At 39.1% G+C, this 71,555-nt stretch overlaps 5 protein-coding genes across 5 annotated transcripts; all 5 read left to right on the top strand.

The window, feature by feature from the left end:
• Positions 1-1,888: 1,888 nt before the first annotated feature.
• Positions 1,889-5,800, top strand: LOC137096610 (vitelline membrane outer layer protein 1-like). Its single transcript, XM_067466299.1, has 3 exons — positions 1,889-2,077; positions 3,784-3,881; positions 5,487-5,800. Exons 1-3 carry the CDS (start codon positions 1,889-1,891, stop codon positions 5,779-5,781), a joined length of 582 nt encoding a protein of 193 aa, XP_067322400.1. The 3' UTR covers positions 5,782-5,800.
• Positions 5,801-13,953: 8,153 nt separating this feature from the next.
• LOC132772184 (vitelline membrane outer layer protein 1-like) lies at positions 13,954-22,520 on the top strand. Its single transcript, XM_060771012.2, has 4 exons — positions 13,954-14,026; positions 16,396-16,578; positions 18,392-18,495; positions 22,167-22,520. The coding sequence occupies exons 2-4, from the start codon at positions 16,411-16,413 to the stop codon at positions 22,462-22,464; spliced, it is 570 nt and encodes a 189-aa protein (XP_060626995.2). The 5' UTR covers positions 13,954-14,026; positions 16,396-16,410; the 3' UTR covers positions 22,465-22,520.
• Positions 22,521-34,161: 11,641 nt separating this feature from the next.
• LOC137096702 (vitelline membrane outer layer protein 1-like) lies at positions 34,162-44,431 on the top strand. The gene is made up of 4 exons (XM_067466545.1): positions 34,162-34,230; positions 39,502-39,684; positions 41,514-41,617; positions 44,127-44,431. The coding sequence occupies exons 2-4, from the start codon at positions 39,517-39,519 to the stop codon at positions 44,422-44,424; spliced, it is 570 nt and encodes a 189-aa protein (XP_067322646.1). The 5' UTR covers positions 34,162-34,230; positions 39,502-39,516; the 3' UTR covers positions 44,425-44,431.
• A 7,578-nt stretch (positions 44,432-52,009) lies between these two features.
• On the top strand, positions 52,010-57,065 carry LOC132770075 (vitelline membrane outer layer protein 1-like). The gene is made up of 4 exons (XM_060766961.2): positions 52,010-52,078; positions 52,863-53,045; positions 55,214-55,317; positions 56,733-57,065. Exons 2-4 carry the CDS (start codon positions 52,878-52,880, stop codon positions 57,028-57,030), a joined length of 570 nt encoding a protein of 189 aa, XP_060622944.1. The 5' UTR covers positions 52,010-52,078; positions 52,863-52,877; the 3' UTR covers positions 57,031-57,065.
• A 2,256-nt stretch (positions 57,066-59,321) lies between these two features.
• Positions 59,322-66,922, top strand: LOC137096703 (vitelline membrane outer layer protein 1-like). Its single transcript, XM_067466547.1, has 4 exons — positions 59,322-59,341; positions 61,462-61,651; positions 65,845-65,948; positions 66,619-66,922. The coding sequence occupies exons 1-4, from the start codon at positions 59,322-59,324 to the stop codon at positions 66,920-66,922; spliced, it is 618 nt and encodes a 205-aa protein (XP_067322648.1).
• Positions 66,923-71,555: the final 4,633 nt, after the last annotated feature.

The raw sequence follows: 71,555 nt of genomic DNA, 5'->3' as shown, positions 1-71,555 counted from the left end.
TGCCTATACCTTTTTTGTCTCTTGTGTACTATATTATACCTTTTGCAAAATAACAACAACAATAACAACAACACTTTATTTCTAGACCACCCTCTCTTCCTGAAGGGACTCAGGGCAGTTTACAAACATAAAAAAAAACTTCCCACCTGTAACTTACCACTTCTATACTGCCACATAAAATCCAGATGATTTGCTTTGAACTGAATCCATGGCAGTATAGAGTCACATAATCCAGTTGAGAGCAGATAAGTCTGGATTTTATATGGCAGTGTAATTGGAACCTTAGAAAATGCAGGCACCCAGCACCTTTCCATGTCTGGTGAAGAGAAGAGAGTGTTTTGAAAATGTCTGACTCAATTTATTTATTTATTTATTTATCTATTTATTTACAGCTTTTATATTCCGCCCTTCTTACCCCGCAGGGGACTCAGGGCGGATTACAGTGTACACATATATGGCAAACATTCAATGCCAGTTTTTGACATACAAACATATACAGACATACACAGAGGCTATTTAACTTTTTCTGGCCGCCAGGAGAGCTGTCGCTTTCATCATCCATCTGCGACGCTGATGAATCACTTCCGCATTCCCACATGCTTCCCCTCTGGAATGCTTTGCTGGAGTCTTCTTTATGGCCTCATAAATCAGTTAATTTAGCCTCCCCACACTTTAAGGTGGTACCTTATTTTCCTACTTGACAGATGTAACTGTCTTTCGGGTTGCAAAGGTCAACAACAGGCTACACACAATTGGTTGGAAACCCACTCCAACCCGGGCTGGCTTCGAATTCATGACCTTTTGGTCAGAGTGATCTTAACGCAACTGACACTCAGCCAGCTGCGCCACAATCCCAGAACAAATTTCTGTAGCTAGATTCAAACTGAATAATAGGCATGATTAGGTTCAGTTGGAATCTTCATAATTTGGAATAAATTTGAAAAGATTTGCTTTTTGCAGTGATTTCAAAGTTTTTAAGGCAACTGGAGGTCACTTTGTCCTTCTGAAGCTTTTTCCGCCATTTCTGTTACAAAGCAGTAAGTGAGTCGGAAATGATTCAGCGTTTCCCCGCTTCTCTTCCCTGGCCTCTGCTCAAGTCTGGGAAGTCATGTTAAAGCAGATTGGATGAATTCCCCCCCCCCCCTTTTCCCCTCTCATTCTGCCTGGATCCTGGGAAGCCGTGTTAAAGCAGCCTGGATGAATTCCCCCCGCTCCTCCTTTCCCAGCACATTCTGCCTGGATCCTGGGAAACCATTATTCGGAATTCAGAAGTCTTGGAAGTTTCAAAAAGTTTTGAACATTTTTTTCTATGAAAATTGGAACTGATTTCTGAATCGAACCACCAGTGCCCCCTACATCTGAAACAAGTTTTGAACCATTTTTTAAAATCAAACAAGCCTACTGAATACTACTGAGCCTTCTGGAGGATAGCTCACAATCTTCCTTCATGATCCCTCTGCTTTCCACTAGCCATGGAAGAGCCAAGGGTTAATTGTTTCAGCCTAATGGTGAGCCTTGATGGGTTAAGATGGAGCATAGTTCTGCCAGTTAAGCTTTTATGTTACAGTGTTCCACACAGAATATCAGCCACGAAATCTCATTGGATTTATATCAATGTCTGTAATAATTTTCCATATCTCCAGCAATTTCTCAATTTGCTGGTTAATTCATTATTGGTTCCTATAATTAAGGGAAAAGGGATTATTTCCACCATTATTGCTTATCCTGTATATAGGCCCCTGAAGTACCTTTTTTTGTGGCTAGATGTGTTTGATTTTAGATTTTGGAAATGATCCAGGTGGGATTTCCAGTAAACATGTCTAATAATCTCAAGACATTTGTTTTCCGGAAAATTTTTGCAGGAGGATCTGAAATAGATTGCATTCCAATGGACCTCTTCATGGACATTGTCATCTACTTGGTCTTCTGCTGCGTCTGGAAAGTCGCTGCGTCTGCTGCGTCTGCGGAAAGTCGGAAGTCAAGTTCAATCCTAGCAGTGCCAAATGGAGCAAAGTGGGGCAAATGGACCAGTCCAAAATTCTGTACTTCAGGATATGTAAATGGATTTGCAATTAGGGTAAATGTCTTCTTGTAGTATCCTCTTTTTCAAACACCTTGAAAATTAAGAATATTTCAGAATCAACATTCCTTCCTTCATTATGATTCCCCTTTCCTAAAATCACAGAACCCCAAAAGTGAACACTGAGGAAATTCTTGTTGCTTATTTATGTATTTATTTATCTCACATGCATAAATTAGTATAAAACTGATACAAATAGAAGGAGAACAAGCAGCTAAATATCTTTTGACCAAAAACGGGCATCAGCAACCACATTGTCTGTAGCCTCCAACAAATTTTCTTCTGAACATGAGGTAGGGCATAGTGGACAAGCATACAGATGCAGAGTTGTTTGTTCTGCTCCAAAGTCATACAAGGTGGAGGATTCGTTTAGGTAGTGCCATTTTGCCAGGTTGTCTTTTGATCTGCCCACTCCACTTCTGTCCAGGGACTTCCAAGTTGCCTGTTCTTGGTTTGCCCCTGGAGGAAGACCCTCAAGGTGTGTGTGTGTGGGGGGGGGGGGGTGGGGGGTGGGGGACGACGACATCCAAATGGGATTTATAGCTGAAAGATCAATGGCATGAAAGGATAGATTTTGAAACCCTAATGTGTGTCAGCAAAAGAAATTAGTCTAAATCTAGAATTATAAATCAAAACTTTTGATTTAATGAATCCTCTTTAGTTGGGACTATTGTAGTAACTAGATTTATGACTTGTTATTTTAAAAATAAAAATACAAAATTTAGCCCAAAGAACAACTGCAGAACAAAATGCAAGATTACTTAAAAACTTAGCTTTTTCGTCAGGTCTTTGATAACGTTTAGATAGCAGCTAGACTGATTCCTTATTACTCTAGTATTTTATACCCACATTTTGACGGGTACACAGCTGGGTTGCTAAACTGATTATATGGACTTTTAATCAATGGTTACAGCCATATTTTGCTGATATTATTTGCTTGTGTTAATTGCACATGCCTGGTTTTATGTAATTATGTTATTGATTTTAAAGTTGATGTATTCACATTTTACATGTTGTATGGCACGAGCGTGTGCTATTTTGTAGGCCGCCCTGAGTCCCTGTGGGAGACGGTAGTGGGGTATAAATAAAGATTATGATGATGATGATGATTAGTTTAATATCAGCGAGTATTATGAAAAGTGATTTTTTTTAACAACAACAACAAAAGGTATGTAATCAGGGATGGTACAGAATATATTATAAGTCGTTTAAAAAGTGCATCTTTTGAAAAATGAAAACCCCAGATTTAGTCTAAATTATTCTTTACTAACAATTGCTTTATTCGTATGGTCTGCTTTCTATTGGGTGTACTAGATTTGCCATTTTGGAAAGTGTCAAGAATCAGAGTGAACTTCTCTTCCTAGGGGTAGATTTTTCTCACTTCCTCTTGTCTCACCCCTGCTCTTAATTATGAGTTGTTAGTAAGTCAGATGGTTGTAATTTGGGGGCTGCCTGTGCTAGATTTACCATTTTGGAAAACACCAGGAAGCACAAAAAGTACAAAGCCTAATACATCATCCACTCTGGCTATAGGAACTTCACATAGGTATCTAGGCCATGTTTGCAGCAAACTAGTGCTTGATTAGGGGTACAAGACAGTGCACATCAAAAATTCTAACAGAAAACATACAAAAAGGCCAGTTACGTAGTGCCCTGAGAGAGAGAGCAAGAATTTCAATGGTCTCTTTTTTCACTTTTATTAGGTACAAGAACCAGCTGGCATTACAGAAGATGATACATCTCTGAATGACATCCGTCTTTATTGTACATCTGGAGAAACAATTACTTTTGGAATTGCAGGGTGAGCATCTTTCTTTTCTTATTTTTCCTCTTTGGATTTATTTCTTAGAATAACAAAAAGTGGCTTTGCTTAAATTCTCTAGATCAGTATTTTAAATAGACTTCTAATTGTTCAAGCTCTTTATTTTTAACTAGCATTGGGTGAAATTTTATTGTGTTTATAGTCATAGAATCATAGAATCAAAGAGTTGGAAGAGACCTCATGGGCCATCCAGTCCAACCCCCTGCCAAGAAGCAGGAATATTGCATTCAAATCACCCCTGACAGATCGCCATCCAGCCTCTGTTTAAAAGCTTCCAAAGAAGGAGCCTCCACCACACTCCGGGGCAGAGAGTTCCACTGCTGAATGGCTCTCACAGTCAGGAAGTTCTTCCTCATGTTCAGGTGGAATCTCCTTTCTTGTAGTTTGAAGCCATTGTTTCGCATCCTAGTCTCCAGGGAAGCAGAAAACAAGCTTGTTCCCTCTTCCTTTTAGACCTTAATATTTTATTATATTGATTTTAACATTAGTTGGTGCTTTGAATCTTTGTTAGAATAATAAACTGCACACTAATCATCATCATCATCTGTCATCACCACCACCAAGAAAGGCAATGTTAGAGGGTGCGTTTACACAGTAGAATTAATGCAGTTTGACACCTCTTAAAGTGACACTGTCTAGTGCTATGGAATCTTGGGAGTCTGCAGGGAAGGAGGTTGGATTGGATAGCCCCTGTGGTCTTCTCTATGATTCTATTATTCTTTTCAGACAGTGAAAGGTTCTGGCCCAATTTACCTGTCTGAATGCACCTTCCCTTATGAGCCATCTAGGACCTTAAGATCATCTGGGGAGGTCCTGCTCTTGATCCCGCCTTCATCACAAATACAGTTGATGGGGACGAGGGACAGGGCCTTCTCAGTTGTGGCCCCTCGGCTATGGAATCTGATATCTCCCTAGAGATATCAGATTGGCTTCCTCCAACATTTTGGAGGAAAGTTAAGACATGGTTGTTTGAGCAAGCGTTTACAAATGCAGTGTAACTGACATAGGAAATGGACTGATTAGAAGATGGACTTCGACAGTGTTTTAACAAGGAGATGCTAATGATGTTGGTTTTTAATTGTTTCTGTTGTGGTTTTATATTGCATTTTGATATTATGTGCATTGACTTGCTGCCTGTAAACTGCTTTGAAAGGCTGAGAAAGGCATTATACAAATACAGTAAATAAATAATACTGTAGATATTTCCAAGTGTACCGCTAGTTTGGGAATGAATTCTAAATCCTATGGTTAATTACAACTAGAGTAGAGCCATTGAATCAATTGGATATTTTATGTGTTGTCTACTGATTCATTGGTTGATTGAATGGTAATGCCCATAACATGATTCCAACCATGCAGATATACCCTCTAGAATGGTTCCTTTCTATTACTATTAATTGGTATATATAATATTCATATCAAGTTAGAAGCAAGTCAGTAATGTTTATAAAAATGATGAGTAATCTTTCACCTGACAAATATTTTGGGTTTCATCGCTCCAAAACTCTAGTCAGTATCTAGGTCAGTATCTAGTTTTTCTGGAATCCATCTAAATGTATTTCTCTATTCATTGTGATCTGACAGGTTCGGACAGTGGTCAGAGAAAATAAGTTGTTCCAAAGGCTACCTGAACTCCTTTTCTCTAAATGTGGAGAAATCACAGGGTATTTTGGATGATACTGGGGCCAACAACATTCAGTTCAAATGTCAAAACGGGGACCTGCTGAAGCTCTCTTCATATGAGTGGGGTACATTTGGACCTTGGAGCAAGTCTTGCGATCCTGGTGCAATATGTGGGTCCCAAGCAAAAGTGGAGGAGCCATTACCAATTGGTGATAACACCGGACTTAATGATATTATATTTTACTGCTGTGATTAAAGTTAAGTGTTTTAGCCTACTGGTAACAGTGTGAGGAACTGTCTATGTTTTTAGTTGTTTGGTGATATGAATCTCACCACCATTAAATCTTAAACAATGAGAAGTGTGCATGCTTTATTTTTCTCCATTCGTTTCCTTGAATCTACAAGTGTTGTTGATGGCTAGAAGGCCAACGGAAGGATGAAAGGAAGATCAGTAGAACACACAGGCACAGGAAGGTAAAGGAGTGGACCTCTTAAATTACTGTCACTCCCACAAGTCACTTCTGAAATCTGATAAAGCCATACTGCTGACATTTTCTCTTTCTCGCCTCCAAAACAATTAGAACACATTTTTCAGAAATTTCAAAGCAATTCTCAAAGCAGTGGTTTTGTATTGGATGGTGCAATGCTTCTGGAACACACACTGCTCACAGTGGCCTAAGCAGAAAGTGGAAAAAGTGACTTCCCTGCAAATTTCCCTTGGTAGATCATTCTTCTTAAAATTCCCAAGGAGAAATTTCCCCTTGTCAATTCAGGAGAAACAATTCCTGGTTTTCTTTGAAATATTACTAATATAAGTATACATTTTAATATCCTAAAACATTATGATTGGGACATGTATCGGTTAGGAAATCTGCCATCTAACCTAGTGAGACTACCTTGCAAAATTAATAGACAAAATAAATTTCTGGAACTTATTCTTGAACATAAGTGGTGCGTCTAGTTCTTATGCCTATCTACTCAAACTGTCTTCTGAGATGCTAAAACTCTGTTTCTTGAAACTAATTGCGGAAAGTAATCCTTAAAACTAACCAGTGAAACTAATACCTGAACTTAATAGCTAAAACAATCACTGGGGAAAAAAAACAGGAAAAAATAGTTAAGATGGAATCAGCTTCCAGAATTAATTATCTGTGGAAACTGATGAATTTTGATGAGTCTTTTATGCTTGAATTAATTAGCCTCCGTTTCATTTCCTGATCAAGATCTACCACTTAAATTTTTGAATGATGAATTCATAATCATATTATATTATATATCAATGTTTTATATCAAAATTCAGCTTTGTATGTCAAAGAAAAATGTTGCATCAGTTTTCATAATAAAGGAGAATTTAGGTTATTTTTTTGTGGATAACAATAAAAAATAGAACAGTGTATAAGTCAACCTCATGTATAAGTTATTGGCAGGTTTTGGGTCTAAAATTAGAGATTTTGATATGATCCAGGCCATTTTGCAGAAAGGAGAAGTATTCAACATCCTCTTGGGGTAGGGGCAACTGGAATAAAAGAGAGCTGATTCAATATGTCCTCACAGGGAAGCCAAATATGGCTATTGAAGGACATGTTGCCTCATTTTTTTTCTGTCTTTGAAAGTCTCTAGGAAACCATATATGATCTCTAATATAGCTTAATTTACCTATGTATTTTTTTTCTAGTGTAGCTTAGGCAGCTGCCCTGCTAAAGTATGCAAGGCTAAGAAACTTTTGATATCTATACAAATGTTTAGAGTGTAAACATCTAGATAGCTAATACACTACAAAAAATTTCATATTTGTGCTTTCCAATACTGAATGAATATAACTTATAAAGTGTTTACTCAGGACACATCTGTACTGTAGGTGGAGCCCCACGTACTAAAAAAACAAAGAGGAATAATCACCAGTAATGCACATATCTTTCTTTAAGAAAGATCATGAAGTCATTGGGACAAATAGTTTTCTGTATTGGATCAGTCAATCACGAATGTAGTCAGGAAACCAGAAGAAGGCTAGAACTTGAAAGGGCAGAAACTTAATGGGATGGCAGCCCACAACCAACAATGGTAAGGGGATGAAGTGCCCCATGGTTTTCCCACTGTCACCCAGCTTCTGGTCCTCCATATGATGAGGTCCTTAGATATGGGTTATCATGATTTTCCATGGGCGAACAGATAGTGATCAGTATACGACAGATGTTCTGTATCTCAAAGGCTAGAGCTGATAGGGGAAAACTGGTGCATTTTTTGAAATTGGCAGGTCAAATATGCCCAGAAACAAAATATGTGTTGGCCAGGATAATAGCTAAACCTTTTCTTTTCAAAGGGATGAATAATGGGGCTAAGAGGGTGTAGATTGCACAGGAAGTCCTAAGTAAATAGGTGAAACTTTAGTGAAATGAAACAAGCTATATTGGTTCCACAAATATGGGGCTCATACTGTACAGCTAAAACAGATCCAGCCCATGCATGTCTATTCATTAATATTCAGTAAGAGACATTCCCAGTTCCAAGAAAAAATGCAATCTAAGATCAATTGGAGTTAGAGAAGAGGGAGTTGAAATGTTTATCTGTAAATGTGTGTGAACAAATTAATAATAATAATAATAATAATAATAATAATAATAAACCTTTATTTGTATCCTGCTACCATCTCCCAAAGGACTTGGTGTGGCTTACAAAGGCCGAGCCCAAATACAATAGTAAAACAATAACAACAGCAATAACTAAAAAAGACAAGGCAATAACATTAACAACACACAATGACGCAGTTAAAAGCAATGGCAGGGCCAAATGTAATGAAAAGTTAAAAAGTGTTGGGCGTGACCAGGTGGGGTGTTTGGAGGGGGATAGGCATATAAATATCCTAGATCTCTGATAAAGTGCGTTGGGACATAATGCTAGAAGTTTCCTTATTCTGGAAAGGCATACTGGAACAACCATGTCAAACAACAAATCCATCTCCCATAAATTAAAAAAAAATCAAGAAAATATAGGAAAATAAAAAAAAGTTTCAACTGTGATGCTGAATAGGGGAGGAGGAGCCACGATTGGTCCCTTTTCAGATGGGAATCCATGATAGCTGGGCCCTTGCTGAAGAAGAAGCTGGGTTGGCTGAAGGGAATGGCTAAAAATGGATCCAAGTTCAAATCTATTTAACTATGCAAATAAAATGATTGCTAGTGAAAGGTGAGCAGAGAGCAGGCCCAAGGAAAATAATTTGTTTATAGGTCCCAAAGGAGGCTCAAAGCCACTTCGAGTCTCCTTTGGGAGAGATAAAGCAGGGAATAAATATAACAACAACAACAACATAGGCTCTGGTCCATATACTTACCAAAATACTTTGCAATTTCAGTGAAAATAACAAGTCTTCCCCAAGAATCTTAAGACTGTGGCTGGTTCATGGAGTACATACAACCCTTCAGATAGTCTGAATCTAAAAATGCTTCATCTGCCAAGGAACAATTATTTTGGAGCTCTGGTTTTGAATGTAGAATAACAGTAAATAAAAGGTGATGATCAAATAAATACAATATATGCAAACCAAATTTATTTTTAAAACATTTTCTAAGGGAAATTGCCTATTGTGTCAATTCACCCCTTTCTGCTTTTTCATCCCAGCTGACACAACCATGTACTGACCAGTAGGTGTCTCTAGCAAAGGCAAAAGCTCCTCAATTTTTTAATAGAATATATATTCCTCCTCATTGCATCCTTATCATTTATTTCCTTTATCACAAGCATATACAGTGAAGACACCTGCCCTTGTGCTTTGCTACTCTGCTGCTGAGTATGCATGCCCAGTGTGGAACACATCTCACCATGCTAAAAGAGTGGATGTGGCTCTTAATGACACATGCTGCATAATCATAGGCTGTCTGCACCCTACACCACTGGAGAAATTACACTGTCTAGCTGGTATTGCACCACCTGACAATAATGAAAGGACAAGGCAATGACATTGCCGTCCCATGCCCTGTTCAGATACCAGCCAGCACAGCAACATCTTAATTCAAGAAATAGTTTTCTAAGATCTACAGAGATACTTGCAGGAACACCTCAGCAAGTGAGAGTCCAAAACTGGCAGGCTAAAATCCAGAACCTCAATCCATGGCTGATACTGAATGAGAGACTCCATCCTGGGCACACAGAAGACTGGGCACCTTGGAAGGTGCTGAACAGACTGTGCTTTGGCACCACGAGATGCAGAACCAACCTTAAGAAATGGTTCTACAAAGTGGAGTCCACAACATGCAAGTGTGGAGAAGAAAAAACCACACCTATTACAATGCAGCCTGAGTCCTGCCACGTGCACAATGGAGGACCTTCTTATAATAACACCAAAGGCACCCCAAGTGGCCAAATACTGGTTAAAGGACATTTAATATAATGCTTAAATTTGGTGTTTTCTCAAATACATCACAACTGTACCCTTGGTTCACTCCTGATAAGGGAAATAAATATTTATTTCCATGTGTGTGTGTGTGTGTGTGTGTGTCTGTCTGTCTGTCTGTCTCCCTCTGTGTTAAAAATCTGATTACGGCTGGACTGAGCTAGAGGGTCATTAACTTCCTTTGACCTCACAGAGGAATTTCCTGGACTCTCAGGGCTGGGTTAATGCTTAAACAAAGACAACCATGAAGGAGTCATTGTGGGTGTGGGCAGAGATCAGCAGAAAGTATATGAGCCCCTATTTGACATACAAAGCTCGATTACAGGAGATCAAGCCAGTAACAGCTATCATATTCACATCTATTCTTCAAGACTTTCTATATAACTGTTGTACTATATCTATTTCATAGCTTTATAAAATAGCTTTATAAAACTTCTTTATCAAAATATAACCAGACAAGCCCAGAAACATTCATCTCCCTGTAGAGAAATTTCCTGAACAGGAAGGGTGGGCAAATTCCCTGGGGCTTTTTCCAAGCCAAAGCAATCAGCCAGACCCATTGTTTCAGATTTGGGTGATCTCTGGCCAAAACCCAAACATGTTTGTCTAGCTCAGTGGTTCTCAACCTGGGCTTCCCAGATGTTTTTGGCCTACAACTCCCAGAAATCCCAGCTAGTTTACCAGCTGTTAGGATTTCTGGGAGTTGTAGGCCAAAAACATCTAGGGACCCCAGGTTGAGAACCACTGGTCTAGCTGTTTGTCTGTCCACGTGTATAAAACCTCTTTCATTGGTAGCCAATCCTTTGGGTACCAAAGATCGACATCCTGTCTTACATCTTTGTTTGGAATGGAACTGGACACTTGGGTCCTTTGTTTCAAGAGAAAGCCCCTAAGTTCTCCAAATATGGGCATAGACTTCCTAGGCCTGCCTCTTCCCAGGAGAGCTGCCCCTTTGACAGCTGATTGCCCCTCCTCAGGACCAGTCCTCCTCTGTCTCCTCCCCCTTGCCAAGGGCTCCCTGTCTGAAGGTAGTGATGTCATTGAAACACCAGTCAATGAAGGCACTGCTTCAAGCCAGCAATCTGAACAATCTACTGAACAATCTGAAATGGGAGCAGGCAGAGAGGGAAACTTGAATAGCTGTCAAATGTATTAAAACTCCTGTTTGCACAATGTATACTTATGCTTGCATTGTTTGGCCTTAACCTTCCATGTATCCTTTCTACAAAATCCTTCAAAAACAGCTTAAGCTAAGGATAGCATGTCTCCTCTGAATGAATACCTGGAGGGGATGATGGGTTGGATGAGGAAAAACAAATTGAAACAGAATCCAAACAAAACAGAGGTGCTTGCCATCAAGGATCCTAATCTGGGGATGAAGGCGTGTCAACCAGTATTGGATGGGATTACACTCCCCCTGAAAGACTGTGTTCACAGCTTGGATCCTGGATCCATCTCTCCAAATGTCAGTCCAGGTATATGCAACAGTCAGGAGTGCTTACTATCTGCTTCGGTTGATGTGCCAGCTGTGCCCCTTCCTAGATTTGGAAGACTTTAAGATGGTGGTGCATGAGCTGGTAATCTAAAAGGTTGGACTTCTGCAATGTGCTTTACATTGGGCTACCTTTGTTCCAAGTTCAGAAACTCCACTTGGTTCAAAATACAGCAGTCAGATTGGTTACAGGAGCAACCAGGAGTGAGCATATCACCCCACTATCCTAAAGTCACTCTACTGGCTGCCAATTAGTTACCAAGCAAAGTATAAGGTGTTGGTATTGATATTTAAAGCCCTGCATGGTTTGTGTCCAGGTTGCCTACAGGATTGCCTTTTCTCATACAATCCACCCCAAGCACTGAGGTCCTCTGGGGTGCATCTGCTCCAGCCTTGCAGAACCTGACTGGCAACTACCACCCCGAGAAACAGCCATCTCTTCCAGCAGGCTTACCCAGACAGTTTTAATGACAAATGTTTAACTTCCTGTCTATGTCTAACTTTCGCTTTGTGTATTTTAATACATACAGTATTTTATGGAAACATGTTTTCATATGCATATTTTACGGAGTGTTTCAAAATAATTATGTGTTTCAGCAATGTTGTAACCCGCCTTGAGCCATGAAGAGAGATGGGCACACCCGTAGTCAGGATTTCGTTTCCGGGGGGGGGGGGGGGGGGCTGAATGCAGGAATATTGCATTCAAATCACCCCTGACAGATGGCCATCCAGCCTCTGTTTAAAAGCTTCCAAAGAAGGAGCCTCCACCACACTCTGGGGCAGAAAGTTCCACTGCTGAACGGCTCTCACAGTCAGGAAGTTCTTCCTCATGTTCAGATGGAATCTCCTCTCTTGTAGTTTGAAGCCATTGTTCCGCGTCCTCGTCTCCAGGGAAGCAGAAAACAAGCTTGCTCCCTCCTCCCTGTGGCTTCCTCTCACATATTTATACATGGCTATCATATCTCCTCTCAGCCTTCTCTTCTTCAGGCTAAACATGCCCAGTTCCCTAAGCCGCTCCTCATAGGGCTTGTTCTCCAGACCCTTGATCATTTTAGTCGCCCTCCTCTGGACACATTCCAGCTTGTCAATATCTCTCTTGAATTGTGGTGCCCAGAATTGGACACAATATTCCAGGTGTGGTCTAACCAAAGCAGAATAGAGGGGTAGCATTACTTCCTTAGATCTAGACACTATGCTCCTATTGATGCAGGCCAAAATCCCATTGGCTTTTTTTGCCGCCAAATCACATTGTTGGCTCATGTTTAACTTGTTGTCCACGAGGACTCCAAGATCTTTTTCACACGTACTGCTCTCGAGCCAGGCGTCACCCATTCTGTATCTTTGCATTTCATTTTTTCTGCCAAAGTGGAGTATCTTGCATTTGTCACTGTTGAACTTCATTTTGTTAGTTTTGGCCCATCTCTCTAATCTGTCAAGATCGTTTTGAATTCTGCTCCTGTCCTCTGGACAGGAACATATACAGGAACAATAACACAATTATATCTAAAATGATCGTTTTAACCAATAAAAACCTAAACATATACTAACAAGTACTAATCTATAAGCTTCCCACTTAATACCTATTGATATTTTTACTTCTTTTCTACTCCCTTAAAAATCACTAAATTTCCACCAAAAATGTTACTTTTAATAACACTCTTCTAAATCAGAAAACAGTTTAAGTTTGTCCCCATCTTTTCTGTAGGAAAATAATAAACATGTCCCAGTTTTTTAAAAAAAATTGTCAAGAATTTCTCCTTGATCAATGTTGTCAGTTTATCCACCTCAGCTGATTCACACATCCTCGTAAGCAATTCATCTTATATTAGGATAGCTAGTTCTTAGAAAGCCTGTAGAATTAATGCAATCAGACACAATTGTATTTATCCTGGCTCAATACTATGGGATTCTGGGGTTTGTAGTTTGATGTGGCATCTGCGGTTCTTGTACAGAAAGCTAATGTCATCCTAAGACTATGACTCCCCTAATTCCATAGTTTGTAGCCATGACAGTTAATTTGGTGTCAAGCTGCATTAACTCAACAGTATAGATGCATATTGGGTTGTGGTTAGTAAAGAACAAAGGATGGACCATAGCCTTAAGTCTGCTCCTTTAAGTAATCAAGCAACAGAGCATAGAAAGTGCTGACGTGTTGACTCCCGGTGGCAGGACTGAAGACCGATAGGTTGCAGGTTCGAATCCGGGGAGAGGCGGATGAGCTCCCTCTATCAGCTCTAGCTCCTCATGCGGGGACATGAGAGAAGCCTCCCACAAGGATGATAAAAATATCAAATCATCCAGGCGTCCCCTGGGCAACGTCCTTGCAGATGGCCAATTCTCTCACACCAGAAGTGACTTGCTCCTGACACGACAAAAAAACAAAACAAAAACAACTCAACAGTATAGAGGCATATTGAGTTATAGCTAGAAAAGAATAAAGGATGGATCATAGCCTTAAGTCTGTTGTTTTAAATAACCTAGCAACAGAGCATAGAAGGTGCTGACGTGTTGACTCCCACATTTGATCTCCTGATCTTCTTCATAGCCTTGCCCACTCTGACATGCACTGTTCCCTCAGCTTCTCCTTAGTCCAGTTATAGGAACACAGGCAGCTGTGGAAAGGTAAGTAATATAACAGTTCCTTTCTTGTTAGATGTGATAATGAAATAAGAAGATCCATAGCTCAGTTCTCAATATCTACATTTAAAAGAGCATTAGGGACATCTATATTTTCCCTTGTGATGGTTTTATGTCATTAGCAATGACTTTGAGAGGCCTGGGAGCATAAAATGTACATATCGTCGACTTCAGCTCATGCAGAGTCCAATCCAAGGAGACAGGTGTTCTGCTTAAAAGAAGGAATCTTGCAAGACTACATGTGATGTAGATAGCATAGGCTCACCAAGACTCTATTTTGCGGTTTGTCCCACTTTGTTGCTGCCTCAACTACTTTTCTCCCCACACTGTAAAACAAGGGTTCTCAGACTTTTTAAACAGAGGGCCACGTTACAGACCCTCAAATTGTTGGAGGGCTGGATTATAATAAAAAAGAATGAATTCCTATGCATTTTCAAGTCATTTCTGACTTAGGTTGACCCTGAGTGAGAGCCATATCCAGTCCACGGGCCTTAGTTTGAGGACCCCTGATGTAAAAGATAAGTGCAAATTCATCTCCTTTGTAGGTGTCTGAAAGCCAGTCAGTGAATTTTTGCATCAGCCAAAAGTCATGTGCTGCCTCTCCAGGAAAAAAAAAGAGGAACAAAATTCAGGGAAATTGGGTTGTTGTAGGTTTTTCCGGGCTATATGGCCATGTTCTGGAGACAATTTTTCTCCTGACGTTTCGCCTGCATCTATGGCAAGCATCCTCAGAGGTAGTGAGGTCTGATGGAAGAAGGAAACATGGGTTTATATTAGGGCTGGGTGATTTCGTTCGTTAATTTTGTAATTCGTTATTAATTCGTTATTTTTTTGATAACGAAGCGATATTGAACCATTCAGGAGCAACTAAAAAATGAAACGAATTTTTTCAATTGCTTCGAAATCATTTCGTTATTATTTCCACATGTCTGGTGCAAGTTTTAGTGTTGCTGTTTGTTTTCTCAGTGAAAAAAATAAATAAATTATCACACCAACAGTCAACAACAGAGGGAGAGGGAAGCTTCCTGTCCCATTTGGAGGTTTTTTTAGCGTATTGCGCGATCGCGCCCGCCATTAATGAATCGATTCATAATTGTTTCATAATTGATTCGTAAATTACGAAATTTCGTAAATAATGAATTTTTTTAAAGGAAAATTTCGGAATTCATTTAAATATCGAAACGCAAAAAACCCCTAAAAACGAATCGAGTTTAGAAACAAATTTTTTCGTGGTTGCCCAGCCCTAGTTTATATATCTTTGACATGACCAGGGTAATGCTTCAGCTGATCACCTTGATTTGCATTCAAATGGCCTGGAAGCGCCTGGGGGTAATCTCTTGTTGAGAGTGAATTGATGTGCCTGATTGTTTACTCTCTGGTTTTTTTGCTGTTGTAATTTTTGAGTTTTTTTAATACTGGTAGCCAGATTTTGTTCATCTTCATGGTTTCCTCCTTTCTGTTGAAATTGTCCACATGCTTGTGGATTTCAATGGCTTCTCTGTGTAGTCTGACATGGTGGTTGTGAGAGTGGTTCACCACTTCTGTGTTCTCAAATAATATGCTGCGTCCAGGTTGGTTCATCAGGTGCTCTGCTATGGCTGATTTCTCTGGTTGGAGTAGTTTGCAGTGCCTTCCAGGCCATTGAATGCAAATCAAGGTGATCAGCTGAAACATTACCCTGGTCATTCCACAGATATATAAACCCATTTTTCCTACTTCCAACAGACCTCACTACCTCTGAGGATGCTTGCCATAGATGCAGGCGAAACGTCAGGAGAAAAATTGCCTCCAGAACATGGCCATATAGCCCGGAAAAACCTACAACAACCCAGTGATCCCGGCCATGAAAGTCTTCGACAATTCAGGGAAATTGTTACTATATGAGACCCCTTCCCCACAGCTGAATAAAATCCCATATTTTCTGCTTTGAACTGGGATATATGGCAGTGTGGATTAAGATAACCCAGTTCACAGCAGATATTGTGGGATTTTTGCCTTGATGTTCTGGGTTATATGGCTGTGTAGAAGGGCCCTGAGAAATCACTCCAGATTCCAGGTGTAAACATTCCTAGTTTGATTCTGTTCCCTTGGTTATGCAACTCCCTTAACCTGAATAGCCAACCAGACTCCTTACAGTTATTTTTTGTGAATCCTTTATTTATTTCAGTTTGACAGATGTATTTTTTAATTTGTGGTTAATTTGTTCTTTCAATAGAGACATTCGTTTGTGTGTGTTTAATATTACAATCATTGCTGGTTTTAGTTACATCCTATTTACATCATGTTTTGAACTATTTTGAGTTGCCCTTTTGCAGGAAGGTGACAAATAAATTGTTTTATTATGTTGCATTTAGAGCAGACTTCCAGCCATGTATCTCCAAGTCAGTACTTGCTTTGTGATGCTTACCGGTTGCTTCTGGTATGGAGATGCTCGAAAGGTTAACACGTATCTCACTGTGAACAATGGAGCCTCATGGGGTATTTGGGGTACACAAGAACTCTGTAGGGAAGGATATGCAAAGGGATTCGCCTTGAAGGTAAGGCTATTTTGTACTCTTTTTTTCAGACACCTTGAGAATGAACAGCTCCCCAAAGACTAAAAAATATATTTTGGCTTTAAAAAAAGAAGAAAGTGGAGAAATATTGGGAAATCGTGGGCCAGACTCCTGTATCAGTTACTTGGTTATATATTAGCAAAGTAAACACTTTTGGCTCGGCCCATACAAGTCTGATGGAAATTTGATTTATCTGCGTTCCAACTGCTTAGAGAATGACTCTCTTTACTTCTTTTCCACTAATAACAAAGCACTTCAGCACAGTGGGTGTCTACAATGTGATTCTTGTTCTGAGAAGCCAATTTTGCCAGGCAAGATTTGGGATTCACTGCAGAGCATTAAATGGCTTTTTAAAGACTATCTCCTGACTTTGTTTGATGTGCTTTACCATCTTTAGGGGGCCACAGCGGTGCAGTGGGTTAAAGCGCTAAGTTGCAAACTTGCTGACAGGAAGGTTGGTAGTTTGAATCCATGGGATGGGGTGAGCTCCCATTGTTAGCCCCAGCTTCTGCCAACCTAGCAGTTTGAAAACATGCAAATGTGAGTAGATCAGTAGAAGGTGTCTAAAGACAATGGCAGCTCTTTGACTTCGAAATTGAGATGGGCCCCACTCTCCAGAGTTGGCCATAACTAGACTTAATGTCAAGGGGAAACTTTTACCTTTACTTTTACCATCCTTTACCTGTGGGGCAGCACACTTTGAAGGTATGTGTTGTTTACCTGCTGCAATTTGAAGCTAACTTCACTCTGCATTCTGCCTGCATTATACGGTCAGTGTAGATGAGCCCATGATTATCACATAGTTTAGAGTTAAGTTATAAATAACTTTATAGGTAATAATCAGCACACTGAATTCTGATTGAAATGAATTAGTAGCCAGGGAAACTTTTAACAAGGGAGTGATATGCTTTCTTGAGACACATTGGTTATTATATTTCAGTACCAGTCAGTTTAGCCTTCATGCTTCGGCATGTGTATGTTGTTTATTTTTTTTGGGGGGGGGGGGGGGGAGAGTGATACTAATACAAATGTGTATCACAAGTATATTCCGTTTTCCCCAAAATAAGACCTTCCTTGAAAATCAGCCTGAGCATGAATTTTGAGGATGCTCAAAATATAATCCCTAAGCCCTAATTACAGATCAATAAAAAGTCAATTGGGAAAAATAAGAAAATAAGCACTTACATATTTTTTGGAGCAAAACAGGCTAATAAATTTAGTTCCCATGTGTTATGGTTTATTGCAAAGTTCATATCTTCAAAGATCCACAAAATCTAAAATATCATGTTTGTTCCATATAACATTATAATTATTTAAAGTTAGCTATAGAGCTATGCCATAATTGCTTTTGTCCAAAGAATTGACAAAAGGGACAATTGACAAAAGCAGATCTTTTTCTTCTGAGGTACTTTTTTTTGTTTCATCCAATGTAACACATTGGGACAAAAATAGCACCATGCTGTTTTTAATAAACCATGCTGCAGCCGGGTAGAAATGAGTAAGAGTAGACACTGGAATTTACATAGCTCATGTATTTCCCACAGTACAAACAATGTACATTTATTTTATGTCTGTTTCATTTTATGTCTTCTGTGTTTCAGATATTTGGGTGGAACAGAAATGTCTTGGCACGTGGAAACAGATCTTTGGGCTTGAGACATTTTAATACCCTATGAATTCTCCTGGAAATGTTCATGATGTTAAAGTGCAACATTAATAACCCAGTTCATGAGTGTTAAAGTAGCTGCATTCGCAACAGCATTAGTACACTCTTGTTTCTCTGTTTCCACACCAGGTAGAGGCCTACCAAGGTAGTATGGCATGGAATGATGATACAGGCTTGAATGGCATCCGTCTTTACTGTGATAATGGTCAAACAATAACATCAAGTACTGGAAGGTCGGTATCTCTTTCTCATTCTTGTACTCCTTCTTCCTCTCCTTTTTCTCTTCTTCCTCTGCCACCACTTCTTCATTCTGTCTGTCTGTCTGTCTTTCTGTCTGTCTTTTCTTGAGATTTGTAGTCCCATGTTAAGAGAAATGCAGACAACAAATAAATCATATAATTATTTAAAAATAATTATTTAAATGATAGCATCCATCACTTCTGTTGTGCACCATATCTTTAAGAATCAAGCCTGAAGATTTTTACTGCATGGTCTAAAGATTATTAGTCTTGTTGCTGTTGTTTTTGTTGTTGTTGTTGTTGTTATTATTATTATTATTATTATTATTATTAGAAACACAACAAGATAGTTACACCTCAAACAAGATCACTATGCTGGCTGTTGTATTGAGTCACACATCGGACACTTCCCAAGTGTCTAGGACTATGTGATATTATCGGCGAATAATGCGTGCAGATCCAAGTAGGGTGACCTTCTGCAGCTGGCATATGGTAATTTTGTCAGCACCGATTGTGTTTAAGTGCAGGCCAAAGTCTTTAGGCACTTCACCCAGTCTGCTGATCACCACTGGGACCGCCTTTCCTGGCTTGTGCCTTTGCTGTCTTTGCAGTTCGGTCTTTCAATTCTCATATCGTGTCAGCTTTTCCAACTGTTCCTCTTCAATCCTACTGTTTCCTGGGATTGCAACATTGATGATCCATAGTTGGTTTTTTAACACGACCGTGAGGTCAGGAATATTGTGCTCCAAAACTTTGTTAGTCTGAATTTGGAACTCCCAGAGTAGTTTGATGTGTTCATTTTCTGTAATGTTTTCAGGCTTGTGATCTCACCAGTTCTTTGTCACAGGCAGATGGTATTTGTGGCACAAATGGCAATGAATCATCTGAGCAATGGCATTATGCAACTGCTTGTAATCTGTCTGTGTGATCTTCTTGCAGCAGCTGAGGATGTGATCTCTCATTTCGTCTGCTTCCTTGCAGAGTCTACACTTGGGATCTGTCATCCACTTTTCAATTCTGGCTTTGATGGCATTTGTTCTAATTGCCTGTTCTTGGGCTGATGGAATCATGCCCTCGGTCTCTTTTATCAAAGTTCCATTTGTGAGCCACACCCATGTTTTTTCTTTGTCAATTTTTTCTTTGTCAATAATAATAATAATAATAATAATAATAATAATAATAATAATCCTTGCAGTGATATTGACCAGCTCTATCTGCCTAGAAAGTCTGGTGGCAGAGGACTTTTACAAGTAAAACAAGTAGTTGAAGAAGAAAAACATGCCCTGGCAGAATATGTAAAGGAAAGTCAAGAACCTGCTTTAATTGAAGTCAGTAATCTGAAACTTCTCAAAGCACAGCACACAAAGAGTCAGTACAAGAAAACTGCACTCCAAACCAAAGCTGACAGCTGGCACAACAAAGCCTTACATGGGCAGTTCTTTGAGAAGATTGAAGGAAAAGTTGACAAGGAGAAGACCTAGTTATGGCTCACAAATGGAACCCTGAAGAACGAGACGGAAGGCCTGATTCTTGCAGCCCAGGAGCAAGCCATCAGAACCAATGCAATTAAGGCCAGGACTGAAAAATCAGCGGATGACCCAAAATGCAGACTGTGCAAGGAAGCTGATGAAACCATGGGCCATCTTCTCAGCTGTTGCAAGAAAACAGCACAGACGGACTACAAACAAAGACACAACTCTGTGGCCCAGATGATTCACTGGAACTTATGTCACAAGTACCACCTTTCAGCAGTAAAGAATTGGTGGGATCATAAACCCGCAAAGGTCGTGGAAAATGAACATGCAAAAATACTGTGGGACTTTTGAATCCAGACTGACAAAGGTTTGGAACACAATACACCAGACATCACAACTGTGGAAAAGAAAAAAGTCTGGATTATTGATGTCGCTATACCAGGTGACAGTTGCATTGAGGAAAAACAACAGGAAAACTCAACCACTATCAAGATCTCAAAATCAAACTGCAAAGGCTCCGGCATAAACCAGTACAGGTGGTCCCAGTGGGGATTGGCGCACTGGGTGCCATGTCAAAAGATCTCAGCCGGCATTTGGAACCAATAAACATCGACAAAATCACGATCTGTCAACTGCAAAAGGCCACCTTGCTTGGATCTGCACGCATCATTCGAAAATACATCACACAGTCCTAGATGCTTGGGAAGTGTTCAACTTGTGATTTTGTGATACGAAATCCAGCATATAGTCTCGTTTGCTGTGACATACTGTGCTTTTGTTTCAATAATAATAATAATAATAATAATAATAATTAATAATGGTATTCTTTTTTTGGTCAAGACTCAAAACGGCTCATAACCTGAAAACAAAAAAAAAATTCTTACAATCTTAATATTAAAAGAGAGCATTTAAAGATTAATATTTCAATTATTCAAAAGAGAGTATGTTGGAAATGTTGCAACTATATTCTGAGAGGGCAGGACAATTCTGAAACAATTTCCTGTAAATAATTAAGCTAAAGTTAGATGTTGCTGTCTGACCCAGTTGTTTAGCAACATTTTCTGTTATATTCCTGTGGACTACCTGATACAATGTGGTTTACATCGGAACCTCTTAAGCATTTGAACCCAGGAGGCCCTGAGTATGTAAGTATATAAAATAGGTATAAAAAAACCCAAACATTTACTGGTAACCAATCAGACTTACAGAACCAGCTGACTTTTCTTTTTCATGAAGTACATCTATGTTTCCTGTGTGCAACTGTAAACACTGCACAACAGATTTGTGTAAATGTCTAAAACAGCCACCAGGTGGCATTGAGAAAACTGTTGCCAAATTTTTGGGAGCCAACATTGAGCTAAGAGGACCCCATTTGAGATTGGGATCCAAAGTTTCAGAAAGAGTGGTCGAGATGATGCTACTCTTAAAAAGTGTACTTTTAATTGGCTGATGGGCAGGCATAACCTACAGAAGTTTTCTTGTAATTCCACAAAGAAGTTACAGTGGAATATCACTGTGTTTTATCCTGGGATTGATGTTTTTCATCATCTTTATAAAGAATGTTGATACAGGAGTAAAAGGGATATAAATCAAATCTGCAGAAACAGCTGATATGTAGAAGACAGAATCACTTCAACATAATCAATGGTCATTACTAACAGATTTAATTTAGACAGGAAAGTAGATAAGGTAGTATATTTAAGCAGGGAAAAAGTCAGAGGCACAAAACTTGCTCCTCTGAAAGCTGATACCTAGGTTCAAATATGTTTTTGTAGGTAACTAGATGTCTTAGAGATTATCTACACTGCAGAATTAACACCCCTTTAACTGCCATGGAACAATGCTATGAAATCCTGGGAGTTGTCATTTGGTGAAGCAACAGAGAATTCAATAGCAGCAAAAAATTTAGTACAGCTCTCATGGCCTGTAGAATTGAGCCAGGGCAGTTAAAGTAGAGTCAAATTACATTAATTCTACAGTGTTGGTAACCACAACCTAAGATACAATGTTAGAGAAAGATATTTTTACAGCATGTATTGCATATTCTCTTGCTTTTGATCTTGTGTTAATTGTCCACTGGTAACAGAAGTGGCATGAGAATAGGCGCTCTGCCTGCTTTTTCAAATATATATTGCATGTCTGCTTTTAAAATTTTTCTCAGGGCATCACTATTATCATTTTTGTTGGCAGATGGGGAACATGGAGAAACCCTGAATTTTGCCCTAAAGGGCGCTTGATGTCCTTCTCATTGCAAGTGGAACCTTATCAAGGGAATATTAATGATGATACTGCAGCAAACAACATCAGATTTGTGTGCAGTGGAGGGTTTGTTCTGACAGGCGATGCACACAATTGGGGGAAATTTGGTGCATGGAGTGAACCCTGCCCTTCTGGTGCCATATGTGGGCTAAATACAAGGGTAGAGCCCCCACAGGGTAGTAATGATGATACAGCACTGAATAATGTGGTATTCATATGCTGTGACTGAAACTTAGATTTTCAACACATCCAATTAATGTCATCATGAAGCTTATTCACCATTAAATGCTATGTAAACAATTTTGTGTTCCTTTTTGAATGATAGTTACTATGGCTCTGGATAGAAGCTCACTGAAATGATAAAAAGCACTGGGTATTATGCATTAGGTTTGGTCGGAATCTTCATAATTTGGAATAAATTCGGAAAGATTTTATTTTTGAATCTATTTCAAAGTTTTTAAGGAAACTGGAAGTCCCTTTGCCCTTCTGAAGCTTTTTCTGCCATTTCTGTTACAAAGCAGTATGTGAGTTGGAAATGATTCAGTGTTTCCTGGCTCCTAGTCACTGGCCTCGGCTCAAGCATGGGAAGCCGTTTTAAAGCAGAGTGGATGAATTTCCTCTCCCTCCTCTCCCCTCGCTTCTGTCTGGAGCCTGGGAAGCATTTTAAAATAGACTGGATGAATTTCCTCCCTCTCCTCTCGCTTCTGTTTGGATCCTGGGAAGTGTTTTAAAGTAGAGTGGATTAATTTCCACCCTCTCCTCTTCCCTGGCTTCTGTCTGGATCCTGGGAAGCATTTAAAAACATACTGGATGAATTTCCTCCCTCTCCTCTCTCCTGGCTTCTGTCTGGATCCTGGGAAGTGTTTAAAAACATACTGGATGAATTTCCTCCCTCTCCTCTCCCCTGGCTTCTGTCTGGATCCTGGGAAGTGTTTTAAAGCAGAGTGGATGAATTTCTTCCCTATCCTCTCCCTTCGCTTCTGTCTGGATCCTGGGAAGCATTTTAAAGCAGAGTGGATGAATTTCCTCCCTCTCCTCTCCCCTTGCCTCTGTCTGGATCCTGGGAAGTGTTTTAAACCAGACTGGATGAATTTCCCCCCTCTCCTCTCCCCTGGCTTCTGTTCTGGATCCTGGGAAGTGTTTTAAAACAGACTGGATGAATTTAGTCCCTCTACACTCCCCTAGCTTCTGTCTGGATCCCGGGAAGTGTTTTAAACCAGAGTGGATGAATTTCCTCCCTCTCCTTTCCCCTCACCTCTGTCTAGCACCTGGGAAGTGTTTTTAAAAAGAGTGGATGAATTTCCTTCCTTTGCCCCTCCCCCCGCTTCTGGAGTAAAACAACTACTTTCAAAGTAAAGACCACCCAATGAAACAGGAAATAACACTTTCAAACTATTAAGGAAATGATTCTGAAGTCTCAGAAGTTTCAAAAAATATTGAACATTTTTTTCTGTGAAAATCGGAATTGACTTTACAATTTAACCACCAGCACTCCCTACATACAAAATGAGTTTTGAACTTTTTTTTGGATCAAACAAGCCTACTGAGTATTATAAAATCTAAGAGGATGATAATAGCTTATTAAAGCCAAAATTCCTTATTATATATTGGCCAATAAACATTTTAATGAAACATGATTTTTGTTCCTGGGTTAAATGTAATTTCCTAATTTGGTTCTATTGGAAGAACATGGAAAAAGTTTATTAAAAGGCAAAAAACCTTTTTTTGCAAGATATCCTGCAGCACATTTTGCAGTAGTTTTCTAATCTCTCTCTCTCTCTCTCTCTCTCTGAGTGTCAACCAATTCAATGTAGTTTGTGACACCCACAATAATGAGGTTTTTGGTGTAAAACAACTACTTTCAAAGCAAGTACTGCACAATTAAAAGAAATAACACTTTCAAAATGGAAACTTTTTTTTTTCAAATTTTGATGAAGTATTAGCTACAAAATTGCTGATAGGAAGTCATCATGTCCTATCAAACTTTATCAATCAGAAGTCAGCATTTGGCTTGTTGTTGTTGTTCATTCGTTCAGTTGTCTCCGACTCTTCATGACCTCATGGACCAGCCCACGCCAGAGCTCCCTGTCGGCCGTCACCACCCCCAGCTCCTTCAAGGTCAGTCCAGTCGCTTCAAGGAGGCCATCCATCCATCTTGCCCTAGGTCGGCCCCTCTTCCTTTTGCCTTCCACTTTCCCCAGCATAATTGTTTTCTCTAGGCTTTGCTGTCTCCTCATGATGTGGCCAAAGTACTTCAACTTTGTCTCTAGTATCCTTCCTTCCAGTGAGCAGCCGGGCTTTATTTCCTGGAGGATGGACTGGTTGGATCTTCTCGCAGTCCAAGGCACTCTCAGCACTTTCCTCCAGCACCACAGCTCAAAAGCATCGATCTTCCTTCGCTCAGCCTTCCCTATGGTCCAGCTCTCACATCCGTATGTTACTACAGGGAATACCATGGCTTGGACTAGGCGGATCTTTGTTGCCAGTCTGATGTCTCTACTCTTTACTATTTTATCGAGACTGGACATTGCTCTCCTCCCAAGAAGTAAGCGTCTTCTGATTTCCTGGCCACAGTCTGCATCTGCAGTAATCTTTGCACCTAGAAATACAAAGTCTGTCACGGCCTCCACATTTTCTCCCTCTATTTTCCAGTTGTCAATCATTCTTGTTGCCATAATCTTGGTTTTTTTGACGTTCAGCTGCAACCCGGCTTTTGCGCTTTCTTCTTTCACCTTGATTAGAAGGCTCCTCAGCTCCTCCTCGCTTTCGGCCATCAGAGTGGTGTCATCTGCATATCTGAGGTTGTTAATGTTTCTTCCAGCAATTTTCACCCCAGCTTTGCATTCATCAAGCCCCGCACATCGCATGATGTGTTCTGCATACAAGTTAAAAAGGTTGGGTGAGAGGATGCAGCCTTGCTGTACGCCTTTCCCAATCTTGAACCAGTCTGTTGTTCCGTGGTCAGTTCTGACTGTTGCTACTTGGTCCTTGTACAGATTCCTCAGGAGAGAGACAAGGTGGCTTGGTATGCCCATCCCACCAAGAACTTGCCACAATTTATTATGATCCACACAGTCAAAGGCTTTAGAGTAGTCAATGAAGCAGAAGTAGATGTTTTTCTGAAACTCCCTGCCTTTCTCCATTATCCAGCGGATATTGGCAATCTGGTCTCTCGTTCCTCTGCCTTTTCTAAACCCAGCTTGAACATCTGGCAACTCTCGCTCCATGTATTGCTGGAGTCTTCCTTGCAGGATCTTGAGCATTACCTTACTGGCATGAGAAATAAGGGCCACTGTACGGAAGTTGGAGCAGTCTTTCGCATTTCCCTTTTTTGGTATGGGGATGTAAGTTGATTTTTTCCAGTCTGATGGCCATTCTTATGTTTTCCATATTTGCTGGCATATGGCATGCATCACCTTGACAGCATCATCTTTTAAGATTTTAAACAGTTCAGCTGGGATCCCGTCGTCTCCTGCTGCCTTGTTGTTAGCAATGCTTCTTAAGGCCCATTCAACCTCACTCCTCAGGATGTCTGGTTCTAATTCATTCACCACACCGTCAAAGCTATCCTCGATATTGTTATCCTTCCTATACAGATCTTCTGTATAATCTCGCCACCTTCTCTTGATCTCTTCAGCTTCTGTTAGGTCCCTGCCATCTTTGTTTCTTATCATACCAATTTTTGCCTGAAATTTACCTCCAATGTTTCTAATTTTCTGGAAGAGGTCTCTTGTCCTTCCTATTCTGTTGTCTTCTTCCACTTCCATGCATTGCTTGTTTAAAAATAGTTCCTTGTCTCTTCTGGCTAACCTCTGGAATTGCGCATTTAACTGGGTATATCTCCCCTTATCCCTGTTTCCTTTTGCTTTCCTCCTTTCTTGGGCTACTTCCAGTGTCTCAGCAGACAACCATTTTGCCTTCTTGGTTTTCTTTTTCTTTGGGACGTACTTTGTTGCCGCCTCCTGAACAATGTCGCGGACTTCTGTCCATAGTTCTTCTGGGACTCTGTTTACTAAATCTAGCCCTTCAAATCTGTTCTTCACTTCCACTGTATATTCGCTAGGAATGTTAGTGAGATCATATCTAACTGGTCTGTGTATTTTCCCTGATCTCTTTAGTTTTATTCTAAATTGAGCAATAAGGAGTTCGTGATCTGAGCTACAGTCAGCCCCAGGTCTTGTTTTCACCGACTGGATGGATGTCCGCCACCTTTGGCTGCAAAGGATGTAGTCAATCTGATTTCGGTGTTGACCATCTGGTGAAGTCCATGTATAAAGCCGTCTTTTAGGTTGTTGGAAGAGAGTGTTTGTTATACACAGCGAGTTTTCCTGGCAAAATTCTATCAGCCTGCATCCCGCTTCATTTTGTTCTCCCAGACCATGCTTGCCTGTGATCCCAGTTGTCATTTGACTTCCCACCTTGGCATTCCAGTCTCCTGTAATGAAAATAATGTCTCTTTTTGGTGTATTATCCAGTAGGTCCTGCAGATCCTCATAGAACTGATCTACTTCTGCTTCTTCAGCAGCTGTGGTTGGGGCGTATATTTGGATCACTGTAATGTTGAAAGGCTTTCCTTGCACTCGAATTGAGATCATTCTGTCATTTTTTGGGTTGTATCCAAGCACTGCTTTAGCGAATTTCTTATTAATTATGAAGGCTACTCCATTTCTTCGATGTTCCTCTTGTCCGCAGTAGTAGATCTGGTGGTCTTCTGATGTGAAGTGGCCCATTCCAGTCCATTTCAGTTCGCTGACCCCCAGAATGTCTATCTTTAGTCTTGACATCTCACCAATAACAACATCCAATTTGCCCTGGCTCATAGATCTTACATTCCAGGTTCCTATGGTGTGTTGATCTTTAGAGCATCGGATTCGTCGTTCACCTCCAGTACCGTCGGCCGCTAGCCTTCCTTTCGGCTTTGAGCTAGCTGCGTCATCACATCTGGGGCTAGTTGAACTTATCCTCTGCTCCTCCCCAGTAGCATTTTGGCCATCTTCCGACCTGGGAGTCCCATCTTCCAATGGCATACCGACATATCTCTGGTTGTACTGGTCCATTTAGTTTTCTTGGCAAGGATACTGGGGTGGTTTGCCGTTGCCTTCCCCAGGGATCACGCTTGGTCTGACCTCTCTGCCACGACCGTCCCGTCTTGGGTGGCCCTTCACGGTTTCGCTCATGACATCATTGAGGTGCTCAAGCTCCAGCGCCACAACAAGGCGGTGACCCTTTGCTGGAGACATTTGGCTTACTGAGCCTTAATTAGGTGCCAAAAGACTTATGATTGTATGTTCCTGCATAGAAGAGGGTTGAACAGGATAGTGCTTGTGGTCTCTTTTATGGTTCTAAGTGATTGGTTTTAAAATATCAGCAGTAGTATACATTTGCATGGTGCTGTGTACAACCTAAATCAGTGGTTCCCAACCTTCCTAATGCCACAACTCCTTAATACTGTTCTTCATGTGGTGGTGACCCCCAACCATAACATTATTTTCGTTGCTACTTCATAACTGTAATTTTGCTACTGTTATGAATCATAATGTAAATATCTGATATGCAGAAGTATTTTCATTCACCAGACCAAATTTGGCACAAATATCCAATACGCCCAAATTTGAATATTGGTGGGGTTGGGGTGGGGATTGATTTTGTCATTTGGGAGTTGTAGTTGCTGGGATTTATAGTTCATCAAAGGGCATAGAATTGGGCCAAACTTCCCACACATTACCCCCATGACCAACAGAAAATACTGTGTTTTCTGATGGTCTTTGGTGCCCCCTTTGACACCCCCTCATGACCCCCTCCCCCCGGGGGTCCCAACCCCTAGGTTGAGAAAGGTTGACCTACATGCTGTTGGGTATTTAATTACATTTTGATTAAAACATTTAAATCATCTTTTAGGGACCAAAGCATCTCAAGATGGCATACAAGATAAAACAGAAAATACAATTATAATCTCAAAAATGAATCATTTGTACAGTTAAATCAACAAATGATATTGGCAATAACACCAGTGGGCGATGGCAAAGGAAATAAAACACTAACCAGGATTCCACATAATGGTCAACACTTTATAACTTTCCAAACCAGGGGCCATGTTGTAAAAATGCAATGAAATTGTTAGAAAATTGCAATGATGAACATTGGGCATCAGCAAAAGTGTTCCAATGCACACTGAATACTTCTAAAGTGCTTGGGAATCCATGGCACATGAACTTGATTTCCAAACGATGCCTGATCTAACAGGTTTTTCCTTGTAACAAACCTTATATCCCAAAAACCAGAAACTGGTTTCGCTTTCCCCCACACTTGCTCTTTATCTAGGTGTCAGATTGTTTTCCAAACCCAAATCTTGAAAACTCACAGAAAGAGGGAGTAGACCATCATCCCTAGGCCCAGCAGGAATATACTCATGAGAAACTGCCCTTTGCACTGGAGCCTCTCTGTCATTGTCTGTCTGAAAATCATTGACCAAACCATCTCCATCTTGCACCTCAGCCTCATCATTTCCCTCATCATTTCCCACATCAGAAGCCTCATGATCCTGGAACACAAACACAGGCTGATTCTCAACAGATTCCACATAACGGTCAACACTTTATAACTTTCCAAACCAGGAGCCATGTTGTAGAAATGCAATAAAATTCTTAAAAAACTGTGATGGGCATCAGCAAGATTGTTCCAATGCACACTGAATAAATCCAAAGTGCTTAGGAACAGCTAATAAGCATCAATTAATTCAAATGCATATTGGGCACTTCAGATCCACTTTCATCACTCTTGTTGTACTATTTTATTTCCTAGCCATTTCAATATAGAATTTGCAAATAGCAAATCTTCATGTCTTATCAAATATTATCAATATTTGCCTGATACATATTGGTATCAATTGGACAATGGGGTCATGGCGCATCACCATTCTACTGGTTGCCATTTCACAACATATAGCATATGCTGCAATTGAATGAGAGCTCCTAGGTGAATATGGATGTTATAAAACTACTGCACAAGTAAATCCACTTATGAAGACATAAGTCCATTCTTAATTCTAGCCATGTTTATTTTGTAAGGAGGCCCTTTGTCAGCAACACGGAGAACATATTCTCTTTTTTGACATTACAGAGTGACATCTGAGATTGATTCTTAATTGTTTAATTTTGTTACTGTTATGAATCATAATGTAAATATCTGATATGCAGAAGTATTTTCATTCACCAGACCAAATTTGGTACAAATATCCAATATGCCCAAATTTGAATATTGGTGGGGTTGGGGTGGGGATTGATTTTGTCATTTGGGAGTTGTAGTTGCTGGGATTTATACTTCATCTATATAACACTCCATGTAAAAGGTGCATATAATCAATGAAGAATCAATCTGAGATTTCAGGCTGTGATGTCAAAAAAGAGAATATGCCCTTTGATGAAGTATAGTCTCACCCAACCTATTCAACTTGTATGCAGAACACATCATGCGATGTGCGGGGCTTGATGAATGCAAGACTGAAGTTAAAATTGCTGGAAGAAACATTAACAACCTTAGATAAGCAGATGATATCACTTTGATGTCCAAAAGCGAGGAGGAGCTGAGGAGCCTTCTAATCAAGGTGAAAGAAGAAAGTGCAAAAGCTGGGTCGCAGTAAAACATAACCCCCCCCCCCCAAGATTATGGTAACTGGACTGATTGATAACTTGCAAATAGAGGGAGAAAATAGTGATGAGTAGAGACATCACACTGGCAACAAAGATCTGCATAGTCAAAGTAATGGTATTCCCCGTAGTAACCTACGGATGTGAGAGCTGGACCTTAGGGAAGGCTGAGCAAAGGAAGATAGACGCTTTTGAACTGTGCTGCTGGAGGAAAGTTCTGAGAGTGCCTTGGACTGCAAGACGGTCCAACCAGTCCATACTTCAGGAAATTAAGCCCGACTGTTCATTGGAGGGAAGGATAGTAGAGGCAAAGCTGAAGTATTTTGGCCACATCATGAGAAGAAACGAAAGCTTAGAGAAAACAATTATGCTGGGGAAAATGGAAGGAAAAAAGGAAGAGGTGCCAACCAAGGGCAAGATGGATGGATGGTATCCTTGAACTGACTGGCTTGACCCTGAAGGAGCTGGGGGAGGTGACGGATGACAGGGAGCTCTGGTGTGGGATGGTCCATGAGGTCGTGCAGAGTTGGAAGTGACTCAACGAATGAATAGTCGCAGCAAGGATATTTAGAAATGATCCTTCCATGAACTCATTTTCATGAAACCAAAAGTGGTTTCTTTTCTATTACTTAGTGGAATTAAAATTTCTTCTTGAGTTGTATACTGTTTTTAAATCAGAAGTAATCATAGAGTCATATCATTGAAAGGGGCCACAGCAGGATTTCCAACTAGAGAATACAGAGGAATTTCCTGGACTCTTAGGGCTGAGTTAATACTTAAACAAAGACAATCATCAAGGACTCATTGTGGGTGTGGGCACAGCTCAGCAGAAAGTTTATGTGCCCCTATTTGACATCCAAAACTTGATTATAGGAGATCAAGCTAGTAACAACTATCATATATCGGGACCAGTCCTCCTCTGTCTCCTCCCCCTTGCCAAGGACTCCCTGTCTGAAGGTAGCGATGTCATTGAAGCACCAATAAATGAAGACACTGTTTCAGGCCAGCACCTCTGCTGTACAATCAGAAATCGGAGCAGGCAGAGAGAAAAACTTGAATAGTTGTCAAATGTAGAAAAACTCTTGTTTGGACAATGTATAGTTATGCTTGTGTTTTTTGGCATTAACTGTCCATGCATCCTTTCTACAAAAACCTTCAAAAACAGCTTCAGCTAAGGATAGCATGCCTGCTCCAAATGAATGCCTGGAAGAGGTAAAGCGCTGGATGAGGAAAAACAAATTGAAACTGAAGCCAGAAAAAACAGACTTGCTTGCCATCAAGGCTCCTAATCTGGGGATGAAGGTGTGTCAACCAGTTCTGGATGGGGTTACACTCCCCCCAAAAGACTGTGTTCGCAGCTTGGATCCTAGTTTCCTCTCTCCAAATGTCAGCCCAGGTAGATGCGACAGTCAGGAGTGTGTAGTTTCTGCTTCGATTGATGTGCCACCTGTGCCCCTTCCAAGATTTGGAAGACTTTAAAATGATAGTGCATGAGCTGGTAATCTCAAAGTTGGACTTCTGCAATGTGTTTTACATTGGGCTACCTTTGTTCCAAGTTCAGAAACTCCACTTGGTTCAAAATACAGCAGTCAGATTGTTTATAGGAGCAACCAGGATTGAGCATATCACCACTATCCTAAAGTCACTCCACTGGCTGCCAATTAGTTACCAAGCAAAGTATAAGGTGTTGGTATTGATATTTAAAGCCCTACATGGTTTGTGTCCAGGTTGCCTACAGGATTGCCTTCTCCCATACAATCCACCCGAGCACTGAGGTCCTCTGGGGGGCATCTGCTCCAGCCTTGCAGAACCTGACTGGCAACCACCACCCAGAGAAACAGCCATCTCTTCCAGCAGGCTTACCCAGACAGTATGTACAGTAAAATGTTGTAACCCGCTTTGAGCTATGAAGAGAGGTGGGTAAGAAATAAAATTATTATTCTTGTTATTAATATCCTGCAGATAGTAATTAAAGCCTCTGTTGCCTTTCTTCATCTCTCGTGAGTGTGTGTTCATTAATCTGTAACTTTGACTTAAATGCTCACCAGGCAGAATGCTTCTTAACCATATTCCATAGTCTAAATTTGACTTCAGAAGAGTTGGGAAGAGACAGCCATCCTTTGTCCCAAGGCGGCCTTAGCCCAAGGAGCACAGGAAGGCTGCTGAGACAGCTGTGACTTTTTCTATTTGGGACTGGCTTGTCTGGACATCCCCTCACTTAGGGGAAAATCCAATTTCTGCAGATGGAGGCAAGGTTCCAGAATATTTAATTTCATGACACACGAGATCATTCCATTGGGGCTACTTTGTACTTATTTTCAACTAGATTAGAGTCCATTGGATTTTCTTACACGTTGGTTTGTGATTCAACACTTGATTCCAAGCATCTATTCAAGATATGAAAAAGGTATATCTACAGTTTAGAATTTTTAACACTGATTTTTATTCAGATATACAGCAATATAAAAATAGAAACATACAAAACAGAGATAGAAAAAAGTGGTACAGAAAACAAAAAAACACATTCCATAAAGACAAAAAGGATTGATATATAAAACTAGACTACAACAAATAACACAATCTATATATATAAATCTGTTAGGTTGGTTCAACAGGACAGCAAAACTCTAAAAAAACCCAACGAAACTGCACCAAAATTCCCATACCCATAACACAACCCACAAGGTACAAATATATCTACTCAAAATGAAAAACAACACAACAACACACTCACAAAATGGCAAAACAACAAAACTAAAAAAACTCAACAAAACTTAACCAAAATTCCCATGCCCATAACACAACCCACAAGGTACAAACATATCTACTCAAAATGAAAAACAACACAACAACACACTCACAAAATGGCAAAACAACAAAACTCAAAAAAACCCAACGAAACTTAACCAAAATTCCCATGCCCATAACACAACCCACAAGGTACAAACATATCTACTCAAAATGAAAAACAACACAACAACACACTCACAAAATGGCAAAACAACAAAACTAAAAAAAACTCAACAAAACTTAACCAAAATTCCCATGCCCATAACACAACCCACAAGGTACAAACATATCTACTCAAAATGAAAAACAACACAACAACACACTCACAAAATGGCAAAACAACAAAACTCAAAAAAACCCAACGAAACTTAACCAAAATTCCCATGCCCATAACACAACCCACAAGGTACAAACATATCTACTCAAAATGAAAAACAACACAACAACACACTCACAAAACGGCAAAACAACAAAACTCAACCCCCCCCAACGAAACTTAACCAAAATTCCCATGTCCATAACACAACCCACAAGGTACAAACATATCTAGTTATATCTAAAATGATCGTTCTGACCAATTCAAACCTAAACATGTACTAAACATGTAGCAAGAACAAATCTATAAGCTTCCCACTTAATACCTATTGATTTTTACTTCTTTTCTACTCCCTTAAAAATCACTAAATTTCCACCAAAAATGTTACTTTTAATAACACTCTTCTAAATTAGAAACCAGTTTAAGTTTGTCCCCATCTTTTCTGTAGGAAAGTAATAAAAATGTCCCAGTGTTTTAAAAAAAATTGTCAAGAATTTCTCCTTGATCAATGTTGTCAGTTTATCCACCTCAGCTGATTTACACATCCTCGTAAGCAATTCATCTTATGTTGGGATAGCTAGTTCTTTCCATCTCTGGGCATAGTAATCATTTATAGTCATAATCTTCCATGTTTCCTCTCTTGTTGATTCCAAATAAACCATTAGTTTCATCATGATTTCAACATTTACATTTTTTTAAACATCATATGCATTTGGGTTGAATATTGCAGGGCCCTTTTGTGAGAGCACCACATACCATACCTGTCCAGACATTTTTCTGATATTTCCAATATTTACTAGAAATGCCTTTATATATCTTAGAAAGCCTGTCGAATTAATGCAATCAGACACAATTGTACTTATCATGGCTTAATACTATGGGATTCTGGGGTTTGTAGTTTGATGTGGCACCTGCAGTTATTGTATAGAAAGCTAATGTCCTCATTAGACTATGACTCCCCTAATTCCATAGTTTGTAGCCATGACAGTTAATGTGTTGTCAAGCTGCATTAACTCAACAGTATAGATCCATATTGAGTTGTAGCTAGAAAATAATAAAGGGTGGATCATAGCCTTAAGTCTGTTCTTTTAAATAATCAAGCAACAGAGCATAGGAGGTGCTGACGTGTTGACTCCCACATTTGATCTCCTGGTCTTCTTCATAACCTTGCCCACTCTGACATGCACTGTTCCCTCAGCTTCTCTCTTAGTCCAGTTATAGGAACACAGACAGCTGTGGAAATGTAAGTAATATAACAGCTCCTTTCTTGGTAGATATCATGGTGAAATAAGAAGATCCATAGCTCAATTCCCAATGTCTACAGTTAAAAGAGCATTAGGGACATCTACATTTTCCCTTGTGATGGTTTTATGTCATTAGCAACGTCTTTTAGAGGCCAGGGAGCATAAAATGCACATATTGTCGACTTCAGCTCATGCAGCATCAAATCCAAGGAGACAGGTGTTCTGCTTAAAAGAAGGACTCTTGCAAGACTACATGTGATGTAGATAGCATAGGCTCACCAAGACTCTATTTTGCGGTTTGTCCCACTTTGTTGCTGCCTCAACTACTTTTCTCCCCACACTGTAAAACAAGGGTCCTCAAACTTTTTAAACAAAGGGCCAGGTAATAGACCCTCAAACTGTTGGAGGGCTGGATTATAATTTGAAAAAAATGAATGAATTCCTATGCACATTGCACATATCTTATTTGTAGTGCAAAAAACACTTTAAACAATACAATAATTAAAATGAAGAACAATTTTGACAAATACAAACTTAGTATTTCAGTGGGAAGTGTGGCCATGCTTTTGGCTGATGAGAAAGGATAGTTGTTGTTGTTGTTGTGTGCTTCCAAGTCATTTCTGACATAGGTTGACCCTGATTGAGGGCCGGGTAAATGACCTGGAAGGCCATATCTTGCCCTCGGGCCTTAGTTTGGGAATCCGTGCTCTAAAAGATAGGTGCAAATTCAGCTGAAAGTCAGTCAGTGAATTTGTTGCATCAGCCAAAAGTCTTTGGGCTGTCTCTTCAGGGAAAAAATAATGAGGAACAGAATTCAGGGAAATACTTACCAACTGAGGCCCCTTCCCCGCATCTGAGTAAAATCCGCTTTGAACTGGGATATATGGCAGTGTGGACTGAGATAACCCAGTGCACAGCAGATATTGTGGGATTTTTGCCTTGATATTCTGGGTTATATGGCTGAGTAGAAGGGCCCTGAGGAATCACTCCAGATTCCAGGTGTAAACATTCCTAGTTTGATTTTTTCTTAATTAATTTCTTTATTAACCACAAAAGAAATGCTATATACATAAAAAGAGGTGGAACAATATAGTGAAAGAAAAGTAGGAAATAAAGATATATAAATCTTAACAAAAACTACTTCATTCTTTTCTTTAAGCCAGATTCTTTACAGTGATGCAACTTGTTCTCCTCTTTTTTTCTAAACACCTAATATTTTTGATTGCATTTATGTTCATTTCATTACAAAAACAATCTCTATAATTCATATAATTACTTTTTCCCCCTTTCCCCAGTTGTGCTATCCCTTGTGCTCCTCATCTCCAGAGTTCTTCTTTTCTTTATACTCCCACCAGAACCTCATTTCTTCTGGTGGGGGTTGGTTCCCATCTTCTTTCCTTAATGTTTCTTCAATAAATATTTTCCATATATTTTCAAAATCATTATCCTTCCTTAGGCCTTTTAAAACTTTTAAATTGCATGTTAATTTGTCATTTATTGCTAATTTCCAAATTTCCTTGTACCATTCTTCTATCTTAATTTCCACCTCTCCTTTCCTATATTTTGCTATTAGTAGCCTTGCAGCCGTTAACAACATTGTTATCAGATTTTTTTCATTTTCCTTCCATTCATCTGTATAGTAAATAGATAACAGTATAATCGCTGGATTTATATTAATTTTTTTGTTCATAATACTTTCTATTTCTACTATAACTTTCCCCCAGAAACTCTGTACATATTTGCATTGCCACCACATGTGGATATATGTACCCCTTTCTTGGCAACCCCTCCAACATTTTTCTGAACAACTTTTATCCATATTATGGATCTTTGTCGGGGCCAGGTACCATTTCCATACCATCTTATAGTAGTTTTCTTTTCTCCTAATTGATAAATTCTTGAGGTGTCTTGCTCTCCATAATTTTTCCCAATTCCTTTCTCCTATTTTTATTCCCAGTTCTTCTTCCCATAGTTCCCTTGTTTGTATCCCTTTTCTCTCCCCTTTAAGCTCTATTAATATTTTGTATATAATACTTGTTATCCCTTTTTGATGCTCATTTCCTTCCTTAGCCAGTTCTTTTAATATTATATTTTCAAATTTCATTGGTTCTCTTTCCCAAGCTCTTTCCTTTTCAATTTTTGAACCATTGGTCCAGTTGGACCCAATGGAGCCATGATATATTTAATTCACCTACGAGTGAAAGTGTTAAAGAAAATAACGAACTGGCAACAAAAATATATAATTTTTGGAGGCTATATGAATATGGTAATGGATACGGTAAAAGATAAATCTAACCCAACAGCTAGAGATAAAAGCAACAATATGACAAAGTTAAGTAGGGCTATGGGCAAATGGGGATTGAGAGATGCTTGGAGATTACTAAAAGGAGATGGGAGAAGGTATACATATTTTTCAGAAGTGCATAAAACATACACAACATACATACACACATAAGGATTACTGATCACACTCTAGTTAGTATAAAAATTAAAATTAAGCAAGATTACAATCAGATAAAAAGATGGAGATTTAATCCTAGTATTCTGAAACAGGAGGAAATTGTAAATAAATTAGCAAAACAGTGGCAAGAAATTTGGGATTTAAACAATAAAGAGATATCAAGAGCTTTATTATGGGATACGATGAAAGCAGTGATGAGAGGGCTGATAATAAAAGAAGCATCAAAGGTAAGAAAGAAACAGGAAGAAAGGAAATTATTTTTAGAAAAAGAGATAGAAAAATTGGAAAATCAGTACATAGCAAAAAGAACCAAATTTATATACAATGAATTAAGGGCAAAAAAGAAGAATTAAAGAAAATGGAGATGGACCAGGTAGAAAAAAATTGATATATCTAAGGAGATAATTCTTTGAATATAGCAATAGAAATTCAAGAATGTTGGCATGGTCAGTACGAAAAAGAAAATGGCAAACACAATAAATGAGGTAAGAGATAAATCAGGAAAGATATGTAGATTAATGAAAGAAAAGTTAAAAATATTTGAGGAATTCTATTCAGAGCTATACCAAGCAGGAGAACACTCAACTGACAAAATAAATGAATATGTGGAAGGAAATTGGAATATAAAATTAAGGGAGGAGGATAGGAAATCATTAGAATCCCCAATAAGAGAAGACGAAATTGAGACAGTAATATCAAAACTGAAGAATGGGAAAGCCCCAGGATGGGATGGATTAGGCCCTGAATATTATAATTTTTTTTTGGGAAAAAACGAATCCCAAAACTACTAGAGTTATACAATGCAATACTAAATGAAGAAAAAATTCCAGAATCCTGGAAACAGGCACTAGTGATATTAATCCCCAAATCTAATAGAGATGAAACAGACCCAGGGTCTTATAGACCAATTTCATTACTTAATCAGGACGCCAAAATATTGTCAGCAATTATAGCAAACAGAATGAATAATTGGATACACAAATATATTAATAAGGATCAATGTGGTTTCATAAAAGGAAGACAAATGTCAAATTTAGTAAGGAAACTAATTAACAAAATTCAGATAATAAAAAATCAAAAGATAAAGGCAGGGATCATAGCGCTAGACATATTCAAAGCATTTGATTGCATGGAATGGCCAACACTAAAATGTATTATGAATAAATTTGGATTGGGAAGCAGAATAATGGGACTAGTGAATCAACTATATTCAGATAGTTATATACAGGTGTTAGTAAATGATGGAATAACAGATAAAATAAAAGTAACGAGAGGGACTAGGCAAGGATGTCCTATGTCACCAATACTATTTGCAACCATAATGGAAATATTAGCAAATGTAATCAGGAATTATGATAAATTAATAGAGATAGGACAAGAAACAGACAAAATTAGTCTGTTTGCCGATGACACAATTTTGACTTTAAAAGGCATAACAGATAAAATGAAGACAATAGGAGAACATATAAAGAAATTTGGAGAAATAACAGGGCTGAAAATAAATTGGAGAAAATCAGAAATGATTTTATTTAATTATACAAAACAAGAAGAGGAAGATTTCAAAAGTCAAAGGGAGATAAAAATAACTCTAAAAGAAGATATAAAATACCTAGGAGTAGTAGTAACTAAGAATCTAAGTGAGATGGAAAGGAAAAAATTAGCAGTATTAAGGAAAGAAACAGAGATAAGATTAGTTGAATATAACAATGCACACCTATCTTGATTTGGCAGAATAGCCTTATTTAAAATGAAAATCCTACCCAAAGTAAACTTCATATTTAGAATGATACCCCTCAAAATTTCAGAAATTGAATTGAATAAATGGCAGCAATTAACAAATAAGTTTTGTAACAATGGGAAATAGAATAGAATAAATAAATGCTAACTATAGAAAGAAGGAGGACTAGGACTACCCAAAATCAAAAGTTATTATGAGGTGAACCAATTGAGACATGTCGTGGAAGGGATGCTAAACAAAGCTGACACAGACTGGATGGAAATAAATAATAAAGATATAGAAATGAGATTAGAAAAAATATATTTTAAGGAATACTCAAAAAAGGAAAGTAATCAAATGGGAAATGTACCATTGTGAAATAAACTAACAATAGTATATTTCCCACAGTTTTAATTGTATGTTGTCTTATTGATGATGTTGTATTATTGTCTATGTTTTTTATTTTAATTGCTTGTATTGTTGTGATTATTGCTTGTATTGTTGTGTTTGGGCTCAGCCTCATGTAAGCCGCTTCAAGTCCCGTGGGGAGATGGTAGCGGGGTACAAATAAAGTGTTATTATTATTATTATTATTATTATTATTATTAGTAGTAGTAGTATTAATATTAATAATATGGAACAAATAATTCTAAAATAATGCCAGTTATAATGGAGGGGAAATTTCCTAAAAATCTGAAAAATGTGATGGATAAGGAGTTGAAAAAGAAGAAATTAGATAAAATTGGAAGTTGGATGGGACAAATAAAGGAGAAGAGCACCATTAAGGAAATCCTAGGTGAACATTCCTAGTTTGATTCTGTTCCCTTGATTATGCAACTCCCTTAACCTGTATAGCCCACAAGGTCTCTTACAGTTATCTTTTGTGAATCCTATATTTATTTCCCTTTGACAGATGTATTTTTTAAATTGTAGTTAATTTGTTTTTTCAATAGAGACCTTCGTTTGTGTGTGTTTAATATTACAATCATTGCTGGTTTTAGTTACATCCTATTTACATCAGGTTTTGAGCTTTTTTGAGTTGCACCTTTGCAGGAAGGTGACAAATAAATTGTTTTATTATGTTGCATCTAGAGCAGACTTCCAGCCATGTATCTCCAAGTCAGTACTTGCTTTGTGATGCTTACCTATTGCTTCTGGTATGGAGATGCTCGAAAGGGTAACAAGCATCTCACTGTGAACAATGGAGGCGAATGGGGTATTTGGGGTACAGAAGAACTCTGTAAGGAAGGATATGCAGAGGGATTCGCCTTGAAGGTAAGGCTATTTTGTACTCTTTTTTTCAGACACCTTGAGAATGAACAGCTCTCCAAAGGCTAAAAAAAAATATAGTTTGGCTTTAAATAAAGAAGAAAGTGGAGAAATATTAGGAAATGGTGGGCCAGAATCCTGTATCAATTAACTTGGTTATATATTAGCAAAGTAAACACTTTTGGCTCGGCCCATACAAGTCTGATGGAAATGTCATTTATCTGCATTCCAACTGCTTAGAGAATTACTCTCTTTATTTCTTTTCCACTGATAACAAAGCGCTTCAGCACAGTGGGTGTCTGCAGTGTGATTCTTGTTCTGTGAAGCCAATTTTGCCAGGCAAGATTTTTGGGTTCACTGCAGAGCATTAAATGGCTTATTTAGGACTGTCTCCGGACTTTGTTTGATGTGCTTTACCATCTTTAGAGGGCCACGGTGGTGCAGTGGGTTAAAGCGCTAAGTTGCGAACTTGCTGACAGGAAGGTTGGCAGTTTGAATCCATGGGACAAGCTGAGCTCCCGTTGTTAGCCCCAGTTTCTGCTAACTGCTTTGAGTTCCCCTCGGGATGAGAAAAGCGGTATATAAATGCTGTAAATAAATAATAAATAACCTAACAGTTCAAAAACATGCAAATGTGAGAAGATCAATAGGTACCACTTTGGCAGGAAGGTAATGGCGTTCCATGCAGTCATGCTGACCACATGACCTCGGAGGCGTCTAAAGACAATGGCAGCTCTTTGGCTTCAAAATTGAGATGGGCCCCACTCCCCAGAGTTGGCCATAACTAGACTTAATGTCAAGGGGAAACTTTTACCTTTACTTTTACCATCCATTACCTGTGGGGCAGCACACTTTGGAGGTATGTGTTGTTTACCTGCTGCAATTTGAAGCTAACTTCAGTCTACATTCAGCCTGCATTATACGGTCAGTGTAGATGAGTCCATGGTTATCACATAGTTTAGAGTTAAGTTATAAATAATTTTATAGGTAATAATCAGCACTCTGAATTCTGATTGAAATGAATTAGTAGCCAGGGAAACTTTTAACAAGGGAGTGATATGCTTTCTTGAGACACATTGGTTATTATATTTCAGTACCAGTCAGTTTAGCCTTCATGCTTCGGCATGTGTATGTTGTTTATTTTGGGGGGGGGGGGGGGAGAGTGATACTAATAAAAATATGTATCACAAGTATACTCTGTTTCCCCAAAATAAGACCTTCTTTGAAAATAAGCCTGAGCATGAATTTTGAGGATGCTCAAAATATAAGCCCTACTTCAAAAATAAGCCCTACAAAGTCTACAATATCATGTTTGTTTCATAGTTAACATTGTTATTATCACATTATAATTATTTAAAGTTAGCTATAGAGCTATGCCATAATTGCTTTTGTCCAAAGAATTGACAAAAGGGACAATTGACAAAAGCAGATCTTTTTCTTCTGAGGTACTTTTTTTTGTTTCATCCAATGTAACACATTGGGACAAAAATAGCACCATGCTATTGCAAATAAACCATGCTGCAGCCGGGTAGAAATGAGTAAGAGTAGACACTGGAATTTACATAGCTCATGTATTTCCCACAGTACAAACAATGTACATTTATTTTATGTCTGTTTCATTTTATGTCTTCTGTGTTTCAGATATTTGGGTGGAACAGAAATGTCTTGGCACGTGGAAACAGATCTTTGGGCTTGAGACATTTTAATACCCTATGAATTCTCCTGGAAATGTTCATGATGTTAAAGTGCAACATTAATAACCCAGTTCATGAGTGTTAAAGTAGCTGCATTCGCAACAGCATTAGTACACTCTTGTTTCTCTGTTTCCACACCAGGTAGAGGCCTACCAAGGTAGTATGGCATGGAATGATGATACAGGCTTGAATGGCATCCGTCTTTACTGTGATGATGGTCAAACAATAACATCAAGTACTGGAGGGTGGGTATCTCTTTCTCATTCTTGTACTCCTTCTTCCTCTCCTTTTTCCCTTCTTCCTCTGTCACCACTTCTTCTTCCTGTCTGCCGGCCTGTCCGTCTTCTGTCTTTCTTTTCTTGCGATTTGTAGTCCCATGTTAAGAGAAATGCAGACAACAAATAAATCAGATAATTATTTTAAAAATAGTTATTAAATGATAGCATCCATCAATTCTGTTGTGCACCATATCTTTAAGAATCAAGCCTGAAGATGTGTACTGCATGGTCTAAAGATTATTATTGGTGTTGCTATTATTATTATTATTATTATTATTATTATTATTATTATTTGAAACACAGAAAGATTATTACACAGCAAACAAGATCACTATGCTGGCTGTTATATGGGATCACACGTCCGATACTTCCCAAGTGTCTAGGACTGTGTGATGCAGGGGTCCACAAACGTTTTAAACAGAGGGCCGGGTCACAGTCCCTCAAACCGTTGGCGGGTCAGATTATAATTTGGAAAAAATGTGAATGAATTCCTATGCACACTGCACATATCTTATTTATAGTGCAAAAAAATGTAAAACAATACAATAATTAAAATTAAGAACAATTTTAACAAATATAAACTTATTAGTATTTCAGCCTGCTTTTGGCTGATGAGGTAGGATTGTTGTTGTTATTGTGTGCTTTCAAGAAGTTTCATACTTAGGTTGACCCTGAGCGAGGGCCGGGTAAATGACCTTGGAGGGCCACATCCGGCCCCCAGGCCTTAGTTTGAGGACCCCTGGTGTGATGTATCAGCGAGTAATGCATGCAGATCCAAGTAGTGTGGTCTTTTGCAGGTGACAGATGGTAATTTTGTCAGTGCCAATTATGTTTTAAGTGCAGGCCAAGGTCTTTAGGCACTTCACCCAGTGTGGTAATCATCACTGGGACCACCTTTCCTGACTTGTGCCTTTGGAGTCTTTGCAGTTCGGTCTTTAAATTCTCATATCGTGTCAGCTTTTCCAACTGTTTCTCTTCAATCCTGCTTTGCAACATCAGGATCCATAGTTGGTTTTTTAACACAATAGTGAGGTCAGGAATATTGTGCTCCAAAACCCGGTCAGTCTGAATTCGAAAGTCCCAGAGTAGTTTGATGTGTTCATTTTCTGTAACGTTTCAGGCTTGTGATCTCACCAGTTCTTTGTCACAGGCAGATGGTATTTGTGGCACAAGTTGCAATGAATCATCTGAGTAATGGTATTATGCCTCTGCTTGTAATCTGTCTGTGTGATCTTCTTGCAGCAGCTGAGGATGTGATCTATCATTTCTTCTGCTTCCTTGCAGAAGCAGAAGAAATGATAATAATAATAATAATAATAATAATAATAACAAGACTGAAAACAGCTCACAACCGGAAACAATTTTTCATAAGAGAGTATGTTGGAAATGTTGCAGCTGTCTTATGAGAGGGCAGGACAATTCTGAAATAATTTCCTGTAAATAATTAAGCTAAATTCAGATGTTGCTGTCTGACCCAGGTGTTTAGCAACATTTCCTGTTATATCCCTGTGAACTGCCTGATACAATGTGGTCTATATTGGAACTTCTTAAGCATTTGAACCCAGGAGGCCCTTGGGCCTGAGAAATTTGACCCTGAGTATGTAAGTATATAAAATAGGTATAAAAAACAAAACATTTACTGGCAACCAATCAGACTTAATGAACAAGCTGATTTTTCTTTTTCATGAAGTACATCTGAGTTCCCTGTGTTCAACTGTAAACACTGCACAGCGGATTTGTGTAAATGTCCAACGCACCCACTAGGTGGCATTCAGGAAATGGTTGCCAAATTTTTGGGAGCCAGCACTGAGCTAAGGGGACCCCATTTGAGATTGGGAGCCAAAGTTTCAGAAAGAGTGGTCTAGATGATGCTACTCTCAAAGAGTGTATTTTAATTGGCTGATGGGCAGACATAACCTACAGAAGTTTCCTTGTAATTCCACAAAGAAGTTACAGTGGACATACCATAATGTTTTATCATGGGATTGATGTTTTTCATCATCTTTATAAAGAATGTTGATGCAGGAGTAAAAGGATACAAATCAAATCTGCAGAAACAGCTGATATGTAGAAGACAGAATCACTTCAACATATTCAAAGGTCATTACTATGGATCAATGCTATGAAATCCTGGGAGTTGATATTTGGTGAGGCAACAGAATTCAATAGCAACAAAAATTGACTACAGCTCTCATGCTCTGTAGAATTGAGCCAGGGCAGATAAAGTGGAGTCAAACTGCATTAATTCTACAGTGTTGTTAACCACAACCTAAGATACAATGTTAGATAAAGACATTTTTACAGCATGTATTGCATATTCTCTTGCTTGTAATCTTGTGTTAATTGTCCACTGGTAACAGAAGTGGCATGAGAACAGGCACTCTTTAATGCGCACTGCCTGCTTTTTCAAATATATATTGCATGTCTGCTTTGTAAATTTTTCTCACAGCATCACTATTATGATTTTTCTTGGCAGATGGGGAACATGGAGAAAACCTAAATTTTGCCCTAAAGGGCACTTTGTATCCTTCTCATTGCAAGTGGAATCTTATCGAGGGCCTGTCGTAGATGATACTGCAGCAAACAACATCAGATTCATGTGCAGTGAAGGGTTTGTTCTGACAGGCGATGGACATGATTGGGGGACATTTGGTGTATGGAGCGAACCCTGCCCTTCTGGTGCCATATGTGGGCTAAAGACAAGCGTAGAGCCCCCACAGGGTAGTAATGATGATACAGCACTGAATAATGTGGTATTCATATGCTGTGACTGAGACCTAAACTTTCAGCACATCCAATGCATGTTAGCATGAAGCTTATTCATCATTAAATGCTATGTAAATGCTTTTGTGTTCCTTTTTGAATGATAGTGTTGCAACCCAGATCAGGAAACAAGACCATAAGATTAAATCCACCACACTTGACTGTGGGAAAAACAATCCTTTTTATTGATGAAAAAATGGTTACAAAATAGAGGAAAATGCAAAGTCAGAAAGCCACAGTAAAACTCAGCAGTCAGGAAAATCTCTGAACTAGGTCAAAATTCCAAAAGCAACACTATAGAAAACCTGGAACCTGTTAGTATATCACTAACCGTACTTGAAACTAGAAACCTCTGGGAATGCAGGCCATGGGAAACGGGAACTCAGCCAAGGTAATGCCTCAGTCTAAACGATGCTTGATCTGACAAGACACCCTGGGGGGAGACACTTTAAACTAAAGAAACTGTTTCGGGACATGCCTCCAGGCTTGGAAGCCTCCTTCTGCTTTAATCTACTTGACCTTTGCAGACTCTGTGATTCACTCCTGTTTTCCCCAATCTGCCTTCTTCTATCCTCTTTAAAAAAGGCAGGTGTTAACTCCTCTGGAGAGTTACCACCGCTTGGCTCTGAAACATCCTCATCAGGATGTTTAGTTTCACTTTCCCAGCCACTGCCCTCAGAATCAACAGTTTCAAAACCATCAGGGAAAAAAACATGTTCAGTAGCCTGTTCAGTTGCATCAGGAAATACAATCATAGAATCATGTTCAGGTTCACACGAAGGCTGAGGGTCAGGCTCACACGGAGGCTGAACCCCAACAGATAGTAACTTACTTCGATTAATATGGTTCTGGATAGAAACCCACGGAAATTATAAAAAGGTGTGGGTATTAGGCATGGTTAGGTTTGGTCAGAATCTTCATAATTCGGAATAAATTTGGAAAGATTTGCTTTCTGAAGCGATTTCAAAGTGTTTATGGAAACCGGAAGTCTCTTTGCCCTTCCGAAGCTTTTTGCGCCATTTCTGTTACGAAACAGTATGTGAGTCGGAAATGATTCAGTGTTTCCCCACATCTGGTCCCTGGCCTCGGCCCAAGCCTGGAAAGCTGTTTCAAAGCAGAGTGGATGAATTTCCTCCCTCTCCTCTCCTTTCACTTCTGTCTGGAGCCTGGGAAGTGTTTTAAAACAGACTGGATGAATGTGTACCATCTCCTCTCCCCTCGTTTCTGTCTGGATCCTGGGAAGCGTTTTAAAACAGACTGGGTGAATTTCCTCCCTTGCTCCCCCCCCCCCTGGCTTCTGGAGTAAAACAACTGCTTTCAAAGTAAAGACCACCCAATGAAACAGGAAATAACACTTTCAAACCATTAAGGAAAGGATTCGGAAGTCTCAGAAGTTTCAAAAAGTTTTGAACATTTCTTTTTGTGAAGATTGGAATGGACTATAGAATCGAAGCACCAGCACCCCCTACATCCGAAACAAGTTTTGAACTTTTTTTTGGATGAAACAAGACTACTGGGTATTACCAAAATTAAGAGGATGATAATAGCTTATTAAAGCCAATATTCCTTATTATATATTGACCAACAAACATTTTAATGATCAATTATACCACGTAACACGATTTTTGTTCCTGGGTTAAATGTCATTTTCTAATTTGGTTGTATCGGCGCATGGAAAAAGTTTATTAAACAGCAAAAAAACTTTTTTTGCAAGACATCCTGCAGTTTTTCAACGTAGTTTGTGGCACCAACAAAAATGAAGTTTTTGGTGTAAAACAACTACTTTCAAAGCAAGTACCACACAATTCAACAAAAAATAACACTTTCAAAATAGAAACAGGTTTTTTTTTACAAATTTTGTTACATAGTATTATTGATGAAGTATTAGCTACAAAATTGCAGATAGAAAATCATTATGTCCTATCAAATTTTATCAATCAGAAGTCAACATTATCTTATTGAACCTTAATCAGGTGGCAAAAGACTAATTATTGTATGTTCCCCCATAGAAGAGGGTTGAACTGGATAGTGCTTGTGGCCTCTTTCATGGTTCTAAGTGATTGGTTTTAAAATATCAGCAGTAGTATACATTTGCATGGTGCTGTGTGCAACCTAAATAAGTGGTTACAACCTTCCTAATGGCACGACTCCTTAATACTGTTCTTCATGTTGTAGTGACCCCCAACCATAACATTATTTTCGTTGCTACTTCATAACTGTAATTTTGCTACTGTTATGAATCATAATGTAAATATCTGATATGCAGAAGTATTTTCATTCACCAGACTAAATTTGGCACAAATACTCAATAAACCCAAATTTGAATACTCTGGAGTCGGGGTGGGGATTGATTTTGTTCTTTGGGAGTTGTAGTTGCTGGGATTTATAGTTCATCAAAGGGCATAGAATTGGGCCAAACTTCCCACACATTACCCCCATAACCAACAGAAAATACTTTGTTTTCTGATGCTCTTTGGTATCCCCTTTGACACCCTCCATGACTCACCCGGGGGTCCTGATCCCTGGATCGAGAAAAGCTGACCTAAATGCTGTTGTGGATTTAATTACATTTTGATTAAAACATTTAAGCCATCTTTTAGGGACCAAAGCATCTCAAGATGGCATACAAGATAAAACAGAAAATACCATAATAATCCCAAAAATAATTTTTTGTACAGTTAAATTAACAAATGACAAAGGAAATAAAACATTAACCATCATGGTCAACGCTTCATAACTTTCCAAACCAGGAGCCATGTTGTAAAAATGCAATGAAATTGTTAGAGAATTGCGATGATGAACATTGGGCATCAGCAAGAGTATTCCAATGCACACTGAATACTTCCAAAGTGCTTAGAAATGGCTAATGAGCATCAGTTAATTCAAATGAACATTGGGCACTTCAGATCCACATTCAGCAGTCCTGTCGTACTACTGTACTTCCTAGTCATTCGGCTATAGAATTTGCAAATAGCAAATCTTCATGTTTATCAATATTTGCCTGATACATGTTGGTATCAATAGGACTATGGGGTCATGGTGCATCACCATTCTACTGATTGCCATTTCACAAAACATATGCTGTAATAGAATGGAAGCTTCTAGACGAATATGGATGTTATAAAACTACTGCACAAGTAAATCCTCTTATGAAGACATAAGTCCAATCTTAATTCTAGCCATGTTTATTTTGCAAGGAGGCCCTTTGCCATGCCGAAGTTGGCAACACTGAGAACACATTCTCTTTTTTTGACATTACAGAGTGAAATCTCAGATTGATTCTTAATTGATTGTATGCACCCTTTCTATACATGGAGTGATATATAGAATCCATGGAAATGTTCTTGTCCTCAATGAAGTATTATCAACAACTCCAAGATTTTTCACATTTCAAGATGGGAGGAGGGGCAAAGAAGTATTCAAAGTCAAAAGCAACATTATACAGCACCCCCCCCCCCGAAAAAACCAAAATCCAGCACTGTGTTTTGCACAAAATACAATGTTTTTTGCATATCCTGTTTTATATGAAAAAACATTATCTCTGTGAATCTTTTGAAAAAAGTGATGACCAAAAAATCTTGTAACTTCACAAAGAGAAGGAAAAAATGATATTCAATTCTCCCTATGAGACTGAGATAAGAATGAAAGCCTTTCATACTTTGGACTTTTTTGACGGCCACTTAAATGACAGCTTCATTAGACATTAGATTTTTGGAATGCTAACATACTAATATAGATCTAATATAGTCAGAGCAAGGATATTTAGAAATGATCCTTTCATGAGCTCATTTCAGACATAGACCATCGCCCTGACAAGATCCACATGGAACCCTTTGACTTTAACTTCACAGTATAAAGACATAAAAGATGGTCAAAGGCCAGAATGGAGTCCTCCACTACATCCAAAGGGGTGGTTTCTGTTTTTTGTTTCCCCAAAGTGTTTTCTTTTCTATTACTAAGTTGGATGAAAATTTCTTCTTGAATTCTATACTGTTCTTAAATCAGAAGTAATCATAGAGTCACAGGGGCCACAGCAGGATTTTCAACTATAGAATACAGAGTAATTTCCTGAACTCTCAGAGCTGGGTTAATACTTAAAGAAAGAGGACCATCAAGGACTCATTGTGGGTGTGTGCACAGCTCAGCAGAAAGTTTATGTGCCCCTATTTGACATCCAAAGCTTGATTACAGGAGATCAAGCCAGTAACAGCTATCATATTCACATCTATTCTTCAAGACTTTCTATATAGCTTTTATACTATATCTATTTCATAGATTTATAAAATGTATAAACTTCTTTATTAAAATATATCCAGACAGGCCCAGAAACATTCACCTCCTTGCAGAGATATTTCCTGGACAGGAAGGGTGTTCAAAACTCATTATTTCAGAGTTGGGTGATCTCCGACCAAAACCCAAACATGTTTGTCTAGTGGTTTGTCTGTCCACGTGTATAAAACCTCTCTTGTTGGCAGCCGATTCTTTGAGTACCCAAAATCAGCATCCTTGTCTTTCACCATTGTCTGGCATGGAACTGGACACTTGGGTCCTTTGTTTCAAGAGAAAGCCCCTAAGCTCTCCAAATATGGGCATAGTCTTCCTGGGCCTACCTCTTCCCAGGAGAGCCACCCCATCAACAGCTGACAGCCCCTCCTTGGGACCAGTCCTCCTCTGTCTCCTCCCCGCTTGCTAAGGAATCCCTGTCTGAAGGTAGCAATGTCACTGAAGCACAGTCAATGAAGACACTGCTTCAGGCCAGCTCCTCTGCTGTATGAAATGGGAGCAGGCAGAGAGGGAAACTTGAATGGTTGTCAAATATATAAAAACTCTTGTTTATACTATGTATAGTTATGCTTCTGTTTTTTTTTTACATTAACCTTACATGCATTATTTCTTCAAAAACCTTCAAAACCAGCTTCAGCTAAGAATAGTGTGTCTCCTCTAAATGAAGGCCTGGAGGAGGTAATGGGCTGGATGAGGAAAAACAAATTGAAACTGAATCCAGACAAAACAGACTTGCTTGCATGAAGAGTCCTAATCTTGGGATGAACGTGTGTGAACCGGTTCTGGATGGGGTTACACTCCCCCCCCCCCAAAAAAAAGATTGTGTTCACAGCTTGGGTCCTGGATCCATTTCTCCAAATGTCAGTTCAGGTAGATGTGACAGTCAGGAGTGCTTACTATCTGCTTTGGTTGATGTGCCAGCTATGCCCCTTGCTAGATTTGGAAGACTTAGTGCATGAGCTGGTAATCTCAAGATTGGACTTCTGCAATGCACTTTACATTGGGCTACCTTTGTACCAAGTTCAGAAACTCCATTTTGTTCAATATACAGTAGCCAGATTGGTTACAGGAGCAAACGGGTGAGCATATCACCACTATCTTAAAGTCACTCCACTGGCTGCCAATTAGTTTACAAGCAAAGTATAAGGTGTTGATATTGACCTTTAAAGGCCTACATGGTTTGGGTCCCAGTTACCAACAAGATAACCTCCCATGCAATCCGTCCCAAACACTGAGGTCCTCTGGGGGGTATCTGCTCCAGCCTGGCAGAACTGGACTGACAACCAATACACAGAGGACCTTTTCATTGGCCACCCCACGATTGTTGAACAACTTGCTGGAAGAGGTCCACAGCTAGATTAGCTGTTGGAATTTAAGACATACGTGAAGAGTTATTTCTTCCAACAGGCTTACCCAGACAGTATTAATGACAAAATTTAAATTTCCGTACTATGTCTAATTTATGTTTCATGTATTTAATATGTATTTTATAAAAATATGTTTTAATATGTATATTCTACAGTGTTTTTAAATGATTATGTGTTTTGATTATGTGTTTTAGCAATGTTTTAACCTGCCTCAAGCTTTGAGGGTAGGCAGGTAAGAAATAAAATAATTATAATTATAAATAATTCTGCAGATAGTAATTAAAACCTCTGTTGTCTTTCCTCATCTCTGGTGAGTGTGTGTTCTTTAATCTGAAACTTTGGGTGTTATTGTAAATGCTCACCAAGCAGGACCTTTCTTAACCACGTATAAATTCGACTTCAGAAGGGTTGGGAAGAGACAGCCATCCTTTGCCCCATGACTGCCTGAGCCCAGGATGGCTGTTGAGATGACTACTACAGTTTCTATTTGGGACTAGCTTGTCTGCACATGCCCTCACTTGGGGGAAAATCCAACTTTGTAGATGGAGGCAAGGTTCTAGAATATTTCATTTCATGACACATTAGGTCATTCTTTTGGGGCTATTTTGTAATGAATACCAATAGAACCATTTCTCATGGACCTAAAGGCTGTTCTTATTCTTGATTAGATTAGAGTCAATCAGATGTTCTTACATGATTATTTATGATTCTGAAATATGATACAGAAAATGATGATGCTTGCCATAGATGCAGGTGAAACATCAGGAGAAATGCCTCTAGAACATGGCCATATAGCCCAAAAAAACCCACAAGAACTGAGATATAAAAATAGTTACAAAACAGAGATAGAAAAAAGAGTTACAGAGAAAAAAATGCTCCACAAAGACAAAAAGGATTTTCTTGATATATAAAACTAGACTACAACAAATAACACCGCATTGAGTTGCCGCCTGAGGCTGAAAAATGCAGTATAGAAATAAAGCAAATAAATAAATAAACAAATAACACAATTATATCTAAAATGATCATTCTAACCAATACAAACCTAAAAACATATGAAACTTAAGTAAACTTAATCTGGAAACCTCAAACTCAATACCTATTGATTTTTACTTCTTTTCTACTCTCTTAGTAAATGTCCACCAAAATTGTTACTTTTAATAACACTCTTCTAAATCAGAAAACAATTAAAGTTTGTCCCCACCTTTTCTGCATGAAAGTAATAAACATGTTCCAGTCTTTAAAAAAATGTCAAGAATTTCTCCTTGATCAATGTTGTCAGTTTATGCATCTCAACTGATTCACACATCTCATAAGCAATTCATCTTATGTTGGGATAGCTAGTTCTTTCCATCTCTAGCCATAGTAATAATATATAGTCATAATCTTCCATGGTTATCTCTAGTTGATCCTAAATAAAACATTAGTTTCATCATGATTTAACATTTACATTTCTTTTAACATCATATGCATTTGAATTGAATATTGTTGGGACCTTTTGTGAGACCTTTACTACTGACCTCCACATACCATATCTGTCCAGACATTTCCCCACATTTCCAACATTTATTAGAACTGCCTTTATATACCTTTAAAAGCCTTTAGAATAAATGCAATCAGACACAATTGTACTTATCCTGGCTCAATACTATGGGATTCTGGGGTTTGTAGTTTGATGTGGTACCTGCAGTTTTTGTACAGAGAGCTAATGCCCTCATAAAACTACAATTCCCTTAATTTCATAGTATGTAGCCATGGCAGTTAATGTGATGTCCAGCTGCAGTAACTCTACAGTATAGATGCATATTGGGTTGTGGTTAGTAAAGAACAAAGGATGGACCATAGCCTTAAGTCTGCTCCTTTAAGTAATCAAGCAACAGAGCATAGAAGGTGCTGACGTGGTGACTCCCACATTTGATCTTGGTCTTCTTCATAACCTTGCCCACTCTGACACGCACTGTTCTCTCAGCTTCTCTCTTAGTCCAGTTATAGGAACACAGACAGCTGTGGAAATGTAAGTAATGTGACAGCTCTTTTCTTGATAGATGTGATGGTAAAATAAGAAGATCCATAGCTCAATTCCCAATATCTATGTTTAAAAGAGCACTAGGGGCATCTACATTTTCCCTTGTGGTGGTTTTATGTCATTAGCAACATCTGTGGAGCAGCACAATGTTTATATCTGACTTTGAGAGGCCAGGGAATAGAAAATGCACACATCATCCAATTCAGCTCATGCAGAATGAGGACTCCTGCAAGACTACATGTGCCATGGATAGTATAGGCTTACCAAAACTCTATCTTGCTATATCTCCCACTTCTTCTGGAGCCACATTGTGGTTGCCTCAACTACTTTGCCCCTTACCCTGTAAATTCAGCTCCTTTGTTGGAGTCAGAAAGCCAGTCAATGATGTATCACCCAAAAGTGATGGTGCTGCCCCTTCATGAATTTTTTTGAGAAACAGAATTCAGGGAAATAGTTATCAACTGAGAAATCACTCCAAAATTCCAGGAGTATACATTTTTTCTTGTTTGGTTCTGTTTCCAGGTTATGGAACTCCCTTAACCTGAGTAGCAGACCAGTTCCCTTACAGTTATCTCTTGTCCTTGCAATATTTCTCTTTCACTGGTGTTTTTTTTTAATTTTGCTGTTTCAATAGAGACATTTGTTTGTGTTTAATATTACAACCATTGCTGGTTTTAGTATATCTTATTTACATCATGTTCTGAGTTATTTTGAGTTCCACTTTTGCAGGAAGGTGACAAATAAATAAATTGTTTTATTATGTTGCATCTAGAGCAGACTTCCAGCCATGAATCTCCGAGTCAGTACTTGTTTTGTGATGCTTACCTATTGCTTCTGGTATGGAGATGCTCGAAAGTATAATAAGATACTCATTGTGAAAAATGGAGCCCCATGGGGTGATTGGGCTAAACCAAAATTCTGTAAGGAAGGATATGCAAAGGGATTCGCGTTGAAGGTAAGGTTATTTTGTACTCTTCTTTTCAGACACCTTGATAATGAACAGCTCTCCAAAGATTAAAGAAAAAGTTTGACTTAACAAAAAAGGAGAAAGTGGAGAAATATTAGGAAATTGTGGGCCAGAATCCTATATCAGCTACTTGGTTAGGTATTAGCAAAGCAAACACTTTTGGCTTGGCCCATACAAGCCTGATGGAAATTTCATTTATCTGTGTTCCAACTGTTGGGAGAATGACTGTCTTTATCTCTAGTCCACTGATACCAAAGCGCTTCAGCACAATGGGTGTCACTGTCAACAATGTGCTTCTTGTTCTGTGGAGCTAATTTTGCCAGGCAAGATTTGAGATTCACTGCAGAGTATTAAATTGCTTATTTAGGACTGTCTCCTGTCTTTATTTGATATGCTGTACCATCCTTAACTTGTGCAGCAGTACACTTTGGAGGTATGTGTTGTTTAGCTGTTGCAATTTGAAGCTAACTTCAGCCTGCGTTCAGCCTGCATTAAATGATCAGTGTAGATGAGCCCATGGTTTTCAGATAGTTCAGAGCTAAATAACTTGACCAGCACTCTGAATTGTGATTGGAAATGAATTAGTAGCCAGGGAAACTTTTAACAAGGGGGTGATATGCTTCCTTGAGACACATTGGTTATTATATTTCAGTATCAGTCAGTTCAGCCTTCATGCTTAGGCATGTGTATGTTGGGTTTTTTTTGGGGGGGGGGCAGGCCCGTAGCCAGGATTTCGTTTTGGGGGGGGCCTGAATTTTTTTTCAGGGGGGGTTTCGGGGGGGGGCTGAGTTTCGGGGGGGCTGACTCTGAGTGAAAGAGGGTCTAGCCTAGCAAACCTTTTGTATCATTACCCCAATACCCCCATGCATATGGGATATATTGAGTATGGTGATCAGATCATGAAATGAATAAACATAACAGTTTAAATAATGCACCATTAAGGCCTTTTCGCGAACCACCATGAAAATTTCGGGGGGGGGGCTGAAGCCCCCCGAGCCCCCCCCCTGGCTACATGCCTGGGGGGGGGGGTACTACTAAAAATGTGTAACATAAGTATACTTTGTTTCCCCCAAAATAAGACCTTCCTTCAAAATAAGCCCTAGCATGATTTTGAGGGTGCTCAAAATATAAGCCCTACTTCAAAAATAAGCTGCAGTTACAGTTAATTAAGAAATCAATTAGGAAATTGATTAGGTATTCCTGGATGACTTGTTTCTCAATTTGGGGTTGGATGTCCTCTAATCCCTCATCCACTCCATCTTGCTGAGGTTGAAGATGACTTTCTTTTTTGTGAGAAGACCGAGGCAAAGAAGGCATTCAGTAGTTCTGCCTTTTCCCTACCCGCTGTCAGCATTGCCCCATCTTCTCCTCGAAGAGGCCCTATCACCTCCTTGTTTTTCCTTTTTCTACTGACATAAGAAAAGAAGCCCTTTTTGTTGCTTCTTGGCAGGGGGTTGGACTGGATGGCCAAAGAGGTCTCTTCCAACTCTTTGATTCTATGATTCTATAAGATCCCCTGAAAATGAGCACTCACACATCTTTTGGAGCAAAACAGGGTAATACATTTCAGTTTCCATATGTCATGTTTTATTCCATAGTCCATGCCACCAAAGCTCTACAAAGTCTACAGTATCATTTTTGTTGCATTGTTAACATTATTACTATAACATTATAATTATTATAATGTTAGCTATAGAGCTATGGCATAAATGCTTTTGTACAAACAATTGACAAAAGGGACAAATACAATAATTTTGATCTTTTTCTGCTAAGGTACTTTTTTCCATCTAATGTAACATATTGGGACAAAAAGAGCACCATGTTGTTTTTAATAAAACATGATGCAGCAAAGCAGAAGTAAGTATGAGTAGACACTGGAATTTACATAGGTCATGTATTTCCCACAGTACAAACAGTATACATTTATTTTATGTCTGTTTCATTTTATATCTTCTGGGTTTCGGATATTTGGGTGGAACGGAAATGTCTTGGCACATAAAACACTTCTTTGGGCTTGAGACATTTTATACCCTATGAATTCTCCTTGCAATGTTCATGATGTTAAAGTGCAACATTAATAACCCAGTTCATGAGTGTTAAAGTAGCTGCATTCACAACAGCTTTATTACACTCTTGTTTTTCTGTTTCCACACCAGGTAGAGGACTACCAAGGTAGTTTGGCATGGAATGATGATACAGGCTTGAATGGCATCCGTCTTTACTGTGATGATGGTCAAGCAGTAATGTCCAAGAGTGGAGAGTGGGTATCTTTTTCTCATGTTTTACTCCTCCTTCCCCTCATTTTAATCCTCCTCCTCTGCCACTACTACTATTACTACTCTTTTCTTTTCTTTTCTTTTCTTTTCTTTTCTTTTCTTTTCTTTTCTTTTCTTTTCTTTTCTTTCCTTCCTTCCTTCCTTCCTTCCTTCCTTCCTTCCTTCTTTCTTATCTTGTGATTTGTAGTCCCATATCAAGAGAAAAGCAGACAACAAACAAAACAGATAAAATAATTATTTAAATGTTATCATCCATCAAGTCTGTTGTGTACCAATATTGATCAAGTCCCCAAACAGCTCACAAAACAGATTTGTATAAATGTCTAAAACGGCCACCAGTTGGCATTCAGAAAACAGTTGCCAAATCTTTGGGAGTCAGCATTGAGCTAAAAGGACCCCATTTGAGACTGGGATCCAAAGTTTCAGAAAGAGCGATGTAGATCAGTGGTTCTCAACCTGGGGTCCCCAGATGTTTTTGGTCTACAACTCCCAGAAATCCCAGCCAGTTTACCAGCTGTTAGGATTTCTGGGAGTTGAAGGCCAAAACATCTGGGGATCCCAGGTTGAGAACCACTGGTCTAGATTATGTTACTCTCAAAAAGTGTATTTTTAATTGGCTGATGGGCAGACATAACCTACAGAAGTTTCCTTGTAATTCCACAAAGAAGTTACAGTGGACATACCATAATGTTTTATCCTGGGATTGATGTTTTCATCATCTTTATAAAGAATGTTGATGCAGGAGTAAAAAGGGTGCAAATCAAATCTGCAGAAACAGAATCACTTCAACAATGATTTATTGTTGAAGTGATTCAACAATCAATGGCCATTACTAACAGATTTAATTTTAACAGGAATGTAGATAAGGTTGTACATTTAAGCAGGGAAAAAGTCAGAAGCACAAAATTTGCTCATTTGATAGCTAACATCTAGCTTCAAATATGTCTTTGTAGGTAACTAGATGTCTTAATGTGTATCTGCACTGTAAAATTAATGTAGTTTGACACCGCTTTAACTGCCATGGATCAATGCTATGAAATCCTGGGAACTGTTATTTGGTGAGGCACCAAAACTCAGCAGGAGCAAAAGTTTCACTACAGCTCTCATGGTTCTTTAGAATTGAGCCAGGACAGTTAAAGTGGAGTCAAACTGCATTAATTCTACAATGTAGATATTTCCTTAATTAACCACAACCTAAGACACAATGTTAGTTAAATATATTTTTACAGCCTGTATGGCACATGCTCTTGCTTGTGATCTTTGTTAATTGTCCACTGGTAACAGAAGTTGCATGAGCATAGGCACTCTTTAATGCGTTCTGCCTGCTTTTGAAATATATATTGCATGTCTGCTTTTTAAATTTTTCCCAGGGCATCACTATTGTCATTTTTGTTGGCAGTTGGGGAGCATGGAAAAAAGCTATATATTGCCCTAAAGGGCACCTGATGTCCTTCTCATTGCAAGTGGAACCTTATCAAGGGACTGTAGTTGATGATTCTGCAGCAAACAACGTCAGATTCGGTTGCTCTGAAGGGGCTGTCCTGACAGGTGACTCACACAATTGGGGGTATTTTGGTGCATGGAGCGAATCCTGCTCTTCCGGTGCCATATGTGGGGTTCAGACAAGGATTGAGCCCCCACAGGGGAATAATGATGATACTGCACTGAATGATGTGAAGTTCTTCTGCTGTGACTGAGACCTAGACTTTCAGCACATCCAATGCATGTTATTATGAAGCTTATTCATCATTAAATCCTATGTAAACAATTTTGTGTTCCTTTTTGAATGATGGTGACTTATTTCGATTAATATGGCTCTGGATAGAAGCTCATTGAGAGGATAAAGAGCATTGGGTGATACAAAAATTAAGAGGTTGATAATAGCTTATTAAAACCAGAATTCCTTTCTCTATATTGGCCAACAGTTTATTTATTTACTTACTCTATTTGTGTCCCGCCTTTCTCTACCCCAAAAGGGACTCAAGATGTCGTTGCATATGGCAATTATTCAATGCCTTTGGACAACAAACAGAATACACTTAAAAATTAAAAGTCAATGCACATTAAAACAAATTAAACGTTGCATTCACTATTAAAATCACACCATTTAATGTAACACAATTTTGTTCCTGTGTTATAAATGTCATTTCCTAATTTGGTTCTATCATAAAAACATGGAAAAGTTTATTAAACTGCAAAAACTTTGTTTTCGCAGGACATCCTGCAACACATTTTGCTGTAGTTTTTCAGTGTATATCTCATAGAGTCTCAACCAATTCAACATAGTTTGTGGCAGCCACATAAATGAAGTTTTAGGAGTATAACAATGACTTTCAAAGCAAGTACTACACAATTAAACAGAAAATAACACTTTTAAAACACAAACATATTTTTTTCAAATTTTGTTACATAGTTATTGTTCAAACATTAGCTTCAAAACTGCAAATTACAAATCATCATGTCTAATTTAATATTATCAATCAGAGGTCAACATCTGGCTTTCTGAGCCTTAATCAGGTGCAAAAAATATTTATTTATTTATTTCATATATTTCTATCCCATCCTTCTCCCCACAAGGGGGACTCAGGGTGGCCTCATATAGGCATCAGTGATGCTTACAAACATATACATCATAAGAATAACAGTTAAAACAGTAAACACATTTTTAAACATTGTACAAATGAACCAATAAATTCATTTAACAATAATATTAGTATGCCAGTAAAACCAAAAATCAAGCCGGAAAATCCAATATTGCAAATCCAATGTTCCTGTTCCTATTGTCACTATCAGTGGGGGGCCACTGCCGAGAAGTCCCTGTCTCTCGTCCCCACCAACTGCATTTGCGAGAGTGGTGGGATTGAAAGCAAGGCCTCTCCTGACGATCTTAAGCTTTGTGATGGTTCATAGCAAGAGATACGTTCGGACAAGTAATCTCAGCCAGAACCATTCAGGGCTTAAAGGCAGCCCCACAGCCATGTTTATTTTGCAAGGAGGCCCTTTGCCATGCCGAAGTGGGCAACACTGAGGACACACACTCTTTTTTGACATTACAGAATGAAATCTCAGATTGATTCTTAATTGTTTATGTGTACCCTTTCTTTACATGGAGTGATACAAGTGATCCATGAAAATGTTCCTGTTCTCAATGAAATAATTATCAACAACTCCACAATTTTCTATATTTTACAATGAGATGGAGGGCAAAGAAGAATTCTGAGACAAAATCAACATTATATACCACCCCAACACGAAAAACAAAACCCAACATTGTATTATGCACTCCAGACAATGATTGTTCAGCACTAGCAATTTCTCACCCACTGGCTCCCATAATGACAATAATAGGAGGGGGATGGGCCTCCCTCCTGAACTCTGGAGCACCAAGATGGGGGTGAGGGGTAGTGGTCTGAACATTCACCACTCTGGATTGGCCTTGGGATAAGTGGTCAGTGTAGATCTGCCCCCTTTCTCTCAAACTTTGGCAGCAGTTGTAAAAAAAAAAATCAAATAAGAGTGTGACACAAATAGCATAACACACACGAATGGCCTTATCACACCAGAGTTTTTTTTAGCATCCTAGGGTGCATCCCCACCAATCCAGTGACAGATGGCCAAGCTGCCCATCCCACGATGTCGCTTGACTTCTGGCAGAGGCTCCGTCCACAACTGGAGTGGAATCATTAGACGACGCTTCCTTCCAAACAAATGAACCTGCCCATGTTATGTTGGTTCCAATAGAGCCAGCACACTCAGACATCACATCCCACATGTAATTGGGGAAGCATCATGATGAAGGCTGGTGAAATGGTATGGGGGGGGGGGATCCCCATGTGACGAAGTCATAAAGTCACATTTCATCTGCTCCACTAAGTGGAGGTAATGTTTCATAAGACAACTCCTACAGTTTGTTCTGCCATTCTCCCTTTGTTTCCTTACTCATACTTTGTTGTTGAACTCAGAAGCTCTCTTATTTTGCCTCCAGAATATGTGGCTACTGTGTGTAACTGTAAGTAAGATTGCATGTGCTGTTTAGAGCAACTTCTTCCCCCTTTATTTGCTGCGAGAAGGCAAGGCAAGAGTTACAATCAAAGCAAAATGACAAGCAATTTTTACAAAGATGAGAGGTGAGCCAGAAGATGGGTGGGACACATACATTTTCAATATAATGAAAAGACATCTCTCTGGCAATGAGAGAGAAACGGGTTCATTCTAAAGGGTGGTGAGTGTTATTTTCAGAGATGTTGCATGACATTTTGCACTTTGTGAGCATGGATAGAATGGTGTTGCCCTCTCATTCCTTGCCTAAATTAGTAACTGGACCCTTCTTCAACTCTAGATGTGGTAAAGTGTCCTATATTACAATGAGAGCTCATTTAGGAATTAGAAACTAGGTTTCATAGCACACATAACTCCAGTAATACCTCAACCATTTCCCATCCCCCATCTACTCCTGGTAGGGCCAGCTCTGGTTTTGTATGCACAGTAGTCATATTAGGTATTTTATGATTTCCTGCACCCAACTCAATCAGTTTCATCCTTCAATAAGCATGGTGGCTGATTTTTGTTGAGTTCATTGGCCTAGGTAATATTCATAGAATGTGTCTCCACTGCAAATTGTTGCAATATGCCAACTTCAACACTAAGAACTCAGTGCTATATTGGTATTTGGAGTTTTCTCTAATAGGTTCCAAGATTTGAGAGTCAGAGGATGTGCTACAAATATGAGGAATAGGTGAACAAGGAAAGGCCATAGCCTTTCAAGTTCACAGAGGCCTGGTGAGATGCCTTATGGACTTACTTGGAGATACCTGGATTTGAATCGTGGGAATAATGTTTTTGTTTCAGGCAAACCATTCACAGTATTTATTTATTTATTACCCTCATATGTCTAATTGTTTCCAATCTCATGCTGTTTTCAAGAGTTCAAAGCATGAATGCGTATTTTAAAAATTCCTTTTATACAATTCCTCCTATGAGTTCTAATAAGATAAAAAATAAAGTTAGCCATTTCCATAGATCTTAGGGCACATATTGACATTTCCACTCCAAATTATTGCGCACCCTACATCAACTACCATTTGGAATATTACCTGTTTTGGAGTCTTATCATTCCTTGCATATACTTCCATCATCCTACAATTCTGCAATAAAATATGGTTTCAGTGTCAAAAAGGACCTTTCCAAGCTCACCATCATGATGGACATACCACAGCACTCTAGGGATTGTTCAACTATCATAATGGGGGTTTAGAATCAAATTTTAAGCCAACAAGGGCAAACCATTCAAGACGAGTCCCTGATATTCTCTTTAGGCAATGTATCTTGGAAATACAGATTTACTAGTGAACTCGCAAGCTTCAGAAGAGGAATTTCCATCACCACTATCCCAAACACAGAAAGGGAAGAAAGGTTTAAATTCCTTTTCCAACTGCAATCAGTGGCTCCTTCATGCGACACATTAATAGCGATATGATTCTACTTTGTCCATTATGACTTATTCATATAAAATCATGGATTTTGGAGAGACACTCTTGATATTTTATTTCATTTATATCCTTCCAAATGCAAATTCCAGAATTCCATAGAACATCACTGAGTCCTGAGTCCCCGAGGTTGAGAAGGACGGGGTATAAATGTTCTAAATAAATAAATAAATAACTGTGGAAATTTGAGTAGCATCATAGTGCTACAATTGCAGAGTGAGAATGGGCCCCTCATTATTATCAGACCTCAGCTAATACTGTGTGTACATGCAATTTGATCCTGAACTGCCACTATAGTGTTTTGAAAGAGAGAGTGAAATCTACAGAGACAAACTGAGAATCACTGTGGCGTAGTGGTTAACAGGCTGGTTTTCATCCCTGTAAAATCACTAGATGATCCTCAGTAAGTCACAGAGTTTTGTGAGGGTAATTTAGGAAGTGAGGAGTCATGTGTGCAGCTTTAAACTAATTGGGCAAAGGTTACATATACATATAATCAGTTAATATGGAAAGTAGAAATGAGAATTGCCTTTTTGATGCATTTGAATTAGATAACAATGTCAGACAAATACAGCCTTAGTAAATGACTGGCTCCTCTATCTGTGATTTTTGTGATGACCATTCTTCAACCATGTTTCCACATCTACAGCTGGAGAAGAGAATGAATATTTTCATCTGTTCTCTGGCCTTCTTGATCACATTATGCTGCTTCTGGGATGTAGATGGCCGCCCCTATGATTCCATCATCAAAGTGGAAAATGGAGCGCCATGGGGTTATTGGGGACAACGAGAATATTGTTCCCTTGGTCACGCTATTGGTTTTGTATTGAAGGTAAATCATGTTTTGTATTATGCTTTTTTTGTTTTCAGGTTGAGTATATCTCATGAACTCTAAATGTGATCACAAGAGGTAACAAAGATTATTCATTGCTGTTTGAGACCAGGGGCCCTTCCACACAGCCCTATATCCCAGAATATCAAGGCAGAAAATTTCACAAAATCAGCTTTGAACTGGGTTATCTGAGTCCACACTCAAATAATGTGGGATTTTCTGCCTTGATATTCTGGGATATAGGGTTGTGTGGAAGGGCCCTTAGAGTTCATGTACATCATAGAATTAATACAGTCTGAGACCACTTTAACTACCATGGCTCAATGCTATGGAATCGTTTTTTAAAAAGAGCTTTCAAAAGGTCCTATTACAAATATAAGAAATCATTGTTACCCCCACCCCAACAAACCCATGAAAAGAATGGAATAAAAAGAAAAGGAGAAACCAGTAATCCAAAGTCTCAAAAGCTATCTCACAAAAATTCACTTTAGACAGAGAGGAGATTCCATCTGAACATTAGGAAGAACTTCCTGACTGTGAGAGCCGTTCAGCAGTGGAACTCTCTGCCCCAGAGTGTGGTGGAGGCTCCTTCTTTGGAAGCTTTTAAGCAGAGGCTGGATGGCCATCTGTCAGGGGTGATTTGAATGCAATATTCCTGCTTCTTGGCAAGGGGTTGGACTGGATGGCCCATGAGGTCTCTTCCAACTCTTTGATTCTATGATTCTATGATTCTATGAGTAGAAAGAGACCTACATTGACTTTAACTTATGCCCTTTTAACCATGATGGCTTATTGCATGTCTAAAATACTAGTCAGTGAATGCATAATTTGATTGAATGCATTTGATTTCAGCATCTTCCCTGGGCTCCTTTTAGGAATTTTGCACTCATTGAACCTGAACACAGCTATTTTTCCTTTATCTCAGTCATACTGTTTTATGATGTTGTTTTATGATGTTGTTTTATCATGTTGCTTTAACTCCTGTAGGGAAAAGGTCTTCAAGGCTAAAGCACAAAACGAGCTCAGACTTGCCAAGGACATTAAAAGCAATAAAAAGGGCTTCTTTTCTTATGCCAGTAGAAAAAGGAAGACCAAGGAGGCGATACGGCCTCTTCGAGGAGAAGATGGGGCAATGCTGACAGGGGATAGGGAAAAGGCAGAACTACTTAATGCCTTCTTTGCCTCGGTCTTCTCACAAAAAGAAAGTCATCTTCAACCTCAGCAAGATGGAGTGGATGAGGGATTAGAGGACATCCAACCCCAAATTGGGAAACAAGTCATCCAGGAATACCTGGCCGCTCTTAATGAGGTCAAGTCCCCAGGGCCAGATCAACTACACCCAAGAGTATTGAAGGAACTAGTGGAAGTAATCTCAGAACCATTGGCAATTATCTTTTAGAGTTCTTGGAGAACAGGAGAAGACCCAGCAGATTGGAGGAGGGCCAATGTGGTCCCAATCTTCAAGAAAAAGGATGGCCCAAACAATTACCATCCAGTCAGCCTCATGTTGCTACCAGGCAAGATTCTGGAAAAAAAATTGTTAAGGAAGTGGTCTGCAAACACTTAGAAATGAATGCAGTCGTCCCTAACAGTAAATACGGATTTATCAAAAACAAGTCATGCCAGACTAATCTGATCTCTTTTTTCGATAGAACTACAAGCTGGGTAGATACGGGGAATGTCGTAGATGTAGCATATCTGGACTTCAGTAAGGCCTTCGACAAGGTCCCCCATGAACTCCTGGCAAACAAACTAGTCCAATGTGGGCTAGGCAAAACTACGGTTAGGTGGATCTGTAATTGGTTAAGTGGATGAACCCAGAGGGTGTTCACTAATGTTTCCTCTTCATCCTGGAAAGAAGAGATGAGCGGAGTGCCGCAGGGCTCCGTCCTGGGCCCAGTTCTGTTCAACAACTTTGTTAATGACTTAGACAAAGGGTTAGAAGGCATGATCATCAAGTTTGCAGACAAAACCAAATTGGGAGGGATAGCCAATACTCCAGAGGACAGGAGCAGAATTCAAAACGATCTTGACAGATTAGAGAGATGGGCCAAAACTAACAAAATGAAGTTCAACAGTGACAAATGCAAGATACTCCACTTAGGCAGAAAAAATGAAATGCAAAGATACAGAGTGGTGGACATGTGGCTCGAAGGCAGTATGTGTGAAAATGATCTTGGAGTCCTCATGGACAACAAGTTAAACATGAGCCAACAGTTTGATACGGCAGCAAAAAAAAAAAAAAAAAAAAAACCAATGGGATTTTGGCCTGCACCAAGGAAGTCATTCTACCCCTCTATTCTGCCTTGGTTAGACCACACCTGGAATATTGTGTCCAATTCTGGGCACCACAAATGAAGAGAGATATTGACAAGCTGGAATGTGTCCAGAGGAGGGCGACTAAAAAGATCAAGGGTCTGGAGAAGAAGCCATATGAGGAGCGGCTTAAGGAACTGGGCATATTTAGCCTGAAGAAGAGAAAACTGAGAGGAGATGTGATAGCCATGTATAAATACATGAGAGGAGGTCATAGGGAGGAGGCGGCAAGCTTGTTTTCTGCTGCCCTGGAGTCGAGGACACGGAATAATGGTTTCAAACTACAAGAAAGGAGATTCCATCTGAACATTAGGAAGAACTTCCTGACTGTGAGAGCTGTTCAGCAGTGGAACTCTCTGCCTTCAAAGCTTCCAAAGGAGTTTTGAAACAGAGGCTGGATGGCCATCTGTTGGGGGTGCTTTGAATGCAATTTTCCTGCTTCTTGGCAGAATGGGGTTGGACTGGATGGCCCATGAGGTCTCTTCCAACTCTTTGATTCTATGATTCTATGATTCTATGACTGTGTTATTTTATTATTTTATTGATTGATTTTAATTGCGTTGCTGTTTTTATCTGTAAATTTTCGGGCTTGTCTCTTTGTAAGCCGCCCCGAGTCCCCTATTGGAGATGGTGGCAGGGTATAAAAATAAAGTTGTTGTTGTTGTTGTTGTTGTTATTATTATTATTATTATTATTATTATTATTATTATTATTATTATGGTAAGTAGCTGAAACAAGGCCATAATGGGATCTTTTCCTCTTCCTTTGAAATATATGGTGAAATATAGTATTGCTTCCAAATACTAGACCAGGCCTCTAGATCATTTTCAGTGAATGACACCACCTGTGCACAATTGCAGAGGCAGTTTTGAAACATTGCAAGTAATGCCACATCAGTTCTGGCTGTCTTTAAGAACATGTTTGGGTGTATTTATGTTTTAGGGTGGGGGCTCCCAAAATAGCATTTTTAACCATCCCAGAGCTTGTGGGATTGGGGTATGTATGGATTTGTATGTGTAGAGGTGTTGGGGATCCCTAGGTCTGCACTGGATTCCTCCAAGGGCAGTGTATCTCTCCCCCCCCCCCCCGCCGCCACCACACACACCTGTTTCAAGACTCAAGGAAAGCAGTTATGTAGATTTTGTATCATTGTAAACCTCTCCATGTCTATTGTTTGTCATCTTGCTCTATATCTGTGATTTTGAATCTGTGTGGTTTTAATACTTTACGTTAATGTATTGATGTTATTTTTAACTCTTATGGATTTTAAGGTATGTGTTTATTGTATTTGTCTGTTTGTCTGTATGGCATTTAATTGTTGTCAGTTTGGAAGCCTCTCTGAGTCTCCTTCGGGGTGAGAGAGTGTGGGGTATAAATGTAGTAAGCAAATAAATAAATAAATAAATAAATAATTTTTTGTAGGACTTTAGGCAGCAAATGTTGTTTCCGTGCAGAAAATGTTGCTTTCTGTAAACAAAATGCATGAAATTTACCAAGAAAAAAATTCAGAATTACAAAAAGGCAACAAAATTGTATGATTTTTAATGTTTTTTTCTTATAGCAGGAAAAAAAAAACCCTGTTCTTCCTAAAGTAGCAAAAAATTACATGCCTATGATGTAATGCCATGAGATTTCCAAATGTTGTTCAGGTGACTCAAGTATTTTCTTTATTGAAATGTTTTCTTAACCATTTCAAACTAGTTGGGGAGTGAACCTGAACCAAATTGCCTCCATTGTGCTTCTTGTGGCTTCTTGTTGTGCACAGTTAAATTTATTTTATTTTTATCCCACTATTCCTGCAATATGTGACCCAAGGTAGCTCACAGCACGGATTGACATGAAGTATGGCTTTAATCCAATCTATCTCTTTACACAAGGTAGAGCCCTATCAAGGCGGCAAAGATGGGCAAGATGATACATCCCTGAATGGCATTCGTCTGCTCTGCAAAGATGATACATTTATTTCATCCATGGTTGGGAAGTGAGTAGCCTTTTCCTTTGAAATGGATGAGGTCAGGGATTCACCTCCAAATTTTTGGTCTGCAATGGCCTTCAGCACAGTCAGTGGGAAGGGAACATGATCTGTATCTGAAGTAAACTAATTTCTTTCCTCTAATGTAAATTTAGCAGTATTTCTGGAAAGTAAAAGTTGAAGGTAGAAGGAAAAATAAAATGCTGTATTACAGGTTGATGTAAGCAGGGGTTTTGATTCTACAAAACCTGCCTGGCAGGGGGTTGGACTAGATGGCCCATGTGGTCTCTTCCAACTGTATTATTCTATTATTCTATTCTATGAAAACCTGAGCAGTGTTATGGATAACAGGATCACCTGGAAGTCTTATACCAATAAAACTATAATGAATTGAAGCTAACTATGGCAATTAACAGCAAATAATATTTATTCTTGTGCCATTCTTGTTAGTTTCTGTTTATGCGTGGCAACTGAAATCTGAAGAACGAGGCAATGATGATTGTGTTCTATTATTAATGATATTTTGGCATGTCAGTTAAATATCGATAACCACAAACCATCCACCTAGACAAAGTGAATTCATTTGTCCAGATTTGTACTCTGAATGTGACTAGATCCATCATCCAATGTTCTATAATATAATAATGTGTTTCTTGTGTCATCTTTATTTTCTTGGCAGGTGGGGAGCTTGGTCTAAGATTCATCAGTGTAAATCACCACACAAGCTGGTGTCCTTCTCTCTGAGAGTAGAAGTACCCCAAGGGTTTGGGGATGACACAGCAGCCAACAACATCCAATTCTTATGTAGTGACAATACTATACTGGAAGGTAACTCTCATGAATGGGGTCATTTTGGCCCATGGAGTCCTCGCTGCCCTGTCAATACCTTTATATGTGGGATCCAGTCAAAGGTGGAGATCCCACAATATCTTGAGGATGACACTGCATTTAATGATGTGAAATTCTTCTGTTGTAAGAACTGACCATTTACATAATGGTATATATGTAGGTTTCTATGACATTCATTTATCCACCATTAAATCTTATATTTAAATGGAGAGCTGTGTATGCCTTTTTTTTAAAAAAAGCCATATTGCTTAACTCTATTTATCATCATTAGATGGGAAGCATAAGAGTCAAATGAAGATGGCACAGACATCTTTTGCTGCCACCAACATTGCATCTGCAAAGAATCATCCTAGAGAGCTGTTCCGAGTGGTCAGAGAACTTTTACACCCTGTCACTTAGACCGGGATCCCTGACCAATCGGCAGGCCATTGTGAAGAATTTGCCAAGTTCTTTGCACTGTGTTACAGTGGCTCTGTTTCTTCTTGGAGGATCAGACCCAAAATATGGAGCTTGGGGATTCCTGTTTGACCCCTAGCCAGTGACCTGTGGGGTCCCTCGGGGCTCTATTCTGTCCCCCATGCTGTTTTACATCTACATGAAGCCCCTGGGTGAGATCATCCAAAGTTTTGGAGTTTGGATACCTTGAGATGCCAGATCTAGCCACGGTAATCCATGCCTTAGTCATATCCCACTTGGATTATTGCACTGTGCTCTATATGGGGCTGCCTTTAAAGAGCACCTGGAAGCTTCAGCTTGTACAAAGATCTACAGCCAGACTTAGTACAGGGAGAGGACCACCCCCATGCTACGACAGCTTCACTTGCTCCCAGTTTGCTACCGGGTGAAATTCATGGTGCTGGTTACAACTTTTAAAGCCCTAAATGGTTCAGGTCCAGATTATCTGGCCAATCGCATCTCCCTTTACAAATCCACTCAGGTATTGCAGTTGGCAGATGGTGCCCTGCTATTGTCCCGCCCCCATCTCAAGCATGGCTGGTGGGAATGAGAGAAGGGGCCTTTTCTGCAGTTGCCTCCTGTCTCTGTTTTTTGTATTTGCTTTGTTTTATATTGATGAAAGTGTGTTACGATTTGCTGCCTTGAGTCCCCTCAGGGAGAAAGGTGGGGTATAAATAAAGTAAATAAAATAAAATAAAATATCTGCCAAAGAGTGCTGGTGCCTCACCAAACTTAACTCCATCATTCCATAGCATTGATCCAAGTTGGGTCAACCTAAATTAATGTGATAGAGTAGATACACCCTCAGTAGCTGCCCCAGGCTATGGAATTTTCTCTAGATTTTTTTGTTCAACACCAGAGGAAATGCCTTTAAAGTACAAAACCTGTGCTGGTACAACAAGGAGGTTGTTCGCTCCCTATAGCCAACCCCAGTTAGCAACCTGACTGCAGCTCTTTGGACCAGCTGAAGTTTCAAGCGTTCTTCAGAAGCTGCCCCATGTAGAGATCATTGCAGTAATCCAAATGGGCTGTAACTAAGGCATGGATCACTGTGGCCAGATCTGGCTTCTAAAGGAATGGGCACATTTGGTGAACAAGTTTTAATTGTGCAAAGGCCTTCTTGGCCACCGCTGATACCTGGATCACCAGGTACAAAGCTGAATTAAGAAGAATCCCCAAGTTGGAGCTGTGTTTTCAAAGGGAGTGCAACCTCATCCAACACAGGTTGGATCCCTATTCCCTGGTATTCCTTCCAACTAACCAGGAATCATCATTCAGTCTCATCCAATCTAGAAAATAGAGTGTGGTTGGCTATCTTTATGGCTTCTGAGAGAGTACAAAAACAATGAAGTCCACATACATTTCAATTCACAAAATCTTGGGTAAATTAAATATACCCGGGGAGCAGGCCTGAAAAGTCTCAGGTCATGCTAGGAGCTCTATGGAAATACTTTGAAATATATTATGAAATATATTTCATGAGGAACTCCAAGATAGGGTTTGGCATGGAAATCTCAGTGCCTGGAATAGTCCTAACTTGGTAACCCTAGCTGGGGCCCAAAGCAACTGAATGATGCCAAGGCCTGTCCTCCACAGGTTAGATGATGCCAGGTTTTGTGGGTCATGACCACAAGATCACTGGGGGCATGGGAAACAGGGTGCAAAGTCTCTTAGGGAGCATCTACAAATGTTGACTGAGAGCAGTTGGCCTCATTTTTTCTCTTTCCCAAGTAGCAGAAGACACAGTGATCTTCAAACACTTATTCAAGATAACAGTGCTGATTTCTCTCCCATCCATACAACCTGCAGAATATCAGATTTGTGAAGACTGTCGAAAGACTTCTTGGGACAGATTCCGATCTTCACCAGGCTGCATTACACCTAAAACTTTAAAACAGTGATTCTAAACCTATGGGTCCCCAGATGTTTTGATCTTCAACTCCCAGAAATCCTAACAGCTGGTAAACTAGCTGAGATTTCTGGAAGTTGTAGACCAAAACACCGGGAGATCTACAGGTTGAGAACTACTGCTTTAAAACAAAAACAGAGTTTTTTAAAGTGTTAACATTAAGACCAGAAATTCACAATATTAAAAGCAGAAAGTCCATAATATGGAGTCGATCTACATGGCTTCATGTATGACACCTATAAAGTCTGTGAGTATGGATAATAAAATGAGTAAGTTAAAATGTTATCCACTAAAATCATCCACAAACTGATTTTTTATTTTTATAACTGCTGAAACAAAACGTAGGCACTCTATATGTGATCGATGGATCTCTATCTTCTATAAGATGTTTTAGATAATATTCTTCATTTCTCCTGCTGCTCTTATGTCTACTCTTGTTGCTTGTTAAGTTTTCTGGCCTTTTCTTATTCTAGTAAATCTTGCATATTTATTGAATTGTAATTTTTCTAATGGGAATTACTTCTTTCCAATTTTGTCTACTGTTGTTGTAATTTTGTATGCCCTTATACTGTTTGCAACAATTCCATATCAATCAGACCTTTTGGGAACACATCTCTCAGAATGTCCTATATAATCTTGTTGGATTACTTCCTCTTGAAGGTCATTAAAGAATCCAGTTTTATCATTAGCATGTCCTGAAGAAGAAAATAATCAATGGATTCCAATTACAAGAAAAAAGATTCTGTCTAAACTTTAGGAAGAACTTGATGTTATGAGTTGTTCTACAGTGGAGTGGATTGCCTTAGGGGCTGGTCGATTTTTCTTCATTGGTGGTATTTAAAAAAGAGAGGGTATTAAACAGAGTTTGGATGGTCATCTTTCAGGAGTGCTTTAGTGGTCTTTTCCTGCCTGGGAGGAAATAAGACTAAATAGACCTCAGGGTCTCTTCAAATTCTATGATTCACATCATAGAATCTCCAAGGAAGCAGAAAACAAGCTTGCTCCCTCCACAGGGAGGAGGGAGCAAGCTTGTTTTCTGCCTCCTTGGAGACTAGGATGCGGAACAATGGCTTCAAACTACAAGAGAGGAGATTCCATCTGAACATGAGGAAGAACTTCCTGACTGTGAGAGCCGTTCAGCAGTGGAACTCTCTGCCCCGGAGTGTGGTGGAGGCTCCTTCTTTGGAAGCTTTTAAGCAGAGGCTGGATGGCCATCTGTCAGGGGTGATTTGAATGCAATATTCCTGCTTCTTGGCAGGGGGTTGGATTGGATGGCCCATGAGGTCTCTTCCAACTCTTTGATTTGATGATTCTATGATCAGGAGATCCATCCAAATAGTCTTGTATACAATTTGAGTATAATATGATTTGTCACTTTTTACTTGAGGTGGACAATGGAGTAAACAAATTGACATGGAAAATAAACTGATTCTGAAATAAAATTTGTGTGGGCAAGAATAGAACAAACATCTGTAAGATTTCTGTGTCTTGAGATATAAATCTGTTACAAACTGTTCAGCCATTTCCTACCTACTCTTGGCAATGGCAATAAAGCCTTCTTGAAAATATTCACTTTGTGAATATTTGAAGAATTTCATTAAAGTTCAGTGATAGATAAAGAACATTAACAATCAATTGAGACTTGCATATAACAGTTCAGATGACGCCTACAGGAAGGAAAATATACGCTAAGATTGTTCCTATGAATGTTTAACAAGGGTAGGTAAAATACTACCCCTATTATAAAATGCACTCTTGTAAATTGGCCAAAAAGGTATGCATCTGAGTTGCATGCTTAGAATTCATTCTTTAATAACAAAAGTGTTGGAATACCAAAGCTTCCAGTGATTGAAAGGAAAACCTTGGTGTGAATTTATACTGTAGAATGAATCCACTTTAACTGCCCTGACTCAATGTTATGAAATCATGTAGGTTTACAAAGTCTTGAGCTTTCTCTGCCAAAGAATGCAGATGCCTCACTAAACTACAGATCCCAGGATCACATAGCACTGAGCCATGGCAATTAAATTTGAGGTGACAGCCCTCAAATAGGAGCTCCAGGCACCTCTGAAGCAGCTTCCCCTTTTGCTTGGGCACAGCACTAAAATTACTGTATTACATGAATCTAATGTGCACCCTAATTTTGGTGAGGTAATTCAGCCAAAAAAGATGAACATTAGATTTGAGTAAATACAATACTTAAATGTGTGTGTGTTTATAGATTATTATCTGGCTCTGGTAGTATAATATCTTGGCATGGCTCTAACTATTCTCCAAGCATTATTGGCACCATGACTTCTCAGAATGAAGGAACCCAATAGCAGTTAGCTTCAACTGGGCTGATGGGACATTACGGTCTCATATCACCCCTTTGAAATCTTGTTGCTCTGATCTCAATCAGG

The sequence above is a fragment of the Anolis sagrei genome, chromosome 3, assembly GCF_037176765.1.
Source record: "Anolis sagrei isolate rAnoSag1 chromosome 3, rAnoSag1.mat, whole genome shotgun sequence".
NCBI lineage: Eukaryota > Metazoa > Chordata > Lepidosauria > Squamata > Dactyloidae > Anolis > Anolis sagrei.
The sequence above is the reverse complement of the archived record's forward strand: the minus strand, read 5'-3'. Positions and strand labels throughout refer to the sequence as shown.

Bases quoted from the DNA above. Each gene is read 5' to 3' on its own strand.
- LOC132770075 (XM_060766961.2), top strand. From the start codon at position 52,878: ATGAATCTCCGAGTCAGTACTTGTTTTGTGATGCTTACCTATTGCTTC. The intron at 53,046-55,213 runs GTAAGGTTATTT...TTTCCACACCAG, and splicing joins CAAAGGGATTCGCGTTGAAG to GTAGAGGACTACCAAGGTAG. The intron at 55,318-56,732 runs GTGGGTATCTTT...TTTTGTTGGCAG, and splicing joins GTAATGTCCAAGAGTGGAGA to TTGGGGAGCATGGAAAAAAG.
- LOC137096702 (XM_067466545.1), top strand. From the start codon at position 39,517: ATGTATCTCCAAGTCAGTACTTGCTTTGTGATGCTTACCTATTGCTTC. The intron at 39,685-41,513 runs GTAAGGCTATTT...TTTCCACACCAG, and splicing joins CAGAGGGATTCGCCTTGAAG to GTAGAGGCCTACCAAGGTAG. The intron at 41,618-44,126 runs GTGGGTATCTCT...TTTTCTTGGCAG, and splicing joins ATAACATCAAGTACTGGAGG to ATGGGGAACATGGAGAAAAC.
- LOC137096703 (XM_067466547.1), top strand. From the start codon at position 59,322: ATGTGGCTACTGTGTGTAAC. The intron at 61,652-65,844 runs GTAAATCATGTT...TCTTTACACAAG, and splicing joins CTATTGGTTTTGTATTGAAG to GTAGAGCCCTATCAAGGCGG. The intron at 65,949-66,618 runs GTGAGTAGCCTT...TTTTCTTGGCAG, and splicing joins ATTTCATCCATGGTTGGGAA to GTGGGGAGCTTGGTCTAAGA.
- LOC137096610 (XM_067466299.1), top strand. From the start codon at position 1,889: ATGGACCTCTTCATGGACATTGTCATCTACTTGGTCTTCTGCTGCGTC. The intron at 2,078-3,783 runs GTAAATGTCTTC...CACTTTTATTAG, and splicing joins TAAATGGATTTGCAATTAGG to GTACAAGAACCAGCTGGCAT. The intron at 3,882-5,486 runs GTGAGCATCTTT...GTGATCTGACAG, and splicing joins ATTACTTTTGGAATTGCAGG to GTTCGGACAGTGGTCAGAGA.
- LOC132772184 (XM_060771012.2), top strand. From the start codon at position 16,411: ATGTATCTCCAAGTCAGTACTTGCTTTGTGATGCTTACCGGTTGCTTC. The intron at 16,579-18,391 runs GTAAGGCTATTT...TTTCCACACCAG, and splicing joins CAAAGGGATTCGCCTTGAAG to GTAGAGGCCTACCAAGGTAG. The intron at 18,496-22,166 runs GTCGGTATCTCT...TTTTGTTGGCAG, and splicing joins ATAACATCAAGTACTGGAAG to ATGGGGAACATGGAGAAACC.